At 43.7% G+C, this 64,063-nt stretch overlaps 2 protein-coding genes across 4 annotated transcripts; one reads left to right on the top strand and one right to left on the bottom strand.

Moving 5' to 3' along the window:
- Window positions 1-4,912: 4,912 nt before the first annotated feature.
- On the bottom strand, window positions 4,913-45,861 carry NCKAP1L (NCK associated protein 1 like). Of its 2 annotated transcripts, XM_047865411.1 has the most exons (31): window positions 45,693-45,861; window positions 44,480-44,590; window positions 43,413-43,505; window positions 37,160-37,216; window positions 36,530-36,672; window positions 35,271-35,361; window positions 35,043-35,180; window positions 33,936-33,984; window positions 33,681-33,837; window positions 30,906-30,962; window positions 30,552-30,648; window positions 29,892-30,001; window positions 29,589-29,721; window positions 29,039-29,120; window positions 28,799-28,857; window positions 28,438-28,583; window positions 26,952-27,084; window positions 26,564-26,683; window positions 24,348-24,493; window positions 23,933-24,064; window positions 22,249-22,467; window positions 20,229-20,359; window positions 17,431-17,528; window positions 17,205-17,298; window positions 16,966-17,048; window positions 16,587-16,667; window positions 13,538-13,631; window positions 12,500-12,616; window positions 12,015-12,124; window positions 10,443-10,532; window positions 4,913-6,335 (listed from the first exon to the last, which is right to left on the bottom strand). In XM_047865411.1, the coding sequence occupies exons 1-31, from the start codon at window positions 45,792-45,794 to the stop codon at window positions 6,204-6,206; spliced, it is 3,405 nt and encodes a 1,134-aa protein (XP_047721367.1). In that variant the 5' UTR covers window positions 45,795-45,861; the 3' UTR covers window positions 4,913-6,203. The 2 variants fall into 2 exon arrangements, with proteins under 2 accessions (XP_047721367.1, XP_047721368.1); XM_047865412.1 differs by lacking the exon at window positions 44,480-44,590.
- Window positions 45,862-49,610: 3,749 nt separating this feature from the next.
- On the top strand, window positions 49,611-56,174 carry LOC125169720 (gametocyte-specific factor 1-like). 2 transcript variants are annotated; one of them, XM_047865419.1, is made up of 8 exons: window positions 49,611-49,703; window positions 50,683-50,778; window positions 51,274-51,386; window positions 51,828-51,948; window positions 52,121-52,222; window positions 53,393-53,459; window positions 55,166-55,236; window positions 56,001-56,174. In XM_047865419.1, the coding sequence occupies exons 3-8, from the start codon at window positions 51,294-51,296 to the stop codon at window positions 56,012-56,014; spliced, it is 468 nt and encodes a 155-aa protein (XP_047721375.1). In that variant the 5' UTR covers window positions 49,611-49,703; window positions 50,683-50,778; window positions 51,274-51,293; the 3' UTR covers window positions 56,015-56,174. The 2 variants fall into 2 exon arrangements, with proteins under 2 accessions (XP_047721375.1, XP_047721374.1); XM_047865418.1 differs by lacking the exon at window positions 50,683-50,778.
- Window positions 56,175-64,063: the final 7,889 nt, after the last annotated feature.

Below are 64,063 nucleotides of genomic sequence, written 5' to 3'. Positions count from 1 at the left end.
GTGTGTGTGCGTGTGGCTTCGTGGATCCGCGGGTGCCTAGCCGCCCGTGCGCCCCTGGTGGGGCGGGAGGGGGAGGGGTCGAGTCCCCCCGCCCCTCTCTCTCTGCCTCGGGGAACCAGTGCGCCGTGGCCGACCGAAGCCATCCACCCTCCGAAACCCAGCCCCAGACCAGACACACCTTGTGCTCCTGCCTTCATGTGAAGGGAAAAGTTCAAGCTCTGCTCTGAGTTGCCACGGGATCCCGTTCCTCTCCTCAGTTCCCTTAACTTGGTGGTCCTGATATGTCTCCATCCCTGTGGCCTTCCCCCTCGTGCCTCTCTCCATCTCCCTGGCCTGTGGGGGTTTCTTCCAAGCTTAAAGCTTTCCAGACGGAATCCACCAGAGCAGGCAGGACTGCATCATCTTTGTACAGAACTCCGCAAGAACCAGGAAACCATTCCTGGTATCTCATCTCAACCCCTCCTGTAGCGGGGCCTTCTTATTTCCTCTTATTCTGTCTTCACTAAAAGAAATCTAGTGCCTAAGGGCCCACACCAAACAGCCTGGCTGCTGAAACACTTGTAAAACAATTAATGAACCCAAATTTGAATTCAAGACCTTGTGACAGGCAAAGCCTCTTGCATTGGACTGAATCCTACTAAGGATTCTGGCAGGAACCACCTTAGGATTCCTCAGAATGGCTCTCCTCCTTAATAACCACCTACCTTGGCATTATGGGAAAATCCTATGTAAATAGAAACTGGGGATGTATTCACTAACTGCTGGATCCCAAGCAGGCCACTAATCCAGAATCCCAAACTGTGAGTTTTCATTTCAAGAACCCTGGAGGTTGGAAGGAGGGATGATCAGAAGATATTTACTCCATTCTAAATGGGGGAGGGGAGTTTTCCCCCTGCCCCCACCCCCCCCCCCCCCCACCTTCCCAGGCAATGGAGGAGAAAAGAACCAGCCGGGCAGAAGTGAAGTGGCAAAGACTTCCTACATGAAAGAATTGCCTTTTAGGGGATTAGATTAGGTCGGGCCTTCAGACCTAGCAGGACAGAGAAGAATCAGCAACACCAGCTCCCAGGAAGTTACACAGGCAGAGGCAGAGATGGAAAAAGCAAAAAGAGTAGGAGACTTCCCTCGCTGTGCCCATCGAACTTCCGCATCCATCACCCTTTCCCCTCTCTCCTGAGGAAGAGCCCCAGGCAGGACAAAACTGCAACCCAAAACCCCAGTCAGACTCCTACACAATCCAGTTCTCAAACTTGAGAGCAATCACCTCCCTTAACAACTGAAAAAGAATGGGCTGGAAACTACAAAAGAATTGCAAATTAGGATCCAAGCTAAGGAGCTTCCCAAATTAGGCAGGTATTTAAACACAAAGAGGTGGGAAAGAGGCGGGAGATGTACTTTCAGAGGGATCTCAGATCATCCGTTGACACTTCTTGTCAACACAATGGCATATCCCACCCCGATCTCCCAGGCCCCCAACTCCCAACCCATTTGAAGAAAAGGAAAATTCACCAACACAAAACAAAAAGTTATTCATGAAGGATGCTTTAGAGTCCATCGAATCTAACCCCCTTCATTCAACAAATGGGAAAACTAAGCCCAGAAAAATGACGCGGTCCCCACAGAGAGTAAAGCAACAAAGCCAGGACCAAGCCTCCTAACCTTTTTCTTGTGTTTTTCCATTCTGTGGCTCTCTTTCTCCTTCTTTAGTTACCAGTCCTGGTGTTTAACCTCAACCTCTTCCTTCTGGCAGCAATCTCATTCCATTTCTGCCTTCCTCTACCTCCAGACAGATAAGAACCAGATATATCTGCTCCATCCACAGGCTCAACAGACCACTATTTTTCTCTCCCTGTCCTCTCGTCCCCAACCCCCCTCTTTTCCAGGTTCCTTCTGCCAACCTCATTCCTTTCCTTTTTCCCTTCCAAATGGCCCCTGCCTCTCGAAGACCCTGCCTCATCACTCCCCTAACCCCACAATGCCTCCCAACACGCTCTGAGTTTGATAGAGACCAAAAATGATGCTTTGGCAGCAGTGACGGATGGATGTGATGTGCCTCCTACGGGAATGCTATTTAAAGGGGCAGCCTCACAATCCTCTCCCTCCAAAGTGACAAGAGAAAAGCCTGCTCCTCAATTTCTCCAGAGCTGCAAACTCAGCTCAAGTTAACTTCTGACTTCCTCAACCTGCAGCCTGGCCTGTGCGCCTGCTTCCTATTCAGGTGGGAGGAGAGCGCTTGACACTCACTGAGGTGTGGGGGCTGAGGGGGGACTCATCTTCTACTCTTTTGATGACAGCTACTTGGGAGAAGCAGGAGGCCCTGTAGGGGGAGAACTGGAAGAACACACTTCCCCCAACCTCGTGAGTGCATTTCAGCCATGTGCCAGCTTCTTCCGAGAGTCAAACTTTGTTGGAGAAGAACTGATAGGGGCACAGAGGACCTGTGGGAAGGAAGCCTTTTCCCTAGCTGGAACCTCCCTCCCTCCTGGGGCCCGGTGCTCAAACGGCTGGCCCCGTTCCTCCCAGGCCAAGGACCAACAGGCAAGATCCCCTCGGCCAGGCTCCGGCCCCACCTGCCCACTGAACCGAACACCATAGTGGGGGGACCAGTGTTTGTCCCGCCCAAAGGAAAGGGATCTCCTCTACAAGCGTCTCACCCCAGCCCCGTGGGAGAGAGAATTCCATCTCACTGCCGCAAACAAGTTAATGGAGACTTTAATGAAAACACTGCACTAATCAAAATGCTGAGCCTAGAACCTACTCTCTGCCTGCAAGACACAACAAACTGGAGTCAGAATTTCTCCCTCAGAATTCATTCCTCAGTTCCTTTTAAGGCCTGAATAAAATAAGCTGGGCATCTGATAGCAGAAGGCGGCTTATCGTGGATTGTGTCCCCAGCTGTCCAGGGTCAGAGAACCTCCTGGTCAAGGAAGCAAACTGCCTGAAATGCCGATGGGTCCCTTCACCTCTAGACACTTTTTGTTTCAGGTGGTGAAGGCCATCATGTCCAAACCTTCTCCTATTCGCTCATTCTAGGGTCTCTGGTTTCTAACAGCGAAAGCTCCCAGATGTGGAAGCAGTCTGGTCAGGTAGAAAACGTCGAGGATCGAGACACCAGACTCGGGTCCTGGGTCTAGACGTACTGTTAAACACGTGACCTTCATGAAATCATTGAACGTCTCTGAATCTGTTGACTGGCCTCAAATAGGGAAGCCTTCCCCAGCTACCTTGCAGAATTGTCGTAAAAGTTGTGAAAGCGCTTCGGAAAAGTATACGTAGCAGAGAAGTGTGTCTGTAATTACATGTTTGTGAAAAGATATTATGTCAAATGACAACATTTTCTAGAAAAGGAGAACAGATTTGTATTGCCAAGTGTTCGGAAAAGCGAAGGGGATGTGGCTGTAAAAAAGCTGTACGGAACAACATTTTGTACACACAGAGGAACAAGAATAAGTAAAACTGGGAAAATCTGGATTAGATCATGAATTGTATCAATGTCAATATCCTGGTTATGATAGTAGACTATAATTTTGCAAGAGGCTACCTCTGGGAGAAACTGGTAATGATACACGAGAGCTCTCTGTGTTTTCCTTTTTTTTTTTTTTAATTGGAGTAGACACACAGTGTCTCTGTGTTATTTCTCACAAGTGCATGTGGATTAATTATCTCAATAAAAAAAAATTTTTTAAGTAAGCTTTACACCCAACGTGGGGTTTGAACTCATGACCCTGAGATCAAGAGTCACGTGCTCTAAGGACAGCCAGCCAGGCGCCCCATCTCAATAAAAATTTTAATTAAAAAAAAAAAGAAGTATCATGTCTACCCTCTACTCTCCCGCAGCAACTTATCTCTTTGTCCTTAAGAGGCTCCTCTTGGGGCACCTGGGTGGCTCAGTTGGTTGGACGTCCGACTTCGGCTCAGGTCATGATCTCGCAGTCCGTGAGTTCGAGCCCTGCGTGGGGCTCTGTGCTGACAGCTCAGAGCCTGGAGCCTGTTTCAGATTCTGTGTCTCCCTCTCTGACCTTCCCCCATTCATGCTCTGTCTCTGTCTCAAAAATGAATAAACGTTAAAAAAATTTAAAAAAAAAAAAAAGAGGCTCCTCTTGGGGTGCCTGGGTGGTTCAGTCAGTCAGGCAACCAACTTCACTCAGGTCATGATCTCACAGATCAGGAGTTCGAGCCCCGCATCAGGCTCTGTGCTGACAGTTCAGTGCCTGGAGCCTGCTTCGGATTCTAGGTCTCCCCCTCTCTCTCTGCCCCTCCCTGACTCACATTCTATCTCTCTCCTTCAAGAGTAAATAAACATTAAAAAAAATTAAAAAAAAAAAAAAAAGAGGCTCCTCTTACGTAGTGCTACAAGTGCATGGAAAAGAGGTCTCCAGGGGCGCCTGGGTGGCGCAGTCGGTTAAGCGTCCCGACTTCAGCCAGGTCACGATCTTGCAGTCTGTGAGTTCGAGCCCCGCGTCAGGCTCTGGGCTGATGGCTCAGAGCCTGGAGCCTGTTTCCGATTCTGTGTCTCCCTCTCTCACTGCCCCTCCCCTGTTCATGCTCTGTCTCTCTCTGTCCCAAAAATAAATAAACGTTGGAAAAGAGGTCTCCATCTCAAGAGTAAGATCCTAGCAGAGTAGGATCTAGGAGTAGTTGTTCAGATACGTCTGAGACTCCTCTTCCTGATCAACTTTGTCCTCAGTCTCAATAGGCCTGACCCTGAATCACTCCTTTGCAACATAATGTCCCTTCCACAGCAAGGAAGGACAACCAGCTGATGCCTGAAGCTGGATCCTCTGTTGCTTCTATCCTGAAGAGCAGACAACTGTTGCTAAGAAAAACTTGTGTATCAATTATGAATGCGGAGTTTAAGAACTATTGACTAAGCCTGGGTACTGAGAAGTAAAGATCAGACGTGCATACAAAATCCCAAAACAGCTATCAAATAGCTTTAATGAACCTCAGATGGTTTTGTTGAAACCCAACAAGTGCTTCCTGTTTATCACGGAAATATGGACATGACCCTAATTAATCAACTAATTATATTCGCCCATTTCCACCACTCTCAACCTGTGACCTACTGTCTGTTGCCCCAGTCCTCCTTGGCCGTGGTGCACAGAAGTGATGGATGGGGCCACTGTTTTCCTGCCACGGAGTTAACTGAATCTAGTTTAGTGCTATCTTGAACGCCCCAGGCTTTGTGACACTTGAAATTCTAATTAGTGCAGAAAAGGGCTAAGTTGAAACAGCTTGGACTCCCTCAAGTATACCCACTCTCAGGGCCCTATAATCTAATGAGGTCTATGAAATTTAAGATCTAGCAGAGAAATCCCTGCCTACAGCAACAGCTGTACCCAGGATGACGACAAGGGGATTTGGGTTAAATTAGGGGCTCCAGATAGCAGGGAGAGTATCCCCAAACGATCTGGGAGAGAGACCCACATGACTCGGATCCCACTCGTTGTGGTGTGACTTAGAATTAGCTAGATTGACCCATGGCTCTGGGTTGTGGCATGTCAAAGAAAAAGCAGGAGGGGTTATGGCTACACAGATGGGAGAACTTAGTCCCTACAAGGTGTGGTAGAGCAGGTGAGGGCAGCTGGGGCCAGAGAGAATCTCTCAAGGGCACTCCCTCTTGTAGGCAGTAGAGATGGAGGAGAGGAAGAGACCCGTGACTCCTGAAAGAGCCCCCACAAAGGAAAAAGGAAGTTCCTTTGCTATTAACTACTTTGCAGTAGGAGCAGGCTGAATGTTTGCCGAACACATTTGGAAGAGGAAGAGAGGAGATAATCGTCCTAATGAATGTGCAGGAGACAATAGCAGCTCCAGTGGGAGAATTATAAGCTCATTATGGTTTAATATGATGATTGATCATCTCTGCCCGCCAGCATTATCCTAGAATAGTGATGAAGGTCGAGAGACCCATGCCAGTCAGAGCTCAAGCACCAGCCACCACAAGCTAGAAAACACGATTTATATGTTACTATGTTAAAATGTACACACGTGGCCCCAGTTCCCTAATTTTTCCCGTCACCTGTCCTCCGTCTCCCGCCCCCGCCCCCACCCCCTACCGTCTGCCCCATTTCTCTTTGATTTCTCAGCCGTGGATGGTGTTGGTTTTGTTCCTCCATATGTCTGTTCATCAGCTCTGGCTCCTGACCCCATCCCTTGAGAAAATGGCTACAGCTTCCTGGGTTTAGGTAGGTCCAAATGGCCCTTCAGTGGGTACTAGTTGGCACTCGGTTCAGGTGGAAGGTCCGGGATACCTCCCGATAGGCATTTCGAAGCAGGACGTAAGGGAAACAGGACTCCAGCATGTCCAGGGTCAGGAAGGAGGACTCCTCTACCACCTGGAAGGGAAACAGGTCAAGAGATGAGAACCTCGGGGAGGGTATAGCTCTGTGACACCCTGTTCCTTCATTCAGTTTCCTGGGCCCTCTGAGGCTCTTAGAGTTACAAGTGAACAAGTTTCCAAATCACACCCCCCTCCTTCTTCCCCTCACTTTGTTTAGCTTTAGGAAAGCAACGTGGCCTCTTCAGCTTCCCTATAATGCCCCCTGTGTCCCTTCTCAGGGTTACAGGAAAAGGTCAGAAGCAGAAGGCAGGAAAGAATCACTTCTCCCATGGCAGAAAAACTCCCATTTTCCCCATTCTGGATGCCAAATCATTTGCGGGGGGCAGCACAGAAGCAGGTAAGGTTGGATAAAAGCGCCAATGACAGAGCTTTACAGAGAAGGCAACAACCACCACTGCAGGCCAAGAAAGAAGGGCCTGGAATCCACATGGGTCCTCTTGTGCTGGGTCTCAGTCTCCTCCCTCCCTCAGTACAGTGCTTGGGGAGCAGTAAGGATGCTGCATAAAGGAGCAGGCATGATTAATTAGTTTAATTAGAAGCCTGTGTGCTATGGTGATCCCAGCAGCCCCCACAGCCAAGCAGAAAGATAGATCAAGATGCCCGGATAAGACTGAGAGTAGAGGGGGTGGGGGAAGGGGGGCATATTAGCGAAGAGCCCACGGCCTAGCATTGGGCTGGAGGCTCCCCATCCCGGAAGAAGAAACAGGGTGTATCTCCTTCAGTGCTCTCCTCATCCGTGAAGTTGTGGGACTAAAAAACACACTCTGGAGAGAAGTGTCCTGTATCCTCTGGCAATTTACACAGATGGGCCCTCCCCAATATGTCTGGTGTTTTTGATTCCTCAAAATTCATTCTGGAAAGAGAATCTACTATATCAACTCTAATGTGTTTATTTCTCTGAAGTCCTTTCAAGTTTTAAATTATATAAGATTCTGCTATTCTCAAATATGTGCACATACAAACGCACACAAACAGCCTCAGAGGAACAGACACGGCAGGCTGGAGGAAAGGAAATCTGCCAGAAAAACAGTAGCTCCGATCTTAGGTTGGATAACAGAAGGAATTTCTCGCTAGGCAAGACTTCCAAACTGTGAGCCAGGACAGAGATAGGGTCTCTTTTCTAGGATATGACCCTCAGGTCCAGGGAAATGAGTGATGGCTTCACGAAGAATCCACTGGCCCAAGACTTCCTATTCTTTGCTCCATTAAGCACAGAGGATAACACGGCTCCTAACTGGAGGAAATTCATGGCAGTAGAAACAGCCCTAGAGTGAAAGCCAAGACACTTGGGTTCTCATGTCCATATATTTTGGGGGAGACCTTGCATGTGTCATCCTTCCCACCCTCTCCTCAGTTTCCTCACCCATAAAGTGTAAGGACTGGACCAATTGCCAGGATCTGGTCTCATTCTGACATCTAGAATTCTATGATTCTCTGAGAGCCATCTCTTCCCCGGCTAAACCCATGCCAGGAACAGGCTGCCAGTAACAGGGGTGGGCACTGCCCAGGCTTGACAGCCAAGACAGAAAGACCCCCAGGGAGAGAAGTGCCTGGCCAGGAGTTGGGGCTACATGAGTAGCCTCTTAACTCAGAATACAGTTCCTTCCCCTGTATTTCCGTGGGGAAACATTTGCATTTAAATTGCTTTGCAGCAGCTCCTCCCTAGGTCTCTCTCCTTCTAACAAAAAGGGCCTAGCTCTGTCCCAGCTACTCGGCTGCCTCACTGTGAGGCCACAAGGGGCAGACACCCTCCCACACTGAGGGGGAGGTGGGGGGGGGGGGGGAGTTGGGGACGAGCAGGGGACCAGCAAAGCAGAAGGAGGCAGGGCTGAGTGGCCATACAGAATCGCCTCCAACCTTACAGAGGTGACAGCTGCCCAAGTAAATGACGAAGCAAATGAAGAATCATCCAGAAACCAAAATGAGCGGCAGAGAAAGAGAACTAACATTCGTTGAGCATGTATTATGTACTAAGCACTTTCACATATATTTTCTTATGAATCCTGACACTCTATGGCAAGGACTACGGCCCACTTTTCTGGATAAAGAATCAGAGTCTCGGGGCGCCTGGGTGGCTCAGTCGGTTAGGCGGCCGACTTCGGCTCAGGTCATGATCTCACGGTCCGTGAGTTCGAGCCCCGCGTTGGGCTCTGTGCTGACAGCTCAGAGCCTGGAGCCTGTTTCAGGTTCTGTGTCTCCCTCTCTCTGACCGTCCCCTGTTCATGCTCTGTCTCTCCCTGTCTCAAAAAGAAATAAAACGTTAAAAAAAAAAAAAAAAAAAAAAGAATCAGAGTCTCAGAAAGGTTAATTAACTTGCCCAAGGTCATGCTGCTCCAAAGACTGTGCTCTACCTAGCACACTACTGGCCTTTGCCCTCATCTGCCTCCTCTGCCCTTTCACCCCTCACCATACACCCCTCCCTCCCCCCACACCCTCATTCCATTCTCTTCTCATCTCCATCAGGATCCTCAGCCCAGTCTAGGCCTTTTTCTAGCTGAGACACAGATCCCACTCCATGCCTGTGTATTTACAGCAGACTCAAAGGGAGTCCCAGGCATGCCTGCCCCTAACATCTGTGGGCCTTGCCAAGAGTACAGCATACTATGTGATTAAATAAATCAAACTATTATGTTCTGTTGTTCAACCTTCACAATCTACCTTTATAATTTCGTGGAAGGTCAGGTTTGAATTAAGAATTCTTAGACTCAAAAAAAAAATTTTTAATTAATAAATAAAAACAAAGGGGCACCTGGGTGGCTCAGACAGTTAAGCATCCGACTTCAGCTCAGGTCATGATTTCACGGTTCATGGGTTCAAGCCCCCTGTGGGGCTCTGTGCTGACAGCTCAGAGCCCAGAACTTGCTTCTGATTCTGTGTCTCCCTCTCTTTCTGCCCTTCCCCTACTCACACTCTGTGTCTCTCTGTCTCTCTGTCTCTGTCTCTGTCTCTCTCCCTGATCACTAGAGGTAATCTTCCAACAGCACAGCCCGCCTCAATAGGATGCACTTGGGGAAGAAACTTTGCACAAGCCCTACAAGTAGGCTGGAGCCGCTTAGCAGAGAATTCTGGGGTCCCAGAAATCTTTAGTGTGGACTTCAAGGTGGAGCACAGGCTCCAGATCAGCCTGTCCTCTCCCCATACGCCAGAGGAGGGCCTCTGAAACAGGGGTCAGTCCCGGAGTCTCTCCTGACCATATCTAAATGCAGTACTAACCTGGAGAATCAGACATTTAGAGCAAAAGAGTGAGTAAGCGTGTTGAAGAGGAAAACAGGGTCATGAGGAAAAGATTTTTTTAAGTTAACTGAGTCAGAGTTCCCAGAAGTTTCTGCCAAAGTAGCAAAAAGCCCACAGCTTGGGAAGAAAGAGATAGCAGGAGGCGCCTGATTCATGACCCACCGCGCTCTCGCTCTCGGTCTTAATAGCTTTTCAGGGGAAAATTCTTTCCTCCTCTGAGCCCCCAGTTCCCCGCCCCCAGTTCAGCTCTGTATTATTCCGCACCCTTCCCATAGTACTTCTTAAGGACAAGACATACAGTGGTAGGAAGTGGTCAAGTAAAATCAAACATGAACTGGACAGGCAGTTATGGATGAGGGACACAGCTGCCCCATCAGATCAGACTTGAGAACGCTGCAGGAAAAAGGACCCAGTCAGCCAGGGACAAGGTAGGCCCTGTCCTGCAGAGAAGTCATTGAAGACTCTACCTTGGGATTACAGGACAAGCTGGAAGGTTAACCAGAATGTGAGTCCTAACGGTCAGGCCGAATTCAGTTCTGGGTTCAGGCCTTTTTTTTTTTTTTTTAATGTTTTTATTTATTTTTGAGAGAGAGAGAATGTATGGGGGTGGGGGTGGGGGGGCAGAGACAGAGAGGGAGACACAGAATCTAAAGCAGGCTCCAGGCTCTGAGCTGTCAGCACAGAGCCCCACATGGGGCTGGAACCCATGGGCTGTGAGATCATGACCTGAGCCCAAGTCAGACGCTCAACCGACTGAGCCACCCACGCGCCCCTGAATTCATGCTTTTGAGTCACAACAAGGCAAGGACACAAAACCCTCTGGCCTTTGCTCTTTCTGTTCCCAGACCAACTTAAACCAAATACATACCAAGCGCATGAGCAGAGAAATGGATTCCCGATTTCTGGTTTTAAGCTTGTCAGTCTCCTGGCCCAGCTGCAGGAGGCTGACAGAAGCCACCTGTAGGGGAAGAATTTGTAAGAAAGCAGATTTTTATGGAGGTCAGAGTGGGACAGCCTCAGGCTACAGGAAGTTAAGCAAAGATCAAGGAGGAGAGTTAAGAAGTGCTGCGATGTTCCTGGAGACTCTGGGTGGAAAAGTAGCAAATCCCCTAGGCTCCAGAGACGCGCTTTGCCTGTAAACCAGGCAGGGCAGACAACAGGAGGTTGCCAGGGGTGCTGGGGGAGAGGCTGCAAGGGGCGAGGACAAAAGCTAGAACAAAGACAGGTAATACTGTATGCTGGAGATTAATCCCTTTTCCTAGGCAGCCTTCAGACAGCACTGTCACCAAGTTGTTTACAGCTGACTCCCCACCAGACTAGAGACAGAGCTGGGCCTCTGATTCAGAGGCAGTGTTCTTCACATTCCCCTCCTGTCAACTCCCAAATGGCTGTCCTCTCCATTCACCTCCAGGCCCCCAACAGATCAAAGAGGGAGGAAGAAACATGATTAACTGCATCCCAGGCCCAGGTTGCCCTCATTCAGTAAAGAAACAGGGCAAACGGAAAAGGGGAGAGGGGGTCCCTTCTCACCCCATCTTAGAGATCTGGTACAAACATTCTTTATATCTAAGATGCTCGGATCCCATTCTGATTGGCTGGCTGGCCCAGTTTAAATGGAGACCCTCTAACTAAGCTTCCAGGGAAATGGTATGATTCCGGAGAGAATATGATTTACCGTGTGTCCTCCTAAAAGGAGACAAATGAGGCCCTAATTCTTAAGTCAGGCCCATGCTTTGCAGAGGAATAAGTTCCCCATTGTTGAGAATGCTGAAGTCAGGCAGTGGGTAATGGACCATGTATCAGAAGCATATGGATTGAATTCCACCATGGAGGACTTAGAATGGAAAACCCCAGGGTTTTCAACAATGGAAAGAGACTACTTATTCTGTGTTTTTCCAGAGGCAGAACTTAAGATAAATGGTGATTGTTACAGGGAGTCAAACCTTGGCTAAAAATATTTTTTGAAACAATTTTTCTCGAATAAATGGGATGTAACCTACAGTAGAATCGGCTGCCTGATTATAAGCCCCAGTCCTAGAAATCAAGCCCAGTGGTTCTCAAAGCGAGATCCCAGGATGAACAGCATCAACTTGGGATCTTGGAAACGCACATTTTCTAGCCCCACCTCAAATCTACTGACTCAGAAATTCTCCAGGTGATTCTGATTTACACTAAGGTTTGAGAATGTGAAAAAAGGTTCCGTCGTTGTTTGTGAGGATTAGAGTTGGAAAGGGCTTCCTTATGGGTTCTAAAACTTGGTGTCTCCAATTTGATTGTGCATCAGATGTCCCGGAGACCTTATTAAAAACAGAGGACTTGGGGGTGCCTGGGCGGCTCAGTCAGTTAAGTGTCCAACTCAACTCTTGATCACAGCTCAGCTCTCGATCTCAAAGCCCTGTGTTGGGCTTGAGGTGGGCTATGCCTTGGGCTCTGTACTCACCACCAGAAACTCCTTGAGGTGAGTTTCGATGTTCTTGTTGTAGAGTGTGAAGAGGGCAGCAGATACCTGGATGATGGCTTTGGTCAAGCAGTGAATATTGTTGTTGTAACCTAGGTTATGATTGACAGAGGGGGAGAGACACAAAAAGAAATAAAGTGAGCCACCCCAGGCTGACCCCAGCTGGTACTTTCTCACTGTTTCAGGCTAGGCCACCCCCGTTTGACACCAAAAGGACCAGGAGGCATTTGGGGGATGATATTCCTAGAAACATCAGAAGATAGTTAGATATTAGGATAAGGGTATTCCTAAGAAATCTCACTGGAATTGAATTTTACGGAGACTTCATTCTCAAGTGTTCTTTGAAACAGAAATTTACACCTGAGTCAGAATTCTGTACATTCTCCAGACAAATGTCTCCGTCTCCTCTCCCTACCCCGGGAGACTATCCTAATAGCACTGGTCCCTCCCACCTACTCCTTACTTACCATCCTTCTCAATACTATAGAAAGAAGAAGGGTCAGCGGCGAGGAGTGGGAGGGAAACAGCAAGAAAGATCAAGAGCAGGCAGGCCACCTTATATTCTTCCTCAGGGGATGAAGTATCTGGTAAGATGGAAAAAAAAAAAAAAAAAGAGGGAAAGTAAGATCAGCAAACAGGAGTTATCTTCTATAGAGGTCCTAGTTCCCAGGATTACTGGGAAGATCCTGTAAGAAAATTATCTAGGAAAACGCTTTCTAAAGCACTGCAGGCAAGTCATTCTCGCTGAAGGGGAACAGGACTGGCCTCCACTTCTCATGAGGGGCCTGATCCTGGAGGCCTCCTCTGGTGACCAAAGCAGAGCTCTTGGGGAAGGGCTCTGAGGACATGCAGTCAGAGGACACTGTCAGCTGCCTGATGGGGTGGGGAGACAGGAAGGAGAGGGAAGGGTCTTACCAAACTAAGAGAGAAGGGCCAGTCCAGCAATTTTGAAAGGGCTTAATACCAGCCCCTTGGTTTCATCCCATTCTGAGTGTGCGTAAGAAAGAAGAAATGTGTACCAGGAAATGTAAAAGACAACGGGAGACGAGAGGAAGAAGTGAATAGCATCAGGGTGATTCTATGGGAGGGGAGAGCACCAGATCACTCTGAGACACATAGATGCTGTACCACAGCATGAAATCACATGTAACTCAGCATGAAATCACATGTAACTGTGGCTTGCTCTCTCATTGTCTCATTTGCATTAATCTTACCTCCCCAACTAGAGCACAAGTTCCTTTGAGTATTTGCTGAGCATCAAAGGGGCTCTCGCTTAATATTTTTTAGCAGATTGACAGGTCAACTGGTTGGAACGTGGCTAGGAATCTAAATTGCCTATGTAAATGTTTTCTGGGGGTTAGGGACTGCACTTTAAGTCTTTCTTTAGCTCCCAGCTTATATCCTCTGAATTCACAATCCCAAGGGAAGATTTCTTTTGACATTGACATTTTCCCACCTAAAAATAATGGTCCAAGCCCTCCCTTGCCCACTTTCCCCAATCTTACCAGCTTTCAGATTGGCAATGGCAGCCACCAGGGCTGGGTCAATGTCACAGCCCACTCCTGCAGCAGAGGCCAGCTCAAAGATACTCAGGGTCACCTAGTAGAGAAGAAAACAACATTCTGGACAGGGTTCCCAGAGGGAAGTGTTTGACAGAAGCTACAGGTAGTCAGGATTCCCGGATCACAGATGTTAACCCTTCGGTGAATTATCATCTTTTCTAGGTATTCTTTTCATAGCTCTCCATAACCTACAGAGAAAAGGCACAAATGCTTTTGTTTGGCATTCAGATACTCCACAGTACGAATTTCCTCTCTCACTCTTAATTCCCCAAGAGCTTCCTACAGTCAATGCAACCAGAGTCATCAATTCACTGCCTCCAAGCTACAACTCGCTTCCTTACTGTCATACTTGGGTTCCCTCTTCATCTACAGCGTCTTTTCCTGACCTCTACTTCTATCTAAGTGACACCCACCCCTTGAGGCTTAACTCAAATCTCATATTATGTGTGAAGCCCTCGCTGAAACACTTCAGGCCCAATTCATCTCTTCCTTCCTAAAGTGGTACCACGGACTTAGCATGGATCACACATGGTATTATCAGTTACCTTTTCAGATAGGAGGTGGCACATATGGCTTATCTCAGCACCTAGAAAATAATCCTTTACAACCTCATGGCATCTGAGGGGAGAAAAAGGCCTTGGAGTGAGAAGATCTGGGTTCAAATCCCAGGACCACCACTTTCTAAATGTGTGACCTTGGCTAAAAGTTACTTAACCTCTTTGAGCCTCAGTTTCCTCATCTGTAAAACTGGGAGAACACTACCTCACAGAGTTGTTGTGGAGATTAAGTTAGGTCACATGTATAAAGCATCTACCCTACACACTCAGAGTCACTAATAAACATGAGTCACCAATCAACATTATTCCTTTCCTCCTCTTCCTTTCTCTCAAAGCCAGGAACATTGCACTTCTTTTTCTCCTCTTTAGTTTTTAACACAACGCTAAGCACATAGAAGGTATTCAATTACTATTTATTGATTGATGGAATTTAAGAAACAAAACAGATGAACATATGGGAAGGGAGATGGAGAGAAGAGAGAGAAACAAACCATAAGAGTCTCTTAACAAGAAAGAACAAACTATGGATTGATGGAGGGAGGTGGGTGGGTGATGGGCTAGATGGGTGACAGGCATTAAGGAAGGCACTTGTTGTGATGAGCATTGGGTGTTGTATGTAAGTAATGAATCACTAAATTCTACTCCTGAAATCAATATTGAACTGTATGTTAGCTAACCAAATTTAAATTACAAAAATACATTTATTGATCGATACTTGAATCTCTAGTACTTAAAATCAAGTTCCCGGGATATGGCCCCAAAGCCCCACTCCCATGCCGAGTATTTAGACCTCATTTGAGGTTAACCAAATTACTTGAAAATGTTTGGAGAGAACAAGGACAATTGTTTCAAGAGTAGACAACTGGGTGGGGTAACTTTAGCAAAGCAGCCTACAGATACACCAATCAACACACACTTCACCTATGGTACTTGTCATGGAAGGCTCACCTTTGCCACGTTCTGCTCTGCCCTTTATTTAAATTCCCTATAGTTCATGGATCTGGGGAGATCAGGGACCGGGTCCATGACCTGTGATTTTTCTGGAGAAGAAAGGGATGATCGAAGGAGTCTTATTTTCTCTTTCCCTAAGCTTCACACTCCTCTGAGACAGCAACAGAATCTCTGATGGACAGGCCACCTCTCCTCCCCCCCACTCCAGCTCCAACCTACTTATTTTCACCAGCAGGCAGGGCCTAAAATCAGTGCTGCCCAGGAGATACAGGTAGACAAGCTTCTGACAGGCATTCGTCCCCGACATCAGCAGCTTCCAGAAACCCAAGTTCATTGTAAAAGAACAGTCAGAAGAGGCAGCCAGCCCAGTGAAACATCAAACCCACATGGTCCCCAGGACTGCTTCAGCCTGAGGTTCAGGGGGAGAGAGGGGAAATCTCACAATTCCTTTGATCTCAAGGCAAGGAAGTTTTTCTTAATATCCAACTTTGATTCTTCCTGCTGACCAGTTCCCTCTTAATCACAGAGCTCTCTCCATGAAGAAGTGGCCTGCCCTATGTGTCTGAAGGCCCTTGTTCCCAGCCTTTGGCTGTATATCCTACATAACACACCTGTTTGTTTCAGGTGATCCAAAAGACAAGAAGATGTTGCAAAGATGGGGGGGCGGGGGCAGGCAGAGAAGTGGATGTTCTACTCGGGGTGCCTGCAGAAGCCCCTCCTCCTCTCTCCATCTCTGTAGTAGATGCAGGCCTGAGCCAGGTGACACAGACATAGAGGAATCAAAAAGTTTCAGAACCAGGAGGAAGGAAAGGCCAGAAAAGGGAAACTGGGCTCAGGTGGAGAGGGTGGGGATGGAAGCAATAAATCATTTTACAAAAAGTACCTGAGCTCCTGACTGAAGAGGGAACTTGTTTGCACACAGTTCAGTATCTAATTGGCACACTTTAGCTAGAAAAAGCCGCCAATGCTACCCTAGATCTTACCTTTCTCCAGTAATGTTTCCCCAACCCTCTCACAGGTACGCCAGGCTCCCAGTTCTGTCCATCCCCCTCATGTCTCTCCAGCTCTGCCCTGTCTCTCCAAGAATATCGTCTGACCACTACTCCTCTCTCTACAAAATCTCTCCCAGCTCCTTCCTATTCAAATGCCGGCTCCTTGGGGCACCTGGGTGGCTCAGTCGGCTAAGTGTCCAACTTCAGCTCAGGTCATGATCTCGCAGTTTTTGAGTTTGGGCCCCACCTCGGGCTCTGTGCTGACAGCTCAGAACCTGGAGCCTGCTTCAGATTCTGTGTCTCCTTCTCTCTCTGTTCCTCCCCTGCTTGCTCGCTCTCTCTCAAAAATAAATAAAGATTTAAAAAAAAATTCAAATGCTGGCTCCTTCCCTACAGTATTCTTCAGAGCCCTCCCTCCCTCATGAGGTCCTGGGTACGTCCTTTCGATAACAACAATCTCCTAAGTGGATTGCACTTCGAGCTGTCCCATACCTTGATGTCTGTGTCTGGGGTCACAAACTCTTTCAGGCACTCTATGGGACCCATGAGAAATGGGCAGTGGGAGGAGAACACCTGGAGGAGAGAGAAGATAAATGAGTTCACAGGGCAGTGCCAGTACCTGCAAAGATAGACGGAACAAACATAACAAGGGCCCCAGCTTGGATAAGGCCCCACCAGCCTCCCACGCGGCCCTCACATCATGCTTCTAGGTGTCCTCTGCTCATCTGTCCCCAGAGATCTTCCGGGACCTCTACCAAATTACGTTCCCCCTCTCTCCTCAATGCTCACCACACGTCTCCGCGATTTCTCATACAAACCCTACCCTCAGGGGCATCTGTGATTCTGGGGCAGCCCTTTGCCCTCAGCTCACCTCCCGAAGTCCCTCCTGGGCCATGGCCCTAAAACTGAGGATAACTCCAATGATGGTCATGCGTTTCAGCACATTATCAGCCCCTGCGGAGAAGGAAGAGCATGAGAAAAGTAGAACTCAGGAGACTAGTGCGGGTTTTGCTTCTGCACACCCAGCCTAGCCCCGCCCCACTCCCCCAAAACCCCTGTCATCCGTAATGCCATGGCCACAGTTCCTTGTCCCATCAGGGAGGTGCTCACCTATCAGCTGGGGCAGCAGAGAAGCCATCAAGTCTGCCTTGCTAAAGTTGGATCTGATCTGAACAAGTACATCCATGTTTTCCACCACCAGCTTCTGCAGCCAGGACACAGAGACGTGAAGCAGAAGACAAGACCATGGTACATCCCCCCACCCCCCGACCAGTCTCCTACTCCTGCCCCTTTTCCCTGAGGCTGCGCCTTTTCCCAGGCCTTGTTTACACAGTACCTTCAGCTCCATAATCTGAGAGGTCACGTGCCACATCAGGTTCTCACTCAGGAACTTCATGCCGTAGGGGCCCAACAGTTCAGCCAAGGCCCGCATCTCTGAAACAGAGTTACAGAGGTCCCGGGTGGGACTCAGAGAGCACTGGAGTGTTTACACCACAGACAGACGGTAAATCTGAACATTTACAATATTTTTCCTCAAGGAAAGGAAGTAGGAAGTTGGGGAGCAGAAGTGGCCTGCAATCCTACATTTAGGTGACAGACCTGGCCATCCTGTGGGACCATTTACCCCCTCCCCACTGGCACTCATGCAAACACTTACCGCAAATGATATTTACTTTACATTCTTACAGGAAGCAATCCTTTCCCAAGTCCCTCTCTGTGGTACCTGGGTTTTGCTCTTGCAAGACTAGCTGTACTAACTCGTTAGATGTAAGACCTTAAACAAGTCACTGACCCTTCTGAGCCTCCATTTACCTCTCTGTAAAATGAAGAAATTAATATCTGCCCCGAATACTTCACAGAGTGGATATGAGAGTCAATAAGAGCCCATGCTAAAAATCTTAGAAGCCCACAAAGATATATATGATTAAAGGATTATTGATGTGATCATTATTAACAGCCCTCTGAGGTATACAGTACATCCTTCTGGTTTAACAGACATGGTCAAGCGCTTGTTCAAGGTCACTTAACCAAGTCAAGGGCTGGTACCTGAAATCTAGCACAATGTCTTATTGCCCCTTTCTGTAGATACCACAACTAGTTTCTTATCTAAGCTCTGGTGTCTTCTCTGCTCCTCCCTCTGCTTCCCTTATTTAATGCCTCACTGTCCAAATTTTCCTCTCCTGGACCTACCTTTTCTTTTTCATAACCAACACACATCCCCAGAATCCCAGTTGTTTCTTCCTCTAAGTCCTTCCTCCCTCTAGTCTGCCCCGGATGCCTTATCTGTCCCTACTCATCCCACTTTCGGCTCTTTGTGGATTAAACGACACCCTACTGGGGAAATCCCCTGTTGGAAACATTAGTGACAAATCCAAATAGGAAGGAGCTCCAGCGATGGTCTTTGGCCATGCACCATCCCAGCAGAGAAAATCGTACAAAACCAAAAGTAGCAACAACAAGAGACCGGCAGCAGAAAAGTGAGTTTAACGTTGTTAATAGGAGTTCAGAGGGGAAAGAAATCAAGGCTCACGCTCAAGCTGTTGAAGGCAGGACCAGTTGATCTCTGCTTCCACCAAGAACAGAGGAAGTGGAACTTGGTCAGAGCCCCATCTAGAGTAAATACTACACACTTCTGGCCTCTCCGATTTATAGTAGAAAAAAACTGAGCTGAGAATTAGAAAAAGATGTGCCACCTGGTCAACTTGATAATGCCAAAATGGCTGATAGAGAGGAAGAAGGGCTGAACTGCCTCCCCTGGAGAGAGAAAACACACTGATCATCCAGTTCAGATCGCTGAATATCCTTACTCTAGTCTTCTCAACTCCAGGCTAGTAACCCTAGGCCATCCTTCTCTTTCCATCTATCTATTTTTACAGTAGCATTGCCCCATCACCATGGTAACTCGGGGAAATTGGGGTGGGGGTGGTAGAAGGGGGAATCAGCCTTACCTCCTGCTGCTCATCAGTTGTCAGCAAGACCTAAAGCTGATTTTAGATGCTGCCTACAGTTTGTGGGTGGGGTTGACAAAAGGGGACATCTGAAGCCTCCAGCACGCAAAGAGTAGGGTCAGCTTACTGATGGAATCAGAATGAGGGTACGAAGGAGACAGCACTGGACAACAGAACTGTGTGCTCTTCTATAACATGCCCCCCCAAACAAGGAAGGGGAAGAATGGAGAAGGCGGGGTCACGAAAGCATCCCCCACCTGTACCAGACACCATGCAGGAGCCAGGATTTATATGGAGGTGAAAGGAGGGAGGAAACAGTAGGATAGTTCATCAATCAGTCAGTAAAACAAATCCATTAAAAAGGATCTGTATGGCTTCCAGCCCTCTTTTAAAAAGAGAAGGACACCCCAACTCATTCACTCCACAATCCTTACCCACCGGCCTTAAGACACAAAAGTCCTTCTAGACACTGGGAAGCAGCACCGCATGTGATTAAGCACCCAGGTTCTAGAATTTGACTGCCTTGAGTTGAAATCCCAGTTCAGACATTTATGAATGTGTGACCTTAGGTAAGCTCCTTAACCTCCCTGTGTCTCAGTGTCCTCATCTGTAAAACGGGGTTAATGGGAGTTCCTACCTCAAAGCCATTGTGAGGATTAAAGGGATTAATAGGTGTGAACATTTAGAACTTAGCCCACAGTCAATGTCATCTATTATTTTATCATCATTATACATCAGCAATCCAAGCTCTGGCTCAGGCCCTAAAATTTATCCCTCAGAAAGAAGATGCCATGACATCAGACTACTATTTAATAACTCCAAATATCAGAATTCCCTCCTTACATTTATTTATTTATCTTTTACCCTTCGTTATATGTGTAACTCTTTATTCTGTGTGGAAATGGAAAATAACTATTTACCACCCTTCGAAAAATAAACCCTTTCAGTAACTTGAGTGGCCTTACCTAGCTCCCAACTCCCCTCACTCTCCCTCTCCACCTGCAACCCCCAGGCCACTCCTCAATTCTGGCTCTCACTTAGGATCTCTTTATTGTCCCCAACATGTAATCCCGCAGAGATGTTGAGGAGCCTACAGAATGAGCCTCTGGGAAGGTCTGGAGGCCGAGATGCTGAACTGAGGGGAAAGGCTCAGCTCCTTGCCAAGGAGACCAGGCCCCGGGCTCACCAGAGATGTCAGAGAACTCCTCTGCGCTGAAGTTCTGCTCCCCCTCTCTGGGAAGACTGATGAAGGCCTGCATGGCGGGGGAGAGGATGATGGTGCCGCCGCTCGCCTGTCTAAGCAGACTTTCTAGGTACCTAAGGGTTGGCCAAGAAAGCACACGAGATTAGCATTCGATCGTTTCTCCCTGCCATTGCTCCCCACTACTACCACTGGGCTCGGGAAGAGAAACTCTGCCAAAGGCTGGGGTGGGGGGAAGAAACTCAAAGAAGACAGCAAAACACTCTAATTAACACCCCAAGCCATTGGCTCAAGAACAACTGGCAGTGTTGTAATTCTGCTTCTCCTCCAGTCCGCAGGGTATTTCACAGGGCTGTCAGATGTAACAGTATGCACTCCCCTCTCTCAGCCCCTGCTCTTTTCCAACTGTTCTCTCCCCTCACCCTAGGCCTCTCTCTGTCAGATAAGACAAGCCCAAACTGACAAGAAAAAAGTTCCTACTAACTGGGCTCCTCTGAAATATACTTAGCCTCAACCTCTCCAATGAGAATGTTGGACTGAGGGGGGGCGCCCGGTGGCTCAGTTCGTTAAGCGTCCGACTTCGGCTCAGGTCATGATCTCACAGTTTGTGGGTTCGAGCCCCAAGTTGGGATCTGTGCTGACAGCTCAGAGCCTGGACCCTGCTTCAGATTGTGTCTCCCTCTCTCTCTGTTCCATTGTGTCTCCCTCTCTCTCTGTTCCTCTCCTGCTCACACTGTGTCTCTGTCTCTCAATAATAAATAAACATTAAAAAAAAAAATAAAAGAATGTTGGACTAACCTGGAACCTGCTTCACATTCTGGTGTCTCCCTTTCTCTCTGCCCCTCCCCTGCTCACGCTGTGTCTCTGTCTCTCAATAATAAATAAATGTTAAAAAAAAATTTTAAATAAAAGAATGTTGGACTGAGGACATAGGATTCTAGAAGCCAAGTCCCAAGTCAAACCTCCTGGACTGACAGAAGCCTTGTGAGCACTGGTCATCCAGCCTCCAAATATCCCCTCCCAACCTCCAGGCAAAGGAGGGTGTGGCCAGCCCCTGCCACTCACCCAGGAACTAGCTCTGGGTCTAGGTCTTACAGAAGTCCCCTGGGTGGGGGGCAAACCCAGCCATCAAAGGTGAGGGGTTTTTTTCTTTTAGTTTGAATTTGTTGTCAAAATTTTGAAACTGGGAGACTTTCCATTAAAAGTAAGGCGCTTAGTGGGGGTAGCGATCAGGTGGAGGCAAGGGGTGGGTGCCCCCTTCAGAGAAGCATGCCCTCTTTAACAATTCAAAGTCTTCACCTAACCCACAACACCCATTTTCCTTTCCTGACACGCCCCTGGTGGCATTCTTACTTGCAAAACTGGTCTCCGTCTTTCCCCCTGCTCAGGGGGGCTCTTTGCAACCTGGCTCCTGCTGAGCTGATATTGGATTAAGAGCGCCACCCAGTGGCTTGGGGAGGTAGGAATCTGGCTCCTTTCCATCCTTAAACTCTCAAAGGAAACATTGCTAATCCCTACCTCCTCTGGTTTTGGAGAGGCAGCTCCCTTCCTATTAAAAACAAACTGCTAGACTCGACATGGTCATATCTGGGATGAAGCGATTGTATCCTGGAGATACTGTGTTAGACAGAATAGTCTTCAGGTAGAGAAGCTGGGCAAAGAGAAATAAGAGAACTTCAGAAAGAGGAAGAGAGAGCATTTGAAATTAAAACAGTAAGAATCCAGAAAAGGAAGATTAAGAACTGGAGAATAAGAGGGGAAAGGTCAAATTGCTACAGGGTAGATGAATGGGTGTTACATGGAAGGTCAGAAATAGATAGTACATGGAAAGAAGGACATCTGGGTTTGCCCCCCGCTTATTGCTCTAGTCCTCTAGCAGAAACAAGCCTCTATTTGGGGGTCTATGGCCCTCAGAGCTAAAATGCCTGGACCCAAGGTCTGACCGTGTAAAGGCAAAAGTGGTAACAAAGGAATAAGGCAGTAGAAGAGGCTAAGCAACACTGACCAATTTGTGTAGAGAGTGGTGATCGTCTGTTCCCCACACGAGTCCAGTGGCTGTGTCTGCTGCAGGAGGGCATTGCGGATGACTCTAGAAACATCTGCACCCACAAACTGGGCCAGTGACTGTATGAAACCGACATATGCCTTGACTCCTGCCAACAGTTCAGAAGGCCTCGCGATCTCCTGGGTAGTGGCATTGTAGCCAGCCAGCCACACAATGGCTCTGGGTGACAAAAATCATAATCACAATCATAATATTAAACACAGTAGCAGCACATTTATACTGTGTTCCAGGTGCCGTGCTATGATTTAACTACACACATTACCTCCTTTAAATCTCATAGAAACCCAAAAAGGTAGGTACATTTGTTAGTGCTCTGCTCAAACCCTGTCAAGGCTCCCCATCTCACTCAGAGTCAAAGTCAAAGTCCTTACAATGACATAGAAATACCTACACTGTCTGCCAACTCCTCCAACCTAGTCTCTAACCTGACATCTGACCCATCAGTCCCTGGCTCATTCTGGTCCAGCCATCCTGGCCTCCCCCGGTCCCTGAACATTCTAGGCAGGTTCCCATCTCAGAGCCTTTGCCCTGGCTATTTCCTCTACCTAGAACGCTCTTTCCTCAGATAGTCACACACTTGGCTTCTTCAGGAGTTTACCCAAATGTCACTTTCTCAAGCATGCCTTCCCTGGCAACTCAAGCGAATAGATTACAAATTCCAAAACAAAACATAGAAGACTGGAGTATTATTTAAGACAAAAAACAAAAACAAAGAAAACAAAACCTTTTCCCCTCATTCCCCTAATTACTGACTATAGCACTCAACTCCAATATAAGGAATATTCCTCCTACTTCAAGGGGCAATGGAAAGAGAGGCAAAGTGAAGGGAGGGAATCTATTTTATTGAAGCCTGTATGTGTCAGGAACTTCGTACACATTATTACCTTTAATTCTATACCAATTCTCAATTATAGGTAATTCTCATTATAAGGTAAATATCATTATCCTTATTTTCAGGGTAGGAAACAAGGCACAAACAAGTCAGATTCCCCACTCCAGTGTCTTAACTAATGGCCAGGATGTCAACACAGGTCTCCTGACTGCAAAATCCCCGCTCACTCTACTAAACCACTAAACCAGTGGTGATCAGTTCTGGTTGTTTACCAAACCACCTGTAGAATGTTGGGACCTTTTTTGTTAATTGCATTTTAATAAAGATACTTGAGACCTATGCCAGATTAACTCCATCAGAGTGACCACCAAAATGAATCTAACAGAACCCAACTTTAAGAACCACCATACTATGCAGGGGCACCGGGGTGCCTCAATCAGTTAAGCATCCAACTCAATTTTGGCTCAGGTCATGATCCCAGGGTCATGGGATAGAGCCCCATGTCAGGCTCCACACTGAGCATGGAGGCTTTTGGGATTCTCTCTCTCTCTCTCTCTCTCTCTCTCTCCCTCTTCCTCTCCCTCTCTCCCTCTTCCCCACTTGTGTTCCCTCTCTATATATGAAATAAATTTTTAAAAAATTTTTAATAAAAGATTCTCTCTGCTCCTTCCCCGCTCATGCACACGCACACAGTCACATGTGTGTGCTCTCTCTCTCTCAAAAAAAAAAAAAAAAAAAAAAAAAAAGGACTACCATACTATGCAAACATAGAAGACAAGGAAAGAGTGATACCTGTTGAGTCTGGCCTCCAGATGGCTGCTGAGATACTCAGAAGGGAAGATCGTGTGTTCAAACACAGAGAAGCTGTGCACATGATTCATTGTCAGCGCCAATTCTGTCAAGTTTAGGTGTAGCTTGTCCATGCTGGGAAATTGAGAAAGTAAAACGAGCTTTAATTACAGGGCTGGCACTACCTGCTAGTACCCAGGAAGGATTTGTCAGGCCCATGACCCTCAGACCCTTTCAGCTTCTAGGACATTGATGCCGCCTTCAAAGGCAAAGTAGGAAATTCACACGGAAGTGCTTTTCCGTATCTGCCACTTGCCACCACCACTCCCACGTTCTTCTGCCGAATCACCTTCCCTCTTCCCTGCTCTCCCTTCTTGGAGGCAGTGGCCACCTGGCCCTCAAGGGCCCAGGTCCTCACTTGGTGACAATGCTGCGGTTCTTCCGGTGACTCTCAGCTCCTGGCTTGTCTCTCTCAGGTTCTCCTTTTCTGGGAGTCTGCCTCTGCTTCATGATTTTCTTATTCTTGGCTTTGCTGATGGTAGTGGCACAGTGCTTAGGTAGAAGCTTTAGGGACAAACACAAATGAATAGTGAGATCCATTCCTAAAACTGACAAGGAGCCCATCTCGCAGACCCTCCACTATTGTCTATTCTTTTATTTGTCTGCCTTTCTCTCTCTTTCCTTCCAGCATCTCCTCCTTGAATGGGGGCCAATTTGAAATGCACTCATTTCTTTTAGGTATCACTAAATATCTCTCCATGGGTAGGGCTCAAAGTCTAGAAACAGCAGTGTTTTTTATGGATCAGATCGTCAAGTCCCCACTCACATCCTGAGAGAAACTCTTTACTGATGGAAAAATTCAAGTAAAAGGAATAGGACCTAAGAGCTCCACGCAATTGCACTTTCTAGGATCTTCCAACCTGGGAAGAAAGTTATTTTTTGCTTGGATGGAACAACCATCTCACTTTACATCCCTTCATATTCTGTCCCATGGTTACAGATGCCCGTGCTATGTAGCTGTCCAAAGATTCAGAGCTCACAATATGGCCAGCACTCTCTTTCCACTTCTTTTTTTATTATTATTAATCAATTCTGTATCTCTTCTCTTCACTGAGATAGCCCAGTCAGCTGCACAGAAAATACAAGATAGAATTATATATTCAGGTTTCTCCTTCAAGATAATCATCTTAGAATTCTCTCCACTTAATCCAATGCTGCAGAGCCTGTGCAGAGCACGTCTGGAAACTCTTCATTCAGAATTCCTCTAAAGGTAGCGTAAGCACCATGAGAAAACCGGTTTTAGTACTTCACAGTCATGCTAAGAGATGTGACCCTAAAGATGTGTCAACCCTGATGTTATGCCAAAACGTCTGCGGTAGATTCTGAAAGTAATTCCAAAATAACGTAACTCTGCTCGTTATGGCAACATCACTAATTATTTATTCCAAATGATAACTTTAGAGGGGGCAATACTCATCTGGGCACAAAAGTCCTGGTGTGCATGAAAACAATTACTCACATCACGCTTGAGTCACCCCTGATACAACACTGAGCAAATCTCTTTCGCGTCCCTTGCATGTAGTAGGGACTCAAAATAAGTGAAGAATATGCCCGCAATTCTACTTGGTTGCCTAGCTTCTGGGCATTCATCACTTAAATTTCTTTCTGGCATGTGTTTGTACTCCTCTTTCCCTTAAACCAGGACATTCCCCAAGGGCAGGGATAGTGTAACTTCCTTCTGGGACCCCATCCCAAAAACCCAGCACAGAGCTTAGGGCTCAGTAAGTACCAAATAATATAGCAGCTGACATCTATTGAGAGCGGTGTACTAAATCTTTAACATACTCTATTTCATTGCATCTCTATGATACCTCTGTGAAGAAACTATTTTTATCCGCATTTTACATATGAGACAATGGGAAGGTTACGTAAGTAATAATATTAACCATCCATATGCATACACAACACACACACACACACACACACACACACACACAACCCGGACCCCCTTCTACCAAAGTTGCTACAAAGCCTGACTCAAACCCAGGAAGGGTGGGTAGTCCAGGAAACCTAAAAGACTCCAGGGCAACAAGTTCCTCATTTTCTAATTTTCTGAAATTTAGGTTGAGCTAATCATGACCAGGTGCTGTGAGTCAGTCAAGGTGGGGCGTGGGGGTGGGGGAAACAAGCAGACAAGGACAAGAAAGCAGCCCTGAGGATAAACACAGAGGAGGTGCCTGAAAATGTTCACATGGCCATGGATTAGGGTGCAGCTGGACAGAAAGGTGAGACAAGACAGGTGATACAGGGGCCACAGTCCTAATTATGCATACACAGGGCAGAGAGGGGAGGGGGAATAAACAAGGGAGCTAACTCCTCTCTCAGAACGCTTCAAATGAGAGCACAGATTTTGCTGGTATGCAGCTGTTCAAATAAGAGTATTTTTGGACACCTCTATCTCGTCCTAAGGGAGTAAAGACTGAAGGAACTACACTAAGAAAAGAAACCTGCCATAAACTCAAGTACACAAAAGCCCTAGCTCTACTTGGGAGAAAGGGTTAGAGAACTTGGCATTTGACAGGAAGACAAGGTAGACAGAGGGAAACTGAAATAGAGAGAGAAGACTGAGCCTACCTGCTCGCTCAGGTTTCGTTGTTCAGCACAGAGCTCCAGGACGCAGTTGCTGGTCTGCTTGGCCAACTCTTCAAGGAAGGAGTTGCAGTGATGAAGGCCATGGTTCTTCAGGTGGGGGTACTTTGGAAAAGAGGAACCAAGGAAGAAATTGTCATCACCAAGACAGTCACTTCTTCCTCATAATCTGCTCTGAGCCACCACTCAGAAGAAGAAACAGACCCAGAGAGAGGACACGTTCTACATCAAGCTGAGACACGTAGGGTCACATGTCACATACCTATGTTTGTACCCTTCTTATGACCAAAACCAACCCTTGGAATTGTGTTTTGTGGAATATGGATGAGATGTGATTAGAGAGATGACAGGGCTTAGAGGTCAGGGTACCCACCTCCTCCGGGCACATCTCATGAGTGCAGTGGACAAAATGAGCACAAATCAGAGGGAAAGCAATGGCATAACGCAACATGGTAGGTTCCTCCAGGGTCACGGCAAACATCTTCTCAAAGGTGCGGAGATGGAAGCTGCAGACAAAGGGGAAGCAGACTTAGAACCAGGGTTTAGGAGCCTGCTGGTCCCTTTGGGGTGGAGAGAATATTCATTCTTTCAACAAATATCTACTGATCTTCACACCTCCCTCCCTCACTTCCCTCCTCTCTCTCTCTCTCTCTCTCTCTCATTCTAAGTAAGCTCTATGCCCAACATGGGGCTTGAACTAATGAACCGAAGATTGAGAGTCATATGCTCTACAGACTGAGCCAGCCAGGTGCCCCCACAACTCCCTACTCTTAAGGTAGACAGGAAACCAAGAAACTTAACCCTTTTCGATTTTCATACTGGACCCCATGGTGGTTTAGTGCTAATCTTCTTCCCTGCCCTTGTCCAAAATTTGCTATTCTTCCCTCAGAGCCTCTGCATGATTTAAAATTTTTTTTAATGTTTATTTTTGAGAGAGAAAGAGACAGAATGCGAGTGGGTTAGGGGCAGACAGAGGGAGACACAGAATCCAAAGCAGGCTTCGAGCTGTCAGCACAGAGCCCGACGCAGGGCTCGAACTCACGAGCTGTGAGATCATGACCTGAGCTGAAGTCGGACGCTCAACCGACTGAGCCACCCAGGCACCCTAGAGCTTCTGCATGATTTGGGCTATTCCCCCTAATTTAGAAGTCCTACAGTAATATTAATTCACATCCCTCCCAAAATTCGACCACTGAGGCTCCAGAAAACTTTCTCAGGTTAATTCCATGATACTAATCTTTCCTCAACCCTATATCCTCTCAATATCATGCACTCTTTTTACACTTTCTTACATTTGCAATTATTATGTTGATGTCCTTTTCACATGTACGTGGGTGTTGTATCTCCCCACCTATACTGAATGCAGAGAACAGAGCCAACATATTGTGTTGTTTGTTTGATCTGCCAAAGGACAGAGTTATGTCCAACAGTGGTCACTTGATAAATGCTGAATGATACCTAAGGAAGACAAACTAATTTTCATTCTCCAAAGGCCCTATTCTCCAACTCTCTCAATTATTTTCAGCTCCCTCCACTGAAACCCCACATTTTCCATGTCTCTTTTAAATCAAAATACCCCAAGAATAAAAAGAAGCTGCAGAAGGTTCCAAAGATACCAGTGTGGAAAAATACATACTGATGAATTATCACAGATAATTATCCTAAAGAAAGCCAAAACAAAAGGGAATCAACCTAAAATTCCTATGACTTGGTAGAACCTGGCATGAGTGAGTTGGAGCACCTGCCTCTAAGGAACTCTCAAACAATATTTTCCCATCTGTTGGAAGGAACTACTGTTCTCCACAGAAGCCAGGGAAGAGATCAGGTCAAATGATAAAGAGCTCTGAATAAGGGCATACCAGAAAGTAGACAAGTCAGAAGTTTCCACCAGTATAGTCTCTACTGAGTCCAGCATTCGGGAGTGAAAGACAATGAGATTCATCACCTTGGCTAAGTCAGGATTCTCGTGAAGGTGCAGGGGAGCCTTAGCCACACTGGTATATGCCTGTGGTTGGAGTTAGGAAAAGGGTGGAGAAGAACAAAATAAATGAAAAGGACAGCCCACCTAGGAGCTACAGTTTGGTTAGGGTTTGTCCTGTCAATCGGTAGTTGTCAATGTTGAATCACTCTATACAGCAGAGATTAGGAAATAAACAGAGAAGCGATTGTTGAGGAGGAAGAACCTTGAGAATGCGGGACCATTAACAGGAACAGACCTACCTGCAGACGGAACCAGTCCAGCCTCAATCCAGAGAATTCAAATTTCTCTCCACTATCAACTACAAGAAAAACAGAAGTTTAAAAGAAAATAATAAAACAGCACCCTATATCAAACTCCACAGAATGGTAGGTCCTTTTCAAAGTCATCTTGTCCCACTCCCTGGCTCAAGAGATCAAGATTTCTAGAACAAAAGATGTTCACCCTTATATACCTTACCTTCTCCTCTTCCCTCCAATTACCTTGTTTGAGATTGAGATTGGAGAGAGTACTGACGAATGAGGACATTATAATGGACTCCTCCTCAGGACACACAGACAGGTTCTAAAAGAGAAGTTCGAGTTGACATCAAGTGGGTAGAGGTTCCACCAGGACAGAAACCAGGACCACAAGGCTCAGTCAGTTCATGAAGGTAGAAAGAACTGGTAAGTGCCAGAAACAGAAAGAGCTAACCAAGAGATGGAGGAAATCCCCTGGGTTCACTGCCATGCTAACACCCAGTTTCTCTTTATTTTTCTCTATTTCTAAGTAGTATTTTTCTCTCCTATTTCTTCATGTAAGAAGAAATATTCTCTCCTAAGTATTTTTCTCTCCTATTTCTTCATGTAAGAGGTGGGGGAAAAAAAAGACCGTGGAGATTATCAGTCTTTTTTTTTTTCTTTCAACAAATGCAGAGAGGAAAATCGGGCTTTTTGACAATCTACAAAGCATGAGATTCAGCCAGGGTGGCCCCCAGCGGGAAATGACCAGGGATCGCCCTGACAGTTCCAAAGTTTAGTTAATTAAACTTACTTGAATGATGTCACTGAGCACAAGGGCATCAAATCTGGCCAGGTACTGAAGGTGGTATTGCTGTATCACTTTGATGTGTCTCCGGACAAGAGCCCTGATCTCCTCCAATAAGAAAAGCAATTCTGCAATGCTCCTGCAGAGTCGAGGAAGATAACAGGGAGGTTTTGAGACTAGAAATATCAACTGAGACAAAGACAGTGATAATAGAGCAGAAACGGAGACCTCCTGAGGTCATTTGATGCCTCCCTGTGCCATTTCCCAATCCATCTAAGGTCAAGGCTCTTAACCATGTCAAGTACTTACGAGTCAACATAGTCCTCAGGTGTCTTTGTCTTGGTGACGTTTTCTGTGTGGCGAACCAGCCAGGTGACCTCATCACGAATGAAGGACAGAGCCATGAAAGCATAAAGGGCCTAAGGAGAGGACAGAGATTATGAGAATTTTCAACTTTAAAAATGGATTTCAGAGCACAGAGAACCATCATGATAATATGCCTATGAACACAATCGTGTAACCTCATCAGCAATAGTATCCAATAATAAACACAGACACCCATAAAAACCATGTGAAACAGAATCAGACATGCACGTATGTGGACATTAGCTCACAGTCAATACTATTTCATCTCTATTAAGTCTTGGAAATATTTAGTAGGCATTTATGTGGTTTGGCAAAAAAAAAAAAAAAAGCAAGCTCTATCTTCAATTAGATCACACTCAAATAGAGGATAAGACAAGTACACAAATAGCTATAATGCATCATATACTACCCCCTGATGGTACCCAATAAAGAGATCCAAAAAGTTTTGGGGTGCTCCAGGAGGATTCAAGGGAATCAGTGTATACATATATAAACAGATCACGAACGACTCAGAAATGCAAAAACTAATGAATGCCAAGTCACTCCCCCACAGAGTCTTTCATCATTGGTCATCATTCCCCTGCCGGCGTTTCATTTTCTTGCCTTGGGACCCAGCAGTCCTGGCTCATCTGTTAACACAGTCTCCAGCTCCTTCACTGCCATCCGCAGAAATTGGCGCCGTTGACAGTGAAATTGGCCGCTAAGGAAAGAAAGTAGAAACGAGAGAATAGTGCCTCTCCCATCCTTAAAAATCCTCCTAAGGCATTTAGAAAGGGGTATCAGATAGGAAGAACATTCAGTGCTCCCATTAGACTTGGTAAGAAAACACAAGAATCTGTGGGGAAGCAGCAAGTTCTTGGGTTGAAGCAATTAAGCTGTGGGCGGTTTAGGTGAGAACAAAGGTCAAGAGAGACTCCTATTCCATCCCCTCTTGGGGAGCCCATTCCCCACCTTTACCTGTTTGCAATTACATGCTCCTTGCTTTCCTTTATGTCTGCCACTCTCTTGCCATACCTGAAAATTGACACAAGCACAGCAGGGTTGGCCACACCACCAATTAGAGACCTTGTCCCACCTTCCCAGTCCTGAGAGATTCCAAATAACAGCCTATGTATGGGAAGCATGGGCACCCCTCACTTTCAGGATCTTTCCCAACCCAACTTTTCACCCTGGCCTACTAATAAGAGACTCATACAGCTTAGAGATTATCTAGTTCTCCTCACTATTTTCGGATGAAGAAAATAATATCCAGGGAAGAGGAACGACTTGCCCAAGGTTACATAGGGTTGTAATGGCAAAACTGGGTCTGGACTTCTTGTCATGTGCTCCTGCCTTGACACCATTAGGCCAAGTACTCTTACAGGTTTGGGGGAGACAAAAGAGGCAGTGCATAAATAGGACACGGGCCCTGCTCTTAAGTAGGAGTAGTTACTCCAGCTCTACCTTGGATCCCATTCTCACCCTTCTCCTCTTAGAATTTTTCTTTATCAGTTACCTCTGTCACTTGGTCTCTCCCTCTCCACCAGTTTATTCTCTACTCCCAACACATAAGTTCAAAGCCTCCCTTATCCTGAAAGACTTTCACTTGACCTTGACAATCTGCTGCACTTTCCTGTCCTCCCACACCACCAAACTCCTCCAAAGACACACCTAAACTCTTGACTTCCTCACCTTTCACTGACCCTTGAATCCCACAAAGCTTTTGACACTTAAAAAACTGTTCTCTCTAAAGTCAATGTGAACTGTTGAATCACCAAATGGCCTTTTCGTTGATCTTCACTTGTCTGTAATATCTGACTCTCCTGACCATCTCCTTTTTCTACTAGTGATCCAGGCTCAAAAATCCCACATTACTTTAGGCTCTGTGTATTCCCTGGGTCCCTTATATCTGTCTTCTCTTGTCCTGCATCACTGTTGCCACTGCATTAGTCAAACTTCATAACCTTTCTTTTCCCTTTTCCAAACCACTCCCTTACTGAACTTGGCACAGAATGAAAGAAATTTAGACTTGGAAAGTATCTTAATTAAATCAGGATTCGACTCCACAGCATTCCTGGTAGATAATTTTTTCACCTCTACATAGTATGATGGAAAGTGACAGGATTAGAGTCAAATAATCTGGAATTATTTCCTATTTCCAATGAGTGGCATTGAGATTTAACTCCATTTTCTCATCTATAAAAAATATATTAATACTTACACATGAGTATAAGTACCATGAAGATCAAATTAGATCATTTATACCAAAAACCTCCCTCAACTATAAACCTTACATCTTAGTTGTTGTTCTTAGTGATGGGGAACTGAACACTTTTCAAACATGCCTTCCATTCCTTAAAAGCAATAATCATTTGGGGCACCTGGGTGGCTCAGTCGGTTAAGCGTCCGACTTCGGCTCAGGTCATGATCTTGCGGTTTGTGAGTTCAAGCCCTGCATCGGGCTCTGTGCTGACAGCTCAGAGCCTGGAGCCTGCTTTGGATTCTGTGTCTCCCTCTCTCTGCTCCTTCCCCACTCATTCTCTCTCTCTCTCTCTCTCTCTCTCTCTCTCTCTCTCTCTCAGAAAAAAAGAAACTTCGAAAAAAAACAAGCAATAATTATTAGAAAGTTTTATAGGTATACAGATATGGATGTAGATATAGACCCAAATCCAACCCTTGTAACTTCTAATTATTAATCTTAGACTTACTCTCTCTTAACTCTGACAGTGATTTTTTTATGGTAATATCCAGTTGTTGAGAGTATGAGGAATAAGTATTCTCATAGACTGCAGATAATGCAGCTGTTTGGAGGGCAATTTGGTAGGAGCTATTAAAATTTGGTATATGCATACCCTTTACCCCAGCAATTCCACTTCTGAGAATCTACCTTAGAGAAATGTTCATGAAAATATGCGTCTAAGAATGTTCATTATAGCATTGTTTGTAATGATTTTTTTTTTTAAAAAAGGAAACACTCTCAACTATGCTTCAGTTAAAAAAACAAAGAAAGGAAAGTGGAAATGGTTCAAATGTCCATCACAGGGGATTGGGTAAATAACTTATGTTACAACCACATAATAGAATACTACGCAACTGTTAAAAAGAATAAGATAAGTCACTATAGACGGACATGAAAAATATCCGAAATATAGTAAGTGAAAAAAAGCAAACTGCAGAACATAATGTAGCGGCGGGTCCATTGCTCTTTAAAAATTGCTTATGTAAGGCTGAAAACACATTCACACCTTTACGTGTTACAGACACACAAGCATCTGGAGGACATACGCCAAACTATTCCGGGAGATGAGATTGTAGTCAACGTCCACTTTCTATTTTGTACATTTCTGGATATTAGTGCGCAATAATAAAAAAGTAATAAAGATATGTGACCCCTTCCTCAATCCAACGCCTCCTTCTCTTTATAGTTCTCTCTCGATTCTTCCCTTCACAGTCAAACTTCTTAAAAGAATTACTTATTAAATTCCTTATCCCCCATTTGCTTCTAAACCCACAACCCGGTTTTCAACCTTACCACTCAACTGAAGTTGTGCACAGGAAGGGCACTAAGACCACCTTTATAGCCACATCCAATGAACATTTTCCAGTCCTCATTTTCTTTGACTTCTCAATGTCATCTAATGTAAATAACCGATCTTCCCTCCTGAGAATGTTTTCTTCCCTTCACTTCTGTCTTCCCTCTTCCCCAAAACCCTAAAAATCTCAAAATAAGATTAGTTGGCTCTCATGTCTCACCCTTTCCAACTGCTAAATAAGTCTTCGGTGACCTTGTGCACCTGTAGCACATCCTCCCGGATTAGGGTGATGTACAGGGAGCCCTGCAGACACAGCTTCCACAGTTTCTGGCACTGGTTGTTGGAGTTGAGGCACCCATTACAAAGAAGAAACCCAACTGCAGGTGGATAAAATAGTGCAGATGAAGACTTCTGGAATTTTCTATCCATGTAACACGCTGCGACATCTACTCCCACCTGATCCCATAAAACTTACTGATAATCCAGCGTTCCATCACTTCCACAGATAGGTACTCACAGGCCATCTGTGAGAAGAGAGGCAGAGATGGTCAAGCAATTATTGAACCTGGTCTTCCCCTAAAGACTAAGGCAGTCAATACCAGGGCAGTCAAACTAGAATTTAAGTATCAAAACCAACTTTTATTTTACCAGACTGACTCAGGACACTTTGATAAACCAGTAGCTGGGGAACCTGCCAATCATGGAGGTGAGGCAGTGGAAGTGAAATGAGCAAAAATGAATACACTTGAGAAAAGGAAATGAAGCTTGGGCTGGAAGTTGGGACAACGAAACATGTAATATAATATCTCTTCAACAGCTCAGAAAAGCAATACTCAAAATGTTCTCATGATCGCTTCCTCCTTTGGATTTTTTTGCCACCTCAAGTACAAATCACTCATTTGGCGTTTCTCATTCATCTTGTACCATCTCTTGTATTTTTATGACTACGTGGCATATGTTCCCTCCAAGAGTTTAAGTTCTTGAAGCACGGATGTTGGGCCCCTATTTATTTTTCTTTTTTTTTTTTTAATTTTTGTTTTCAACGTTTATTTATTTTTGGGACAGAGAGAGAGCATGAACGGGAGAAGTGCAGAGAAAGAGGGAGACACAGAATCGGAAACAGGCTCCAGGCTCTGAGCCGTCAGCCCAGAGCCTGACACGGGGCTCGAACTCACGGACCGCGAGATCGTGACCTGGCTGAAGTCGGACGCTTAACCGACTGCGCCACCCAGGCGCCCCGTTGGGCCCATATTAATTGAATAAAAATATTTGTTCATTAACTGATGCCTATGTTTAATTTCCTGCTGGGCTGAATAGGTGTCTAATGACTCACTTTCATCTGTCCATTCATTCTATGGTTATTCATTAAATTCTTCCTATGGGCAGCCACACGCTAATCCTGGTCCAAACAAAAGCTCGAATCCAAACATGATTTTTTAGCTATAAGAGGTTATCAACTTAGATGCATATCCTAGAAGAGGGCTAAAGCACTCTTAGGGATGATATTTCTTGAAAGAAGCACACTCTACAGAGATGGCCTTGGCAAAGAGAATGTCATCACTGATCAGAGAAGGGAACGTACTGTGTCTGAATTGGCAGGGTTAATCATGGCTGGGGGGCTGCTGATGAGACTCAGAAGCTGGGCACTGCGCCACTGCTCAGCCCCCTGGGTCCTCCGGACGAAGAGGAAGTGCAAAGAGAGGAGAGCTTCACTCACAGCCTGTGGGAATAAACAAATGAATCCTTAACGTCAATGACGAGGACGATATACTTCCACCAGAGGAATTCTCCACTCTCTCAGGAAACTTGCCTTCGTGTGAGGCCCAAACTCCTCTGTCAACTTCTTCAGAGGGTGATCATACTCCAACACCATCTGCCCCAGACGGGCAAAACTGGGGTCACTGGAAAAAGCATAGGAAAGAAGAGTTACAGGTCTCCCTTGACCATGATATAAACTCTCATGTTTGCAGATGGGATAAAGCTGTGTGCATAGGCTGGCATCCCCCTCCACCTTCAAAGATATAGAAACTAAACTGTGATATATAGATATATAGATAACCCATTCCAGACCCAAGTGTATCAAGCTATTAGATAGAACTACATAGTTTGGGGCAGGTCCATGAAAGTTTCTGCCATGTAAGTACCCAAAATAGTACTGAACACATGATAGGTACTCTATAAATTCACGTTAATTAGTTGCAATTCGAGTAACATGCCTAGGTCCAAATCTGTATACAACCCAAAAAGATACAAGTAAATTCAAAGCCAATGGGTAAGGCACGTACCTAGGTATTCCTGGAGACACATGGGAATACACATCATACACAGAACAATTTGTCACAGCCTACTCTGATTCTTCTCGTCTTCATTTTTTCAGCCCTTAAATACTTTTATTTGCACTAATGGAGGGGCACAGAATTTCAGATGATCCAAAATCCATTTATATTTGGCTTCAAATGTACTATCATACATTACTTACCTCTAATGGCTTTACCTTGCTAATGTTATTCCTACCAATACTAAAAAAAGAAAACTTTATCTTCCTTTCGCAATAACCTGAAAAGCACAGTGGAAGCCAGCCCAGGATTAAAAAATGATCAGAGACAATGCAAATTGGATAATCCACTAGAAGATACTCAAGAGTTAACTATATGTAAAAGAGCTGTGCACTTGTTGATATATGCCATTATAAGGATTTAAAAAAAAATTTTTTGGGGGGGGGGGCGCCTGGGTGGCTCAGTCAGTTAAGCATCTGACTTCAGCTCAGGTCATGATCTCACAGTTCGTGGGTTCAAGCCCCGCGTCAGGCTCTGTGCTGACAGCTCAGAGCCTGGAGCCTGTTTCAGATTCTGTGTCTCCCTCTCTCTGTGCCCCTCCCCTATTCATGCTCTGTCTCTGTCTCAAGAATAAATAAACATTAAAAAAAAATAAATTTTTTTTTGGCCTGGATCATCATGTAGATTGTAAGTCCTCAAATGAGAAAACATGGATTCTATTTCCTTTGTGTCCACCTTGTACCTCATACCACCATGTATGAGATTCTTCATCTCCTAAATCCTTTTAACTCACCTATGCCCATGCAGCATCTCATGGGCACAGTTGTACATGCCAATGAGTACCCGTCGGTCTTCAATCCGTGACAGAAGTAAAATAACTGAGGTGTAAGTCACGATCAAGTCCAGGTAGCTCCGGGTGAAGTCAAAGTTGAGATTCTGCAAGGAAAATACATAGGAACCCAAGAACAGCAAGGCCAATTAATTCCTACTTCACCCACCATTCCAGACAGTACTAAATAGACTCTGAAAGGGTCTGTTTAGAAGGAGGAACTGGTAGGATGGAAAATTCAGAAGGAGAAAATCGGAACCACAGTCAGGGGTTAAAAATGAGCTCAAGATACAAAAAGGCCAGGAAATTTGGTAACATCTGGAGGTTAGAAAAGGTGGAATAAGAACATTTTGGTGTCATTGTTATATTAAATAAATCATACTGCTGATCTGCTTCACATGTAAATATCCTTTAACTTCAGCACTTTATACAAAAGAACTATAGTCACGCAGTGAATAATACAGTATATTATATTAAACATATTGTAATATATTATCATCCTGAAGGAATAGCCATTCTTCCAGTCCCTTCCCAACCCACACTGTTCCAACCAAGACCTTTTCTAGGGTAGAAGAGAATGACGAAGAATCTTACAATATCAAAATGGCACTGGCAGGCATCAATGGTGTTGAGAAGCTCATATACATGATCCTGGGGGTAGAATTGGAAATGAGAATGAATAAAGAATAAAGAGAAGGTGACATGTACTACTAGAATTTGAAGGGAAGGTTCTCTCCCTTAGAGGTCCTAGAGAGCCACTGAGTTACATAAGGGAAGCTGAATAGAGGGAGTTTCTCCTCAGGAAGCCATCAGTGGGCCCCTATTAAGCTTACCCTACCAAATGCCCAAGTTTCCACAGACACAAGTCACTACTATATTACACATACTCTCCCTAATTTTATCATCCCAGTGCCCCCTTCCTCCACACACACACACACAAAAAGGTTACAAAATGCAGATCATCTGATAGGCTGTTTCTGAGATACCAGAAATTAGACCCATTTTTTATTGACAAATCCCAAAAGTTTTTCTTGTAATCCATCTCCTGTTTTCAGAAATTAGTCATTAACAAATGAGACTATGACCCAACCTTCTATGTTTCTATTTACTGACCACTTACTATGTGCTAAGTACTTACTAGGTAATTTGCATATCCTTCATTTAACCCTCATTCCAGTGTGATAGGGATTCGTTTTCTTTTCATACATAATTTTACCTAAATAAATATGCAGTTTTATTGTGGACACTTCCCTCCCCCCACATCGGCACAACCCTCCATCCTGCCCCAACCCCCAGGTAAACCAGTTTAACAACCCAGTATGGCCTTTCTTAATTTTCTCCCTATTTATATAGTCTTATTCAGATGGGGGGTGGGGGGAAGGAGAAAACTAGAGAGAGAGGTTTTTTTCATCATCATTTGTGTTATAAAATTGAGATAATGTTATATTCTTCTTGCCATTTTGTTTTTCTCATCCAACCTTACCTGCTTAAAGTCCTCCAAGTCATCTGGTAGAACACGAATGTACTTCTTTTTAATGGCCACATAATAGCCCATGGTATGGTCAATTCATTCAGTCTTTTTTCCCACTGATGGACATTTTCTTTGTTCCCAGTCCCTGGCCTCTCCTTTGTTCCCTATTCCTAACATATTGGCACTTTCATTTCTACAAGGTGGAACTGCTAGATCAAAGAATATGTATATTTTTACTTTAAAAATGTGTTGCCAAGGACTTGAGCAGATACTTGATAATAACAAATATACACATGGCCGCCAATAAGCAAATGAAAAGATGTTCAACGGTATTGGTCATCAGAGAAATGCAAATTAAAACAACACTGTATACCCATGAAAAGGCTAAAACTTAAGTCAGTTAATAGTAAGTGCTGATGAGAATGTGGAGCAACTGGAACACTAATATATGACCGATGGGAGGAGAAAAGGGAACAACGACTTTGGAAAACAAGTTTGGCAGTTTCTTACAAAATTAAACATACACATACCATTTGATTTAACAATTCAATTTCTAAATTATTTTCCCAAGTGAAATGAAAAATATGTTGCCACAATGACTTGTACTCAAATGTTTATAGCATCGTGGGCATAATGGCCACCAATATGCGTAATGGACACAACCCAATGGCCATCAACAGGTAAATAGATAAATTGTATCCATACAATGGATCAGTACTCCACAAAAATAGGAAATGAATCACAGTTACATGAAACAACAGAGAGACATCTCAAAAACATTATACTGAGTGAAAGAAACCAGATACAAAAGAATGCATGCTGTATAAATTCTAATTATATGAACCTGTGGAAAAGAGAAGAAAAGAAAATTCTAATCTAGAAAGCAGATCAGTGGTTGCCTGGGGCCAGGAGTTGAGGAGATAGGGATTGAACTGGGAAAAAAAAGGCTCAGGAAACATTTGGAGTGATGGAAATTTTCTATACTCTCACTGTGGTGGTTTTTACATAAGTGCATATATGTGTCAAACTTATCAAAACAGGAAAAAATGTTTCCACGTTATCTCCCCCAAAAGACCTAATCTAAATTAACACATGGGGGATTGGGGCGCCTGGGTGGTTCAGCCAGTTGAGCATCTAACTCTTGATTTCAGTTCAGGTCGTGATCCCAGGGTTGTGGGATCATCAAGCCCCATATTTGGCTCTGTGCAGAGCGTGGAGCCTGCTTAAGATTCTCTCTCTCTCTCTCTCTCTCTCTCTCTCTCTCTCCCCCTCTCCTCCATGCATGCACACTCTCCCTCTCTCTCCCTCCCTCCCTCTCTCTCTCTCTCAAATAAATGAATAAATAAATAAATAAACACACAAAATTTAAAAATAAATTAATACATGGGGAAACCAAGGCTAAGAGCAGTTAAGATACATGCCCACGATCACAAACTAGTAAGGGATAGTATCAGAATTAGAACACAGAGCTCATGATTTTCCCTGTATACTACATGACTTCTAAATCTCTGTCTACCCCTATGTTGCCTCATTTGCTAGGAGGGCCTTTCTACCACACCTTCCTGAAACCCAATTCCCAAAGATTATAGATGAGATTTACTATCGGCCACTCACACAATGTCACTACATAAGTCTTATCTTCTAAAGGTAAGAATCAAAAGAGAATGGAATTAGCATTTGTTGGCCTATAACCTTACTATATGCTAAATACTGAGCTAGATGTTTTCCCTGCATCATCTCATTTAATTCTCACAAATACCCCACATAGATCTAATTTCCCCATTTTATAGATAAAGAAACTGGAATCCAAAGAGTGTCCTGTCTAAATTTATACATCTGGCAAATGGTAAAACTGAGATTTGAAACCAGGTCTGTCTGATTCAGAGCCTACCTACTTTACAATGCACAATATCTCAGTGTCTCTATTATTCCTCTTACCCTAAGTGAGCGATACCATACACCCTGGGCTCAGAACTTTACCAATGCAGCAACCAGAAGGTGTCCTAAAATCCCCTTTGGACCCAAAGGTTTCCTAGTTTATATGCATCCAGCATTCTTTCCACCACTCCACCAGTGCCTGCCTACCTTTTTCCTAACCACTACCCTCAATTCCAAGATTAATAACTTCTGACCTGACCCTCCTTCAGACTTTACAGTTTTCCATGTCCCCACTTCATTGTGTGATGAAAGGCCTGGATTAGCCCCCTTGGGTAGATTGGGGGCACCCAAAGCAGGGTTCCATACTCTTGTTTCATCTGAAGAAATCCTATGGTACCATCACAAACTTGGATTGCTCAGATGGCTAAAATCTGTGTTATTTCTTGAATACGTAAATAACACATGCTCATTGCAGAAAAATTATAAAATACAAACAAGCATAATTTTAATTCATTTTTAAAATCACTCAAAATCCCACCAATCAGAAGTTCAAATTTTCTTTATATGCGTGTTTCCCCATATAAATATACATACTAGAGACATCTTATGTCTTACTGTATTATAATTTGCTTTGACGTTAAAGAATATATGAGGGGCGCCTGGGTGGCTCAATCGGTTAAGCGTCCAACTTCAGCTCAGGTCATGATCTTGCGGTTTGTGGGTTCAAGCCCCGCGTCGGGCTCTGTGCTGACAGCTCAGAGCCTGGAGCCTCCTTCGGATTCTGTGTCTCTCTCCCTCTCTCTGCCCCTCTCCCACTCACACTCTGTCTCTCTCTCCTTCAAAAATAAATAAACGTTAAAAAAATTTAAAAAAAAAGAATATATGAAAAACATTTTTCGGGGCGCCTGGGTGGCGCAGTCGGTTAAGCGTCCGACTTCAGCCAGGTCACGATCTCGCGGTCCGTGAGTTCGAGCCCCGCGTCAGGCTCTGGGCTGATGGCTCAGAGCCTGGAGCCTGTTTCCAATTCTGTGTCTCCCTCTCTCTCTGCCCCTCCCCCGTTCATGCTCTGTCTCTCTCTGTCCCAAAAATAAATAAACGTTGAAAAAAAAAAATTAAAAAAAAAAAAAAAAAGAAAAACATTTTTCCATGCTGATTATCATAAATATTATCATCTTTCACAGCTGCATAATATTCATTTATAGACATATACTCTGAACTTTTAACTGAACCTCTATATATTGGATACATCAATTATCAATTTGTCACTATCTTAAATAAGGCAAAAGAGTACATTATTTTTTTTAACAGAGTACATACTCTTACATATCTCTGTACTTCTGATTGTTTCCTTAAGAAAAACGTCTAGAAATAAAATCACTACATTAAAAAGTATGTGTTTTAGGGATGCCTGGGGGCTTAGTCCCTTAAGCGACGGACTCGTCTCGGCTCAGGTCAATGATCTCATGGTTGGTGAGTTTGAGCGGCAAGTCAGGCTGTGTCCTGACAGAGCAGGGCCTGCTTGGGATTCTGCCTCTCCCTCTCTCTATGCCTCCCCGGCTCATTCTCTCTCTCTCTCTCTCTCTCTCTCTCTCTCTCTCAAAATAAACTTTTTTTTTAAAATGTGTGTTTTTAAGACTTTTGAAACACATCATCAATTTGCCCTTCAAAAACATCATACCAAATAATTTTTACAGTTTGTTTACATTTACAAAAATAGTACCTGCTCTCCGTGAGTTCGAGCCCCGCGTCGGGCTCTGGGCTGATGGCTCAGAGCCTAGAGCCTGTTTCCGATTCTGTGTCTCCCTCTCTCTCTGCCCCTCCCCTGTTCATGCTCTGTCTCTCTCTGTCCCAAAAATAAATAAACGTTGAAAAAAAAAATTTATAAAAAAAAAAAAAAATAGTACCTGCTCATTATTTAAAACACAAAGAAAATATCATCTATGTAGTATTGCTACCAAAACTACAATCAGTTAACAAATCAGACAAATCCAAATTGAGGGATATTCTGAAAAATAACTAGTCTGGACTCCAAAAAGTCAGTGTCATCAAAGACATAAGGAAAAAAAAAAAAAAACCGGTTGGGAACTATTCTAAAGACTACAGGGGCGCCTGGGTGGCTCAGTCGGTTAAGCGGCCAACTTCAGGTCATGATCTCGCGGTTCGTGAGTTCGAGCCCCACGTCGGGCTCTATGCTGACAGCTCAGAGCCTGGAGCCTGTTTCAGATTCTGTGTCTCCCTCTCTCTGACCCTCCCCTGTTCATGCTCTGTCTCTCCCTGTCTCAAAAATAAATAAAACGTTAAAAAAAATTAAAAAAAAAAAAAGACTACAGAGACATGACAGCTAAATCCAATGTGTTATACGTGAGACAACTATTAGAACGTGAACACGGACTGTATGTTAAAACTAATAATATTGCAGTAATGTTACATTTCCTGAGTGCGATAATTATATTAGGGTTATGTAAGAAAATATTCTTGTTCTTAGATGTACGCTAAAGTATTTAGGAAGGGAAATGGCACGACATCTGCAACTAACTCAAATGGTTCAGGAAAACAATAAAGATTAGCAAACATGGTAAAATACTAACAATTAGGAAATCTAAGAGAAGAATAGAATCATATTCATTGTAATATTCTTGAAATTTTTCAGATTTGTAATAAAATATTGGGGAATGGTACTTAAAATACTTGAATACTTAATGCTTAAACATATACACTGTAATAAATTAAAGCTAATCATAGTCTACTCCCACAGGTAGTTATTCCTAACAGTTAAATGTATAACATTCCAAATCTGCCCAAGTACATACTAACACTATATATATACACAAGCCTATGTATCCTTTTATTTATTTTTATTTTTTTAATGTTTATTTATTTTCGAGAGAGAGAGAGACAGCACAAGCAGGGAGGGGCAGAGAGAGGGGGAGACACAGAGTCTGAAGCAGGCTCCAGTCTCTGAGCTGTAAGCACAGAGCCCAATGCAGGGCTTGAACTCACAAACCGTGAGACCATGACCTGAGCTGAATCAGATGTTTAACCAACAGAGCCACCCAGGTGCCCCATAAATGAAATGTAATTATATCATACACTATAACTTGTTTTTCTTTAACCAAGATATCCTTCCACATCAGTACATATCCCTTACTTTTTCTTTTTTTTTTTTTAATTTTTTGTTTTACATTTATTTATTTTTGAGACAGAGAGAGACAGAGCATGAATGGGAGAGGGTCAGAGAGAGAGGGAGACACAGAATCCGAAACAGGCTCCAGGCTCTGAGCTGTCAGCACAGAGCCCGATGCGGGGCTCGAACTCACGGACTGCGAGATCATGACCTGAGCCGAAGTCGGTCGCCCAACCGACTGAGCCACCCAGGAGCCCCAATCCCTTACTTTTTCAAGAAATAATATTAAGAAACATAAATGAACATCTACTAAAGAAGGAATAGCCTCAGAAGGATAATGCCTATACTGGGGTCCTAGGCTAGAGAGAGCTCACCCGAAATTCCATGACATCCACAAATGACTGGTAGTAGTTGATGAGGAATCTAATTATCTCAGATTTTTCTCGATGTACTGGTCCTAAATGTTGCTGAGGGAAACACAAAGCAAAAATTTTAAAACACAAAAAACACAATTGTTCAAGGTAATCCAAAAAGAATAGGAGTCATGCCTAAAACATTCTTGAAAAGACTTGAAATACACTGACAGGCAAAGTTGGAAAATCTCCAATGCTCTGAAGGTCTTAAACAGAGGAGAGTCTTGGGGCGCCTGGGTGGCGCATTCGGTTAAGTGTCCGACTTCAGCCAGGTCACGATCTCATGGTCCGTGAGTTCCAGCCCCGCGTCAGGCTCTGGGCTGATGGCTCAGAGCCTGGAGCCTGTTTCCGATTCTGTGTCTCCCTCTCTCTCTGCCCCTCCCCCGTTCATGCTCTGTCTCTCTCTGTCCCAAAAATAAATAAACGTTGAAAAAAAAATTAAAAAAAAAAAAAAAACAGAGGAGAGTCTCTAGGTAAGATGATGCGTATAATCTTGACTTGATACAGAGTGCTAAATGAGAGGAAACTTCAAGGTCTCTTTCAGTCAAAGAGGCTTGCCATTTATATTAAAGTCAAAAGAAGCAGAATGAGAAGATGCTACACGTATAATGGTAAGAAATCTAGGGCTAATATTTAATGGAGGAGAACTAAGGAACATTCCACGAGATGCCTGATTCTCAGATAATCAGCAAGGAAACAGAGGGGGAAACAGGAACAACGGTAAAATAAATGTACCTTGCTGGGTTGATCAAGCTGTCTTCCTCTATAAGAACAAAGTGTTCTCATGAATCTTGCAACGGAGAAAGGGGCAATGCTTTGCTCTAGCTTACCCTGAGAGAATCCCATCTTATCTCAGAACTCTCAAGATTACAAGAGCCTAAAGCCCTGTGGTTGAGCCCAGGAAAACTAAAAGGAGGCTACTCTATCCCCTGCCAAGTTCAAAGAAAGGCAGTTAAAAGAGGAGAGTTCAAGCCATCCAAGCACAGAATTATTTCAGAGAACAGAGAGGAGAGGGATCATGTTCTCACCGTGCTGCTTCGGACATCAATGTTGGGAAATTTCTTGTTGATATACTTGAGAGAAGGTTCCATGGACTTTTCCAGTAAAAAAGGTGGCTTGGATTTGGGGTCTGAGCAAGTCTGCACCAATAAAGCACACTGTTTCAACCCTTTCTCCTGTCCCTCCAAACATACCCCTCCCTGCAGCATTCATTCTCACACAGTCTCATGGAAAGGGAATCTGAGAATTCATTATGAAAGCATTATGAAAGTCCACTGTTAAGTAGATGAGGAACAAGCTCCAAGACATGAAGCCAACTATCAGTAGAGCTGAACAACCTGAGTATCTTGTCTCACGGAGAAGAATTCAGCGAATTCAGCGTCTGCTGGGGCCCCAGCGCAAAGAGGAAGCTCTCTCCCCACCCTTCAGCTGAAGCCGGAAGGAGAAAAGCAGCTGCTCCTGAATTAGACTTCATGGGCAAGTGTGTCACAATTATGTCCATATCTAAGTATCTCACCCAGAGGGCATTTGTAGGAGTCACGGGGTCAGACAAACCATGTTCCTGGTGATTTATTTTATTACAAAATGCATAAAAGTTCCCTCTCCCTATTTTCTCTTCCAGAAACTCCCCACTCCCGCGCCTGTCTTTATCTCTTTACTTCCCTAGGCCCAACTCCTTGCCCCCCACCCATCCCCCACCCCACAGCCCCGCCTAGTCTCACTCTTGTCACCAGCCTCTCTCAACTCAACAGATCCTATCCTAAGCATACACACACAACCAGAGCATGAACTCTCAGACTCTAAGTATCTCAGAAGGCACCTACCCATATTTTATTGAAATATCTATTTTTTTCCTTTTAGGTAAGTACTTCCATGGAAAAGTTTTTGCCAGAGACCCAACTTTGGACGTCTTCAGAGTATGGGAGATCAACAATAAACAATGAGACCCAGAATTCTAGATCCCAGACCTTATTCAAGTGACTCAGAACAAAATTATTTCCTACCTCCATATGCCCAGCAGAAAGCAGACACTCTCATTGGGGCGAGAATCATATCGAGAAGGGGAAAGCCCTTAAAAAGAGCCTGCCGTTCTGCCTTCCAACACTGGCCGGCCTATGTAATCTGAGTGACTGAAGGCCAGTGGGAAAGAAGAGGAGTCTAGCCCCTGGAACTGCCAGCCACGGGGTCCCCTGCCCTACTGTTGCTGGAATAATTAGTACTGGCCCAGTTGTTCATGCTTACCTTCTTGATGTTATACATGCGGATGAGAACCCCCTGACCTCGATCATTCAGAATAGTGAGCTTCTCGGCTAATTTATGCTGGTAGGCAGAGGTCAAAGACATGATGGCCACCGAAAGAGAGGAGTATCCGGACAGCAATGCCGAATCTCCCCAAACACTTTCAGCTTGGGTGGTGACACCCCTTGGGCGGAGGGACCCAGCCTGGTTGGTGCGCTGGTCTTCCTGTAGCCTCTACAATTGGCTCATGGGGGAAAGCAGTCATTACAGCTCACAGGCCTTCAGAATCTTCTTGTGCTTCCTCTTGCACACTCAGCAGGAGACACTTCCTCTTTCTAGCTGTGTAGCATTTTTGGTAAGACTGTGAAGTTGGTGGAGGCAGGGGAGAGGGACAGGCTTTCAAGGCTCCTCACAGTCTAGCACCAACCTTTTTGGCCTTACCCCTTCACTAGAGTCCTATAAAAAGCTCTGCACCAGACAAACAAGTATCGACTACCCCACTCCCATCCACCTTTATGCTTTTTCTCTTTTATATATCCCCATCAAGAACACCTATATTAGGGGCGCCTGGGTGGCTCAGTCGGTTAAGTGTCCAACTTCAGCACAGGTCATGATCTCATGGTTTGTGAGTTCAAGCCCCATATCAGGCTCTGTGCTGATAGCTTGGAGCCTGGAGCCTGCTTCAGATTCTGTGTCTCCCTCTCTCTCTGCCTCTCCCCTGCTCATGCTCTGTCTCTCTCTGTCTCTCAAAAATAAATAAATGCTTTTAAAAAATTTTTAAAAAAAGGAACACCTATGTTATTCTCAGCTGAACCTTAGGCCTATCCATCTTTTAGGGCCCAGATTAAATCCCAAATCCTCCACATTATCCCTTCCAGTATCAAATACTATACAGAACACCATATTCTTCACTATATTTTTAAGTATATGACTTATCTCCCCCAACCACATCATAAGCCCCTTAATGACAGGAATTGTATCTAATACTTCTTCATATCTTTCACAATACTTTAATACAGTGATTCTTAAAATGTAGTCATATCAGCATCATCTAGAAACTTGTTAGAATGCATATTCCCAGGACCCACTCCAGACCTACTGAATCCAAAACTCTGGGGTAGGGTCCAGCACTCTGTGTTTCAATAAGCCTTCCAAGTAATTCCAATGTACTCTCAAGTTTGAGAACCACTGCTCTTGCATAAGAGTTCATTTATTTTTTTTAAGTTTATTTATTTATTTTGAGAGAGAGAACAGTCACACAAGTGGGGAAGGCACAGAGAGACAGTGCGAGAGAGAATCCAAAGCAGGCTCCACATTGTCAGAGCAGAGCCCGATGTGGGGCTTGAACTCACAAACTGTGAGATCATGACCTGAGCTGAAATGAAGAATTGGATGCTTAACCTACTAAGCCACCCAGGCCCGCATCTAGTACAATAGCTCTTAAAGGTGCTTAAGAAACTGAGGTCAATCCCTATCCTCTGAGATTCAGGATTGGTAACTCTGCAGTGAGGCCTAGAAATCTGCATTTCTAAGTACCATGGGAGGATTTGGTGCAAATATTCCATCAAATACATGTTGAGAAACACTGATCTAGAACACCACCTCTTGGACTCAACCACTTAGTAAAGATGCTGACTTGTTTGTTGAATTATTAAGACTAAATTGGGAAATAGGCCACATGAAGAACCATATTAACTGAGGTTAACAAGGGAAAAGTAATTAATAGACTTTAAATCTTAGAAGGCTGAATAAATTTTAGCACTAAAAAATTCTTGCCATTCTAACCAGGCCTTAGCTCCCTAATTCAAGAAAACCAACTCACTTTCATGTTTCTTTCAAGGAGAAAAGCAGAAAGTCCTCAGAAAAATTCTACATTAAACAGAGTTGTCTTCATATCTACTTCCTTTCCAATACCTTTTCTCCACTTTTCTTTTAAAAAAATTTTTAACGTTTATTTATTTGAGAGAGAGGGAAAGAGAGACAGAGCATGAGTGGGGGTGGGACAGAGAGAGAGGGAGACACAGAATCTGAAGCAGGCTCCAGGCTCCCAAGTGGTCATCAGCACAGAGCCTGATGCGGGGCTCGAACTCATGAACCGCAAGATCATGACCTGAGCTAAAGTCGGACCCTTAACTGACAGAGCCACCCAGGCACCCCCTTCCACTTTTCAATCATTCTCATTTGCCATATCCAGGGCTCTTACATTATTCCAATAAATCCTGGGATGGAGGGATAGGAGAGCTGATTGGCATTATTATATACAGATCTTAATATGTTTGTTCTCAAGATAATGTCTCTTTTAAAGAAACAAGATGACAGTGCTTAACACACAAAATTTCAAACATCCCTAAGGGAAACTTTATACTCCTGGAAAACAGAATCTGCCTTCCAGTTTTTTTACTAGATAGAATCCCTAGAAAGCTAGGGGCCTGGAATGAGGTGTTATTGGCCCTGAAGATTTGAATTACCCGCTATTCTCAAAGAAACCCAGGTTCTACTAAAGACATTGGTGGGATTTCTACTGGTCTTTCACCTTGATGGGGGAGATTAAGAGCAGTTGCTGAGGCACCAACAGGTAGGAAGCACAGCTGCCATATAGCCGCAGCCTTTTTTACAGGTTAGTATAGTTTCATTGGATCTTTTTCACTTGCATTTGTTATCCTCCTGAAAATTTTGTTGAAGACTCTCCATACCAAGCCAATCTTTTCTCCTGTTCCCGAATACATACTCCCCAACCCAGCAGGGACCAGCCTAGTAGTCTACCGTGAATGTGCCACATTCATTTCTGCCTTTCTCATGATGTGTGCTTTCCCTCTTGCTGACCCAAATCCTACTCGATCTTCTGGATCTGGCTCAAAGAGTCCTAAGTCCGGCCCTTGCTGAACTCCTGCGGTATTTGGTCACTAACACATATTTTACATCTAAATTAGGTCCCATCTTTGACTGCCTGTTTCATATTCTACTGCCACCCCAGCTGAACTGTAAGATTGCTGGAGACTGGAAAACACTTATTTGCTTGTATTTAGTATATGTGAAAACCCTACATTTTGGCATAGGACAGATTTTGGGCTTGAATGTAGTTGAGTCCAATGGACAAAGCCTTATGATTCAGAGGCAAGGAGCCCAGGTTATGGAGCCATAAAGCTTGAGTCCACATCCCAACTCTATCATTTAGCAGCTCTGATCCAGTTTCCCTGCCTGCAAAATGGAGATATTGATAACAGTTCCTACCAAAAGGAACTGTATTAAGGTCCTACACGCGAAGTGATGACCTAGTTATATACTAGGGACCCGGTACTTTAAGTGCTTTGTACGTATTACCTCAAATAATTCTAATGTTATTCAAACATGTGCTAGCTTTGTAACTTCAGGATCTCTCTCACTCACGGAGTTGGTTTCCTAATCTATAAAACCGTGGTGATTCCTCATATACCTGTAGAAGTGGTTACATGATATGGTGTTTGTAAACATTCAGCTCCAGGCCTGGTACGCTGGATTAAGAATGCCAAAAAGAAAGTAAAATTTGGGTGTTTTTAGTATGTGATGAGCTTATGTCACTTTCTGTGAAATTCTACTTGGCATCGCATAAAGAAAAAGGCCAGATTTAAAGATGGGACTAATTGTTCCAACTGGTAGACTTTAGAGAAACTTCATTGGAAAGACCATGCAGCAGTTCCTCCTGGAAACTGGAAGAACCCTTCTGAGGGTGGTTCAATTACCCCCGGGCAGGGCCTAGTAACCCCGGCTACAAGTCAGAATCCCCTGTGGAACTCTTTTAAAGCCACAGTTAGCCAGACCTCATGTGTGAAGATTCTGATCTGCTAGTTCTGGAAGATCTGTCACTTTAAAACTACTCAGTGATTTTCATGCACAACCAAGATTGAAAAACAGTCATTCAAGACTTAACTATGACATCAAAAACTTCCAAACCTCTTGAGAAACCATAGACCATATGGTGGGAGAAGAGGAATTGAGTAGCTTGAACAGAAAGTTGATTTACATCACTTGACAAAGGTACTTTGCTCTCCCTCACCCCAAACTTCTGCGAAATTTGCCTTGTTCTGACTTGTAGGATTGTTTCCCTCTTCAGATTCAGACACACTTCCCTTCAGATTCTTGAGAGACACTGCTTCAAGAATAACGTAAGAGGTCTCAAAGGCCTCTAGACTCAGCTTAATTGTCAAAGTAGCTTCGAGGCTACAACACTCTCGCCAAGTCTAATACGTATTAAATCAAATGGCCTCCATTATAGTCTTGGCCTCCCAACATGGGATATTCAGCTATCGATAATTAGACGAATGGTCCAAGCTTACCAATTCTTGCTGCCACTTTTGAAGCACTCTTTGTTAAGACCAGCCTTATCAGTCTGATCAAACTTTATACTTTTCTAGGCTGCTGGATAAAATAAGGGTTTGGGGTTATCTGAAGAGTACATTTTAGTATTAAAGCTCTTCTTCTATTATCTTTAAGAATCTAAAGATAACTGTATGATACTGGATTATACTGCAGGTGTTATTTTCCAGAAAGCCAATTCACTTTATAGTAAGTGTTCGTGGCTCTAATATTACCATTAACATGCAGTGTAAGCTTGAAAGAGCCACCCTGGCTTGCGTTCCTGAAAGGCACCTGAGTGTAAATCCCTGGACTTAATCATCTAAATGCTCTCAGGAAAATCTGACATTTAACAGTCTAGCTCTGTGCCCTTTGTCTATGCCCTAGGCATGATCCAAAGCAGAATTGAAATGGGCTATTCTAGGCACTTTTCTATCCTTCCTTCTTATGCCACTCTGCCTTGATCCTTCCCCCCCCCCCCCATCTCAATCAGACTATGCTGTCCCTGCTTTGCAGAAATCTCAGCTGTAGCTGTTGCCTGGAAACTTGGGAGTCCTTGAAGTGAATGTCTCCTAGGATAGCTAAAGACAGCTAGCCATAAGGGAAAGTAGGCCTCCTATTGGCAGTCAAATGTGGCAGATTTGAGATGATATATTCTTAGTTCTTTCTAGGAGTCTTCATATGCTGATACGTACAACTTTAAAGATTTCAGACTGGCATTCGCAGATAATCATAAAGTAGCCTGAACTTGAACATGGTACTGTTTATTCTTCTATTCCCCTCTCCCCAAAAGGGCTATGCTGATCTGACAAGTAGCATCTTTGTCTAGCAAAGGGCTTAATTTAGATAGATTTGGCAAAGAGAAGGAAGGGAGCAATGCTGAACTGTAAAGGAACCAGCTGCCCTGGCCTTGCTTTCCTGAACACTCAAGCTGATGGTGCTGAATTTCATCTTACCCCAGTACTGTGAGCTTTCCAAAGAGCCTTGTCTGTTTAATACTCTATTTGGGGGGCACAGAATTCTATTCAAAAGAATCTATAAGACTAAAATATATGTATAAATGTTAAGTTTTAGTTTTCCAAGGCATGTAAGCCGTGAAGTTCTCCTATTAGCTGACTAGGCTATTGCTTTAGACATGCAAAACTTTCATAGGGAGATACCCATATCTTTGCCTCTTTTTTTGAGAACAGAAAGTAGGCCTATGTCAAAACTACTTGATCTTAAATGTCAATATTTTCTTTGTCAACCCAAGGTTCCTACTATTTAGGCCTCATGGAGCCAGAAGTCCTAGAAATATGTCCTTATGACCCAAACCACAGGATGCCAGCCAGCAGGTTACAGTACCACCTGGCATCATGTAGAAAGGTATGTTTTCCTGGTTAATACAAAATATTGGGATACCTCGGTGGCTCGGTCGGTTAAGCATCCCACTCTTGGTTTCAGCTCGGGTCATGATCTCAGTTTGTGAGTTCCAGTCCTGCATCAGGCTCTGTGCTGATGGTGTGGACCCTGCTTGGGATTCTCTCTCTCCTTCTCTCCCTCTCTCAATCTCTCTCTCTCTCTCTCTCTCTCTCTCAAATAAATAAATAAACTTTTTAAAAAATGTTAAATCACTGGTGGAAGAAATATAAGCTCAATATAAAAAGTTAAAAGATTAAAAAAAAAAAAAACAAGCTTCTGACCATACGTAGCACTTAGCAGTTCTTAATGTTGGAAATGGTTTGTCTTCAGCATTTCCTGAAAGGAATGGAGGGTAGAATACAGGCAAAACCCAATAGCCATTTCACAAGAGCCTTTTTCTTTTAGAAAAATCTGAAGATAGCTAAAAAGATGGCTAATTGCAAATATAATGCTTGTCATGTGGTCCCAATCAAAAGGCTCAAGGAACATGAGGCTAACTGTGTCAATAGAACTGCTGTAGATGATGGTAAGTCTTTTTTTGGGGGGGGTGGGGGGGAGGATAGATGAGTGGCATCAAGTTCTATTGCCCCTTGCCCTCCATATTTCATAACTAGGGAAGTCTTAGCCCACTAAGAGGAATGAAAAACAAAAGGAAGTTTCTGATCTGCTTCTACAACTTCTGATCTGCTTTATTTCAGAGCCATTTAATCTTCCAAAGGTTATTTCTCCGAGTTTGGAGCCAAATGAAAAACTTTCTAATACTGCCAATCAGATTCTAGACCCTGATGTCTGGAACATAGGTGAGCAAGGGTGAAACAGTGAACACAGCCATAAGTGAAGGCTTGGACTCTAAGTCCTTCATAGCTGATAAGTACTGTAGTCCTGGATAAATTAAGTCTTAATACTCCTCCCACAAAATCCTTCAACACAGTCAAATAAATCTGGGAATTTCATCTGCATCTGGAGAAGCAACCCAGCAAAAAGGGATCTAGTTAAAACCAAAAATCATTTATAACAGCTTAAAGAATCTTACCTTACCAATATCTGGTCACTTTCCATAGAAAAAAGTATTGGTATAAATTGAAACTTGTAGTCTAAAAGGTTTGGATTTATCCCATCTCAAGTGATATCCTTTCTCTAAAATGTAGCATGCCATAAAGAATTCACTAGTTTTTCAGTCAGTCTAGGTTCAGCTATATGCTGTGGCCATAAGGAAAGTTACTTCTCAACCACATCTCCCTCACCTATAAAGGTATAACACCTACCTTATAAGATAAGTATTAAATAAAGATGTATGTGTGTATTAGAATAATGCAAGTTCCTTTAACAGATAAAGTTCAGGTTGTGTTGATATCCTGGTTTAACACAACAGAAGTTTCCTTGTGTAACCCAATGCAAGCATTCAGTGGGGACGGTGGATTGAGACCACAGGCTCTTTTCATCTGTGACTGTCACCTTCCACGCTTGGCTTCCCAAACTGCCACAAAAAGACAGTGGAGGTGCGGGTGCCTCTTAAGCAGCTTGACCCAGAAGAAAATACTTCCACTCACATTCCATTGGCAAAAACTAATCATATGGCCACACCTAAGGTAAAACTGGTGGGAACGTTGTCCCTGGCAGCACAAGTGATTCCCAGCAACAACTATGGAAGAGAGATTCAAATCTCTGCTGCCAACTAGCTTTCTCTGCAACAATCTAAAAATGCTTAGTACTGGGGCACCTGGGTGGCTCAGTCGGTGGGGTGTCTGACTCTTCAGGTCATGGTCTCACAGTTCATGGGTTCGAGCCCTGCATCGGGCTCCATGCTGATGGGGCAGGGCCTGCTTGGGACTCTCTCTCTCTCCCTCTCTCTGCTCCTTCAGCATGCGTTCCTCTCTCTCTCATAAAATAAATAAACTTTAAAAAAATTAAAAATTAAAAAAAATGCTTAGTACTTGTATCACATCTCCATCCTCTCTCCTCCTTTCTAGATAACACATATCATTCTCCTTTATTTGTACTTAAGACATTTGCTCCAAAAATGCTGGTTTGTGAAAGGTAAGATAAATCATCTTACAGAAGTCATTGGAATAGTAGGGTGCCTGGTAGCTCACTCAGCTGAGTGTGTAGATTTTGGCTCAGTAATGATCCCAGGGTCATGGGATTAAGCCCCACATTAGGCTCTGTGCTGAGCATGGAACCTAAGATTCTCCCTCTCTTTCTCTCTCTCTCCCTTTGCCTCTCTCCCTCGCTTGCATACTCTCTCTAAAAAAAATTTTTAAAGTTATTGGAACAGAGAGAAAAATACCTTTAAGTTCAATTCTTTTTTTTTTTTTCAAAGCTTATTTTATTTTTGGGACAGAGAGAGAGAGACAGAGCATGAACGGGGGAGGGGCAGGGAGAGAGGGAGACACAGAATCGGAAACAGGCTCCAGGCTCTGAGCCATCAGCCCAGAGCCCGACGCGGGGCCCGAACTCCCGGACCGGGAGATCGTGACCTGGCTGAAGTCGGGCGCTTAACCGACTGCGCCACCCAGGCGCCCCTAAGTTCAATTCTTAAAGCTAGATGGCCACTACATCATAGACCTGGCAGATGCCTAAACTTCAATTATAAATGTTTAAAAACCTATACTCATGGGCTCTGAGTACCTCCATTCCCTCCCTAAGGCTCCACTTAGGACTTTAATCCATTAAGGACTTGATTACACAGGTTGTCAATTCTATCTTAGATTTTCAAAAATAAAAAAAAAACAATTCCTAAAATTGTAAAGGGAAAATAATTATTATACTACACATGAACCAACCTAACAAGGATCCCCAACCTAACAAGCTTGAAGGGCACATCTAAGAGTTAGAGAAGCCAGGGCACTTGGGTGGCTCAGTAGGTTAAGCATCTGACTCTTGGTTTTGGCTCAGGTCATGATCTCTTGGGTAGTGAGTTTGAGTCCCACACTGGGCTCCGTGCTGACAGTGCAGAGCCTGCTTAGGATTCTCTCTCTCTCCCTCTCTTTCTGTCCCTCCCCTGCTCTCTCTTGCTCTCTCTCTTAAAATAAAATAAGTAAACTAAAAAACAAGAGTTAGAGGGGCACCTGAGTGGCTCAGTTGGTTAAGTGTCTCACTTCAGCTCAGGTCATGATCTCATGGTTCATGGGTTCAGGCCCCGTATCAGGCTCTGTGCTGACAGCTCAGAGCCTGGAGCCTGCTTCAGATTCTGTGTCTCCCTCTCTCTCTGCCCCTCCCTACTCGAATGTACTCTGTCTCTGTCTCTCAAAAATAAATAAGACATTAAAAAAATTAAAAAAATAAAAAGAGAGAGAGAGAAGCCATCAATGGAATTACCCACCACATGTACAGGGGTATGGGAAGTACAAAGGGACTGTATAAACAGAAGCTTGCATGAAGTCAATAATTCCTACTCTGACAATCATATCAACCATTTGTGATAAAGTAATTTTAATCTCTGGGGCACCTGGGTGGCTCAGTCAGTTAAGCATCTGACTTGTGACGTTGGCTCAGGTCATGATCTCACAGTTTGTGAGATGGAGTCCCACACCAGGCTCTGTGCTGACAGCTCAGAGCCTGCTTGGGATTCTTTCTCTCCCTCTGCCCCTCCCCCACTCATGCACACTCTCCCTTTCTCTTTCCCAAAATAAATAAATAAACCTTTTTTATAAAGTGATTTTAATCCCCTAGAACTGGTTATCTAAACTAAATCTTCAGTGCTGGTCTCCAACTAATTTTCCTTTTTTGGTTATCTTCTACAGTGACTCAAGAGACATAAAAAAAGAGACTATGGATGAAAAACATCCTAACAACTATAAGTCCTGGAGAAAAGGTAGAGTAACTTTTTTAAACTAGTGGGTCCCTGGGTGGCTCAGTCAATTAAGTGTCTGACTCTTGATTTATGCTCAGGTCATGACCTTGGGGTCATGAAGTCAAACCCCAAGTCGGACTCCGCACTGGGTGTGGAGCCTGTTTAAGATTCTCCCTTTCAGGGCACCTGGGTGGTTCAGTGGGTAGAGCATCCGACTTCGGCTCAGGTCATGATCTCGCGGTTTGTGAGTTCGCGCCCCGCGATGGGCTCTGTGCTGACAGCTCAGAGCCTGGAGCCTGCTTTGGATTCTGTGTCTCCCTCTCTCTCTGCCCCTCCCCCACTCACACTCTGTCTCTCTCTCCTTCAAAAATAAATAAACATTTAAAAAACAAAAAAGATTCTCACTTTCCTTTTCCCTCTGCCCCTGCCCCTCTCACACTTAGGCTTGCACTTGCAGTCTCTCAAAAAAAAAAAAAAACTATCAATATCATAGTTCTATGATATTAACATAGTTTTAACTAATCACTAATGTCGTATTCTAAATCTTCAAAGTTTCTTAGACAAACTTTTATTCTTTAAAAAAATAAACCATATTTTCTATTCTAAGTCCTTCTCCACACCAAATAGTAGAATGCAAGGAAAGTCCCAATGGCTTTAAGTCAGAGTATGGAGAAAGAGCTGTCTAAAACTCTATTTGAAATGCAACTAACACATACCGAGCTTAGGTCTTCTATAAAAACACTATAAAAAATGGCACTACTTTAATGTTCTCTTTCTACCCATAGGTCAGAAAAACTGATGGAGAAGCTGTGGATTAAAGAGCCAGCAGACAGAAAATGTATTGTCCTTTTTCAAACTTTGGGGAAATCTTAACTGTGAAGTTTTAGATAACAACTCCAGTCATTGTTGGCATCTTAGTATGTTTTTATTTATTTAAATAAAGAATATCCTTCCTGTGACCGGCTTCATTTGGTTTTTTAGTCTTCCTTGTTTTCATATCCTCATTTGTCAACCAAAAGGCTAGAGGGCTTTTTTGCCTATTTCCCTTATTAGTGGAGGAAATGCAGTAACCTTAATCATATCCTTTTTTGTTTTTCTTTTTTTACCATTTATTCAGTTTTAAGAGAGAGAGACAGAGCGTGAGCAGGGTAGGGGGGCAGAGAGAGAGACACAGAATCTGAAGCAGGCTCCAGACTCCGAGCTGTCAGCACACAGCCAGACGTGGGGCTCGAACTCACAAACCATGAGATCATGACCTGAGCTGAAGTTGGACACTTAACCGACTGAGCCACCCAGGCGCCCCCTTAATCAGATTCTTTATCCTCCGATTATTTTTCTCCTACTCCAAGTCATGTACTACATGACCATCAGATCAACCTTCTTCAATTAATTTTGTACAAACCTTCCATGTTTAAAAGATACAGTTTTGGGGAATGAAAACTGGTGCAGCCACTCTGGAAAACAATATGGAGGTTCCTCAAAAAATTAAAAATAGAACTACCCTACAACCCAGCAATTGCACTACTAGGTACTTATCCAAGGGATACAGGGGTGCTATTTCTAAGGGACACATGCACCCCCATGTTTACAGCAGCACTATCAATAATAGCCAAAGTATGGAAGAGCCCAAATGTTCATCGATAGATGAATGGATAAAGAAGATGTGGTATGTATGTGTGGTATGTATATATATATATATATATATATATATATATATATATATATATATACACGCACACACACACACACACACAATGGAGTATTACTGGGCAATCAAAAAAAATGAAACCTTGCCATTTGCAACTACGTGGATAGAACTATAGGGTATTATGCTAACCGAAATTAGTCAGTCAGAGAAAGACAAATATATGATTTCATCATACGAGGGCTTTAAGATACAAAACAGATGAACATAAGGGAAGGGAAGCAAAAAAATATATAAAAACAGGAAAGGGGATAAAACATAGACTCTTAAATATGGAGAACAAACAGGATTACTAGAGGGGTTGTGGGAGAGGGGATGGGCTAAATGGGTAAGGGGCATTAAAGAATCTACTTCTGAGATCATTGTTGCACTATATGCTTAGATGTAAATTAAAAAAATAAAACTTCAAAAAGAAGTAAAAAAAAAAAAAAGGATACAGTTTTTAGGAGCATCTGACTCAGTCAGTAGAGCATGTGACTCTTGATCTCAGGGTTGTGAGTTTAAGCCCCATGCAAACAAAAAAGATATCGTTTTTATGAGAAGCTGAGTCTGGAGCATGTCTCCAAATCTCCCTTCTTAACTCTATAGAAGTCAGGTTATTCCAATCTTATATACACCTTATTCTTTGCTACTCTGTTCATTTTTAAATGTTACCCCTTGCCCTTCAACCATTGAAATCTCTTTCTAGCTGGTTTTTTTTTTTTTTAAGGCTAATTCTTATGCCTCACCACATTTAAACTTACCAGGTGTCCAACCTCAACCATACCACAAATCTTCACAAGAGAAGTCAGAATCACATGCTGCTTTGTATTTGCTATACCATATATCACTAGCCTGGTGCTATGCATCTAGGAGATATTCACATACTTGGTGCTTAAACTGAATCAAGACCCAATTTATAACAGGCCAAAATTTGTTCCTTTTAAGCTGTTGTTTTTGTTTTTTGTTTTTTGTTTTTTGCAGCTAGCTAATTTTAAAATGACTTCAGGGACACCTGGGTGGCTCAGTCTGTTAAACGTCTGACTTCAGCTCGGGTCATGATCACATGGTTCATGGGTTCCAGCCCCGCATAGGGCTCTATGCTGACAGCTCAGAGCCTGGAGCCTGCTTTGGATCCTGTGTCTCCCTCGCTCTCTGCCCCTCCCTGGCTTGTGCTCTGTCTCTCTCTCTCTCTCAAAAATGAATAAACATTAAAAAAATTTTTTTAAATAATGACTTTTTTTTGCTAGTTTACTGATTAGTTCAAGTATAGTTAGACTTACAATTAAAAGTAGAAATTATAATCAAATGGATATTTTCTGACCCTATGAGACTTATTCCTACCTAAATACTTTCTAGATCCTTTTCAGATGATCTTTTTCTCCCCTTTAAAGCAGAAAATAGAAGGGAGAAAAACTAGATACCTACAGAATCTAGCACATTCTAGTATACTTTGTACAAAGGAGGGCTACTGACTTGCTCCCTTGTATTTACCTAATATAAACAAGATTTTCATCTAAGGCCTTACACAGATTTTGAATTTTTTAAATTACACTTTGGTATATTAACACCAAACTATATGAAAATTAAAATGTTTTCTAGGTGGAGCACCTGGGTGGCTCAGTTGGTTAAGCATCCAACTTCAGCTCAGGTCATGATCCCATGGTTTGTGAGTTCAAGCCCCATATTGGACTCTGTGCTGACAGCTCAGAGCCTGGAGGCTGCTTCAGATTCTGGGTCTCCCTCTCTCTCTGCCCCTCCCCAGCTCACAGTCTCTATCTCTCTCTTTCTCTCAAAAATAAATAAACCTTCGGGGTGCCTGGGTGGCTCAGTCGGTTGGGCGGCCAACTTCGGCTCAGGTCATGATCTCTCAGTCTGTGAGTTCGAGCCCCACGTCGGGCTCTGTGCTGACAGCTCAGAGCCTGGAGCCTGTTTCAGATTCTGTGTCTCCCTCTCTCTGACCCTCCCCCGTTCATGCTCTGTCTCTCTCTGTCTCAAAAATAAATAAACGTTAGGGGCGCCTGGGTGGCACAGTCGGTTAAGCGTCCGACTTCAGCCAGGTCACGATCTCGCGGTCCGTGAGTTCGAGCCCCGCGTCGGGCTCTGGGCTGATGGCTCAGAGCCTGGAGCCTGTTTCCGATTCTGTGTCTCCCTCTCTCTCTGCCCCTCCCCCGTTCATGCTCTGTCTCTCTCTGTCCCAAAAAATAAAATAAACGTTGAAAAAAAAAATTTTTTTTTAAATAATAAATAAATAAATAAATAAACCTTTGAAAAAAACTTTGGTAAGAAAATGTTTCCTAGGAAAAATAGCCCAAAAGACAAAGATGTCTTCCTTTACCATATTTTAGGTATATGGTATCGTCCCCTAAAAAGCCATGTAGTCTTAATTGATTGGTGTGACCACATAATTTTTCCTTCAAACCAGGATACTCTTGAGCATGAAGGGGGGGAACAATAATTATCCTAGGATAACAACAGCAACAACACGTTGGCCACCCTAGTCTTAAGGGATAAAACATCATTAATTAGGCAGCTGCCATTCAAAATATAGATGTCAGATCTACTCAAATCTCACTTTGAGAAGTTTTGAGTTCATTGGAGGAAGGCACAATAGAAACTAAAATATCTTTTTTTTTTTTTTTTGGCCTTTGACGTAACATTTGGTCAAAGCTTTGAAAGTAAACAAACTTATGGAAAAATACTTAAAAGGAAAAAAAAAAGCAAAGTTTCAAAGTAACTGCCTCAAAGCCTGCCTAGATCCCCAAAGTCTTAACTATTCCCCCATACTCCCATAACAGGTAGTGTATGTCTCCATTTAATGTCCCTTCATTCTGATTTATTATTATTTTACTATAAGGTGCTTTAGGAGAGACATGATCTTGACTATGTAACAGTTCTGTACCTACAAAAAAAAAAGAGAAATCAAAGTTGCTGAACATGAAGAATCTATATAGACATGGGGTATAAAGAAGACTCAGTGCCCTGGATTAAATATTTATACTGAATAAATCAATCTTTCAAAAACCTTGGTAACCAGAATCACTCATTTTCACCAAAAAGTCCTAACGAGGCAATTTAAATTGTATTTATGTAATGCTAACAAGCCTTCCTAGCTATGAAGTTTCTTCCCTACAATCACGTTTAGGATTTCTACTCTTACATTCACAGCATGATGGGGAAACCATTGCTAAGGCCCATTACTCATGTCATAATGTACCAAACTATAGCTCATTGGTTCCCCAGCTTTATCTTGTTGGTCCATACTTCTTGACCTTTCTGTGCAGGCTTCCCAAGCAACTGTGGTATAAAACGAGGAAAGGACAAATCTCCAATATTTCTTCTTCCCACGTTTTCTTACAAGGTAGATGATGTCTCACAGTTGTCCTAACAGCTCCTGACAAAATACACCTGTGCTCTAAAATAATCAAGTATCTACTGTGCTTGCCACACTATGTTAAGAACTACAGTGGCGTGGTCCATTATAAAGGAACAATGTTGACAGTAAGAGTATAAGGCAATGGTTCTCCAACTTTCGTGGGTATCAAAATCACACGAAGGCCTTGCTAAAACACAGATGAAAGGACATCTCACCCGAGCTTCTGATTCAGTACGTCTGTGGTAAGTCCTAAGAACTGGCATTTTCTCAAGTTCCTAAGTGATACTGATGCTGCAATTTGGGACCACACTTTGAGAACCACTGATCTAATACCCAGTTTAAGTGCTAGGAAGGGAGGAGGGTGGAAGGAGGTTATAAGAAAACATAAGAACTTAATCCCAGGCAAACATTAGGTTTCAGAGAAAAAAATGACCCTTGGGTGACATTTTTATTTTTATCTTTTTTGTTTTATTAATAATTTATTTACTTTTTAATTTACATCCAAGTTAGTTAGCATATGGTGCAACAGTGATTTCAGGAGTGGATTCCTTAATGCCCCTTACCCACTTAGCCCATCCCTCCTCCCACAACCCTTCCAGCAACGCTCTGTTTGTTCTCTATATTTAAGAGTCTCTTCTGTTTTGTCCCTTCCCTGTTCTTATATTATTTTTGCTTCCCTTCCCATATGTTCATCTGTTTTGTATCTTAAAGTCCTCATAAAACATTTGACGTTTTTAAAAATAACAGATCAGAATGACAGTAGAATTTTAGAACTGTTCAGTGCAAGATTAGTCCTTTATGTAATTTTTAGTGGGTAAAATTTCTTTAATATAATTCTGCCATTCTACCACCTTTTCAACAAACTTCTTTTAAGCAGTTCCATTTCCTCACCGATTTGTTCATAAGCCAAGTGATACTCACAATGGTTTGCAAACTTTGACTTACAATTTACATCTTAGCTGCCAGCATCAGAAACAGTGTGAGGAGCTATTTGTTGCTGACTCCTGGAAAAAGAACTAGCTGGAAGTCACGGAAAACAGAGAGAAGAGATTTCTCAAGCCCACTGGTAACTGTTATAGGCAATGTGGATTACATAGGTATATGACATTTATATATTAAGCCACAGAATTAAAGTACAAATTTTTCAAAAATCGCTATTTTTTTTTAATGTTTGTTTATTTTTGAGAAAGAGCCCGAGTACAAGCCGGGGAGGGGCAGAGAAAGACGGAGACACAGAATTCGAAGCAGGCTCCGGGTTCTGAACTGTCAGCACAGAGCCCAATGTGGGGCTTGAACCTACAAGCTGTGAGATCATGACCAGAGCCAAAGTCAGACGCTTAACCAACTGAGCCACCCAGGGACCTCTAAAAATCACTATTTTTATTCACCCTTTATTATCCTGTGTTTCTTGAGCTTAATATTGGTTATTATTCAATCCAAACTCCCACTAGGGACTCTTCTTTAAACATAAATTTATTTTCTTTGGCCCCCTGCTGGCAGCACTTCTCCCTGCTACTTTCCCTGAAAAATTGTAACCAGGCCCAACTTTTCACCCTCCTCTACAGCAATACTTCCCAATCTATCCTCATCAGTAAGAACATCTATTATGATCCCCTAGCTCTCTCATTTTGAAACATTTTGCAACTGTATTTATTGAATAGTTTTCCTATTTTTTTAATTTATTTTTGAAGAAGAGAGAGAGAGCATGAGCAGGGGAGGAGCAGAGAGAGAGGGAGACACAGAGTCCGAAGCAGGCTCCAGGCTCTGAGCTGTCAGCACAGAGCCCGACGTGGGGCTCAAACTCACGAACCGCAAGATCATGACCTGAGCAGAAGTTGGATGCTCAACCAACTGAGCCACCCAGGTGCCCCAATAACTTTCCTATTTTTAATTATGCACTTAACTACTGACCGGCATCTATAATTAGATAAGAGAATCAGGATTTTGTTGACAGCACTCAAGCCAGAAACAAAGAAATTTAATATTTTAGTCTTCCAGTGGGCTAAAGTTTCAGTTTTATTGGGCTATCTCAAACACTGAAACTCCCAAAGAATCTCAAGGACTACTGGAGTTCCTTCCATCCTAAAAGCTGAGAAAACTAATTTTCTAACAAAGATTTGTTTTTTTAATCACTAGGGTACAGATCTGTCTTTATAGTCATTAGTCCAGAGTGTTTGTTTTTACCTTATAATTAGTTCAAAAATATAATCTATAGGGGCATCTGGGTGGCTCAGTCAGTTAAGCACCAGACTCTTGATTTCGGCTCAGGTCATGATCTCACGGTTCGTGAGTTGGAGTTCCATGTCCAGCTCCTTGCTCACGGTGCAAAGCCTGCTGGGGATTCTCTCCCTCTCTCTCTGCCCTCCTCCCATCCCAAGCATGAGCACACACACATGCTCTCTCTCTCAAAATAAATAAACTTTTTAAAAAATTTAATATACATAATCTATAATTTAAGGACAAATGCTAGCCTATTATCAGAGAGAACCAGCCAGGATCAGATTCGGTTTATGGTATTAATCCTAGCTAGCTTCTAGCTCCTAGACTAACCCTGTGTAAATGCCTTGGTTTGTTTTTTTCCCTTTTCAAATATATTCAACCTGGCTGAAAAGCCAGTCTGAAAGACAACTCAGCAGGGATCTTAGATAAAGCAGGAACTTTCTAGGTTGGAGATGAATGAACAAAGCATTTAAGACTAGAAAGAATAGACGTGTGGCGCATTTTTATTTTAAAATCTCCACTGAAAGTTGGGGGGGGAGTTTGTTTACAAGTTGGTGGGCTTGTTCACTCCTGCTAAATGGAACAGCTTTCTCAGCTGAGGATCCTGTCACCCTGACGCATTACTGAATGCAGTGAAGCCTGACTTTGGATTCTGGTTTGGAACCCACCCACCCCTTCCATCCTCTCAAGCCCTAGCTCTTCCTCAGAAATTTCAGTCTGCAGGTATCTGAAAAGTACTTATGGGTCACAGTAACAATGTCAACAATTTTACCAGCTTACTGCAATTTGAAGCCTGAAAAATCACATTTCACTTCAAATCACATTGGCCCCACCAATCTGCACGAATGATGTGATAAATTAAGAGGTTTAGAATTTCAGAAAGGTTACCTTAAGATATTCGTAACAATCTGAAACCGATTTGCCGAAACAGCAGCTTTCTCTAAAATGCTTTGTGCTAGGCTTGCAGTGAAGCTTTCATTCTTAGCTATTATCTTTCAAGAAGCACTTTAACAGCTTGCTCCTCCTTCACCGGAATTATCCAGGCCACTCAGGTGAAAGAATAGCTTTCCTAAATGCAAAACAGTGCCTAGGTCAGTGGTTCCCAGCCTTGACTGCACATTAGAATCACCTGGGTAGCTTTTTAAAAATAACTATGCCCAGCCCTTTCTGATTAACTGGTCTGGAAGGGGAACTTGGGCTCCCCAGATGATTGGAATGTACAGACAAGATTAAAAATCACTAGCCTACAAGAATGGCTTGGGCAGGGCGCCTAACAACGCATTTCTTTTTAGGGTCTTAATATGAGCCAAAGACTGTGATGCACACTCCTAAATCCAAGAGCTGATAATCTTAAAAAAAAAAAAAAAAAAAAAAAAAAAAACCAACAACAGGTAACAAATTATGTTTACGGAGTATTCTCGGAAAAATAAAATGTCCCATCTGTGATCCTTTTCACTGAAGCCACATTCAGTTCATGCTATCAGGATAAGTTCTCCTAAGTCACATTTAGGCACTATTAGTCACTGATAGGTTTCAAAAATCCCAATATTTCAGTACTCAGACTGATC

The sequence above is a fragment of the Prionailurus viverrinus genome, chromosome B4 (assembly GCF_022837055.1).
Source record: "Prionailurus viverrinus isolate Anna chromosome B4, UM_Priviv_1.0, whole genome shotgun sequence".
In the NCBI taxonomy this organism is placed as follows: Eukaryota; Metazoa; Chordata; class Mammalia; order Carnivora; family Felidae; genus Prionailurus; species Prionailurus viverrinus.
This window is presented reverse-complemented; position numbering and strand designations above follow the sequence as displayed.

Excerpts from the sequence above, each read along its gene's own strand:
- NCKAP1L (XM_047865411.1), bottom strand. The coding sequence starts at position 45,794 with ATGTCTTTGACCTCTGCCTACCAGCATAAATTAGCCGAGAAGCTCACT. Across the intron at positions 44,591-45,692 it reads GCATGTATAACATCAAGAAG|ACTTGCTCAGACCCCAAATC; the intron begins GTAAGCATGAAC and ends TTATTGGTGCAG. Across the intron at positions 35,362-36,529 it reads GAGATGCTGCATGGGCATAG|TGACCCCAGTTTTGCCCGTC; the intron begins GTGAGTTAAAAG and ends TGCTTTTTCCAG.
- LOC125169720 (XM_047865418.1), top strand. The coding sequence starts at position 51,294 with ATGGAGCCAGAAGTCCTAGAAATATGTCCTTATGACCCAAACCACAGG. Across the intron at positions 51,387-51,827 it reads ACCTGGCATCATGTAGAAAG|AAAAATCTGAAGATAGCTAA; the intron begins GTATGTTTTCCT and ends TTTTTCTTTTAG. Across the intron at positions 51,949-52,120 it reads TAGAACTGCTGTAGATGATG|AGCCATTTAATCTTCCAAAG; the intron begins GTAAGTCTTTTT and ends GCTTTATTTCAG.